The sequence below is a fragment of the Neolamprologus brichardi genome, chromosome 5 (genome assembly GCF_056152115.1).
Source record: "Neolamprologus brichardi isolate AB-2024 chromosome 5, ASM5615211v1, whole genome shotgun sequence".
Taxonomy (NCBI): Eukaryota; Metazoa; Chordata; class Actinopteri; order Cichliformes; family Cichlidae; genus Neolamprologus; species Neolamprologus brichardi.
Window position 1 is genome coordinate 19,770,507 of NC_142108.1, and position 65,072 is coordinate 19,835,578.

General features: G+C 38.7%; 2 protein-coding genes across 3 annotated transcripts; both read right to left on the reverse strand.

Annotated features, from left to right (window-relative positions):
* Positions 1 to 31,070: 31,070 nt before the first annotated feature.
* On the reverse strand, positions 31,071 to 44,622 carry rbm6 (RNA binding motif protein 6). 2 transcript variants are annotated; one of them, XM_035904500.2, is made up of 23 exons: positions 44,501 to 44,622; positions 43,839 to 43,906; positions 41,119 to 42,631; positions 40,939 to 41,028; positions 40,751 to 40,820; positions 39,775 to 39,848; positions 36,770 to 36,844; positions 36,220 to 36,511; positions 35,953 to 36,110; positions 35,756 to 35,856; positions 35,597 to 35,666; positions 35,001 to 35,073; positions 34,867 to 34,916; positions 34,659 to 34,779; positions 33,634 to 33,731; positions 32,975 to 33,319; positions 32,736 to 32,885; positions 32,551 to 32,616; positions 32,244 to 32,474; positions 32,083 to 32,157; positions 31,891 to 31,988; positions 31,702 to 31,753; positions 31,071 to 31,610 (listed from the first exon to the last, which is right to left on the reverse strand). In XM_035904500.2, exons 2-23 carry the CDS (start codon positions 43,883 to 43,885, stop codon positions 31,515 to 31,517), a joined length of 3,945 nt encoding a protein of 1,314 aa, XP_035760393.1. In that variant the 5' UTR covers positions 43,886 to 43,906; positions 44,501 to 44,622; the 3' UTR covers positions 31,071 to 31,514. The 2 variants fall into 2 exon arrangements, with proteins under 2 accessions (XP_035760393.1, XP_006783205.1); XM_006783142.3 differs by having other exon boundaries at positions 35,001 to 35,076.
* A 657-nt stretch (positions 44,623 to 45,279) lies between these two features.
* On the reverse strand, positions 45,280 to 60,653 carry LOC102793020 (caM kinase-like vesicle-associated protein). The gene is made up of 11 exons (XM_006783141.2): positions 60,383 to 60,653; positions 52,505 to 52,641; positions 51,668 to 51,799; positions 50,366 to 50,440; positions 50,097 to 50,235; positions 49,834 to 49,954; positions 49,652 to 49,727; positions 49,394 to 49,530; positions 48,101 to 48,179; positions 47,903 to 47,990; positions 45,280 to 46,892 (listed from the first exon to the last, which is right to left on the reverse strand). The coding sequence occupies exons 2-11, from the start codon at positions 52,597 to 52,599 to the stop codon at positions 46,611 to 46,613; spliced, it is 1,224 nt and encodes a 407-aa protein (XP_006783204.1). The 5' UTR covers positions 52,600 to 52,641; positions 60,383 to 60,653; the 3' UTR covers positions 45,280 to 46,610.
* Positions 60,654 to 65,072: the final 4,419 nt, after the last annotated feature.

A 65,072-nucleotide genomic window follows, 5' to 3' on the forward strand; every position in this document is an offset into this window, starting at 1 on the left:
TGTGTCATTTTTTTCTCTTGGTCAAACACATCTGTCCTTCAAGTTTTTTCACTTATTTCTACATTACCTCACGTCACTTTTAGTAGTTTTAGAAATCTTCCTCAAAGAATTTACTGTCATTTATGAGTCCTTATATTGATGCTATGATTCTTATTCCTTAGACTGAGACGATGATTGTTATTATCTCACTGATAAATACAAAAAAAATGACAGTGAAAAAGTAACTGGAAATGCATAGGAGAAACTGCTGGTACTGAATAGGCCATCTAACTACATGTAGATGCTAGATGTAGTTACATTTATAGGGAGTTATACATCAGGTTACACGGCAGGTCAGGACATAGCTACAGCAGAGCTTTCCTGCTGAAGCATAAATCACCAGTAACTGTTATTTTACTTACATAGCTTTTATTTGAGTTAAAAAGCTTCAATCTAGTTTGTATATACAGTCCAGTTCTGACACACCATTCTAAAAAGTGGAGTGAAAATAAATAGTGCTTGTTTTACAATGTGAGCAACATACACATGGTGCTTTACCATCTATCATATAAACCCACAACAAATATATCAGAGCAGTTTTGGGGTTCACTATTTTACCCAAGAACATTTATACTGTAGAGGAGTCACACATCAAATCATGGTCACAGTCACCCTGTTAGGCTTTGTCATTATAATTTAACCCAGTAAAATGATAAATATAGGACAGTGTACAGTTTGCATTTCTTGCTTATAGATGGTGTACTCATGGTATTGCACTCATTGGTACACAGAAAAACTGACCAGCATAGCTGTGTGTGTGTGTGTGTGTGTGTGTGTGTGTGTGTGTGTGTGTGTGTGTGTGTGTGTGTGTGTGTGTGTGTGTGTGTGAAGGGTGAAAAAACAGAGCCTTGGAGAGAATTTCACACCCTGGCTTCACGCCTCTGCATACCTTGCCAGTTTTCCTTAAAGTGGACCCCTTCTGAATAAGCTGTATATTAATGTGCGCAGTGAATCACAGTGTTATGATATAGGAAAACCACTCTGCCTATTCTCAGCTTAGCTCATTATCATTCTAGATCCTGACTCAACTACAGTCACGCTGGATGTTTCAGTCCCACCCTGACATATAAGGAGCGACAGGCCCGTTTCACAGATATAAACCTTAAAGGATATTTTCACGGGGGAAAGGTGACTGGTTTAACTGCTCTCCAATCCCCTGCACATGTGTGGTAAAATTTATCACTGCTGCAAGAGAACTGTCAACCTGTGTCAGAATTAATCAACCTTAGTGAAACAGTCCCAGGCACCCACAGACATAAATCTGCACATGCACGAAATTCAAACAAATACCTTTCTCGTCACTGCTGATGAAGTTTCTTGAATATGGAACCCATTTTTTTTGGTAATATAAGTAACTGGAATTGAAATGAAAGAACAGCCAAGACAGCAACGCACAGCTTGCAAGCACAGCCTTTACTGAAAACGTATTTTAAAAAGCAGCTGCACCAGAGGGACAGCAATGTTTACTGTAGCACTTTAAATACGTTGGCATGAGTATAAAGGAGAGGGATATTCTTCGGAAGCGTTTACAGCTCTACTGACTTCTTCCCCCAATGCAGCGAAGGTCTCTAATTACAGAGTCCTTCACATACTGTCCGTGCTCACCCCTCACGCTTCAAACATGATGCTCCATTCACACAGTCTCTGAGCTCATAGAATAGCAGTCACAGCTGTTGCAGTGTCATCAGACACTCGTCCAACAGCAGGAGGTCAAAGGTCAAATATAGCCGAGTTCATGTTTGCTTGGAATTGCCAGATGTCATCATTCATTGCTAAACTGTATGTGACTTTAACATCACTGAGTAATATTCTAACAATATCAAAATGTAGGCTGAACTGACAAAAGTGACGCTGCTTTTCAGAGTTTGAGATGAATGCATTTCTTCCATTGTAAGAAACCTAATCCAATAGGTTACAATGATTTTTAATAATCAATAGATAATGCTGAGGTTTTTTCCTATCCAGCATCTTTAGGACTAATTGTAACATAGACTGTGAGTCAGACCTCATCATCCAGGATCTCTATATGATCAGAATAAAGGTATTTGTGTGTTACATTTGGACAAATCTCTGATTGCACTTTCTTGTTTCCTTACAGCAACAGGATAATTCAGTAAAAGACTTTAACTCAAATATTGTGCTTCATGTTTATATTTTTGGCTCATGTCCATCTGTTTGTGTTAAAGTAACAAGTATTTAAAAGCATCTATAACATAGAGTTTTATTGATTTTTTTCAAAAGTTCTTATAAGACTAAGACCCTGTTGGTTAAGGACTATTTTTAGCGGTAGATTTGGTGCATTTGTGGCCATTCTCATTATAATGAAAGATCCTCCAGTGTTTCTGGACAAAAATGGAGGTCTGTGGCTCCAATGCTGGCTTCCTTGATAACAGTTGTTAGCTCATTTCTGCTCAGTTTAGTCTCTCTCCATGGGCTTTGTTGACAACATCACCATATTTTCCTTTCTGAGAAGAGCTTATTTTACAATACAAAGAATAATACACACTGAATACTTCTGGAGCTCTGTCACTAATCCATCTCAAGCACTCAGGTATGTGTTTGGTTGGGTGGCATAATAACCTTTCCCTGAGGGAGTCATGTCAAAAAACATGGGTGCTCTGACATATCCAAGCATCGGTGATGTTGGGTCACGTATTCCTATTTTTTTTTCTCGACTGAAAGTCTATCCAGCGTAATTCTCAAAGACCCTGGAGTATTCTCTCAAAATGAATAACATGTCTCTCTTGAACTTTGACTCTGAGCCGTGCTGAGTTATGATTGTTTTGCCCCTGTTGGAGTATGATTACATATGGTTCTTTATTTTAACAATCCTCCACTTATTGTCAGGCACCGCCGGGGAAGGGGAGATGAAGTGAGGGAATTTTATCCCTCAGGAGACAACCACTCTTGGACCTTCTTCACTTACTATTGCACTTAGCTCTAAAACAAGCGTGTTCACAGTTACACACTGCAACTGAATCTTGCTCAGAATATGTAATCTAAATTGGGCTTTTTGACTGTTTACAAAGCTGTATTAAGCGACTTTGGTGAATGCAAGTGAAGTAAAATGCCCGCTGGAACCCTGGTGCACTGTTTCCTCTTAGAAAATAAAATTATGTCAATTAGATTAGAAGAATAAAGCTGGTGGTTATCATGCTGCAGCCTTTTAACTATTCAGTTACGCTGGCCTAAAAGGTTGTGGATATCAAATTTTGCTTGGACCAGCCTGCATTAAATATCATTTAAATAGAAATTGTTGGCTGCTGTCTCACTTGAATATACATAATCAAGGTCTGATCAAGCTGAGGCAGAGGTGAGTTTAGGGTTTCCTGTTAAGAATGCAGGAAATTTCAACATAAAAAGAACTATTTTAAACTGGGAATGATTTTCTTTAAAACAAATTCTACTGAAGACATATAGAAAGTGATATAAGATCCCCCAAAAAACTATGCAAAACTAGAAAACATCATCATGAGCTTCATGTTTTGTATTCACTCGCACAAATCCAACACTAGCTCTGGCTTCAAGAACAGGCACTGAACATGTCTGTGCCTTTCAAAGACTTGACCTTTGACCACTGCAGTAAACAGACTTATTGGGTTATGTGGATTTCTCCAACAAGTAAAAGGGTCTGAGGACGCCACTAATGAGACAGCGTGAGGTCAGGAGCTGGGGAACAGGACAGTAAGCTGCACCAAGACAAGAGGGCTTGGATAAAAAAAAGACATGGACCTTTCTACAAAAGCCACCAAAACACTCAATGCTGGACGCAGCTGTCAACTAGCAGAAGCAGGAATAAACACTCCAGATAATATTTAACATTTTAAGCGAAACTATAAGTATGCAACAAGAAGCTGCCCAAGTCCATCCAGTCTATAAACATTTTCCTGTTATTGTCCAACATTTTGCATAACCGACATGCTCCTTTAGCCAACATGCTTTCCATTAAACAAGTAAGTCTTGACACAGTGAGAAGAGACATATTTGTTTGCAGAGAATATTCAGCAGTAGTTTATTGGCCTTAAAGAATCTGGACAAATTGCCTTTTGTTTGGAGTATAGAGCTGGCCTGATCTGATCGTCAAAACAGAGGAATGGATGTTGATTTTCTCTCTACTGACCCTACTATGTGAAGTGTCCTGATATGGCTTATGTTGCTAATTGGCACTAAATAAATACATTAGGCTGAATTAAATTTCACTTTAAGCTATTAAAATAACAATCAGAGTGATGGTGCGATCAAAGATGTGGTCAGACAACCTCATGTTTATTGTTTTTCAATACGAGATGTCTGTATTGAAAGATAAAACCAATCAATCTAAGACAGAAATGGGATTATAAAGGAAGCAGGCTTGTTTATTTATGGCTCAGCATTTGTCAAAAGGTCCTTCAGTGCTACAATAAAAGCACCAGTCCTCCTGAGCTTCCCAGCAGACTTCTGATTTGGCATCCCCAGGAGAGCCCTCAGCCCATGTCTACACTAATTGCTCATTGATACAGATTGTGATTATCTGTGCTTACGGGGTAATTATGTAGTGTCAGCGTTACTAAAATCAGGGCTGGAATGAGGCTATCACCGTGTTGGCTCTCTGGGGATTAGGGGGTGTTGTATGTCTGGGCCTCTGCGTTATCTCAATTCCTCTGCTGTCCTTATCTCCAAAGCATGAGCCTGGAGAGAAACAACAGCCGGGCCACAGCCAAAGCAGACAGATAACTGGAGTGCCAGGCATGCAATGCAAAGACGCAGAGTGAAAGTATTGTCCAGACAACAAGCACAAACACACACAAACACACACAAGCACACACATGCACGGCTCATGTTGTTGCTGTTTTGCGTGCCAGTAAGAGAGAGAAAAAAATGATGTTTCACACTTTTCATCTTTCAACTGAAGGATGAAAAGAAACTGACTTGGGTGAACTTTAACAATTGAACTGAAATTTGGAATTTGCGAACTGGGCTCACGCATTGTGTCATTCCTGGCCTTTTTAATGTGTTTCTCTAAGCTTTTATATGCGGCCCACAATTTATATGGGCAACAAATTCTTACTAAACCAGCGGTCTACAATTTTATGGCTCGGTGTTTTGACATCACATTATGTGGAATTATATACAGCCTGTTCGGGCTTAAAACTAGGCCAACATTGATTCAGTGCCACAACTGTCTTAGCCCCCATTTGTGAAATGGAATGGGAACTCATAGCCTAAAAAAAAACCAAGCACAATGCCTGCAAAAAAACGGAAAAAAAACCCCCCAACTAAGCTGTTGCTTTGGGAACTTTTACATACTTAAATGCATGTTTTTGGCTAAAGTGGGTATAAAATGTCTCATAAAATTAAAAATCCCCCAAATTACACTCAATAATCTGTTTTTTAAAGGAAACCGCAGCATTGAATGATTTCTTATGAAGAATGAGCAGTGCTTTCTTTACCAAATACCCTTTGTTTCTACTCCCTTGTCTCTGTATATGAATGTGTGTGTTGGCTCTGCCAGTTCACCGTCTGCAGGGGTGCCTGTCAGTCAGAACAGCAGTAAGTGAGCTGAGGCCTCCGCAAAGAAATTACAAGGGATAATTATTCAGAGGCAAAAAGCATGTCTCTGATTGAATTCTACATCCAGTGTCATTCATAAGGGATTGTACAAATCTAGACTGTGTTTTTTAGCTTCTAAAAATTTGTTACAGGCACTATCTTTGATCAGGGCAGATGTTCAGCCGCTGATTTGTCTCTTAGACTTCATAAACTGTTTCCACATTTTAAAAGCCACACTGAAACAAGAGCTGTTTTCCACAGGCATTACATTTTTTTTCATCTTAGAAGAGCTTGTTGAAGCACTTTTGCTGACCCTACATCTAATAATACATTGAAAAAATGTCTTAATGAATAATCTTGCCTTAATTTATGTTTGTTCTTTCATGTAACAGTTTATTCCAGCCCCTACAAACAATTATGACATATTTCTAACACAATATAATATAACTGCAGTGATTTCTTTAACAATTGAAGCCAGAGTGTTCATTATCAGTGTGTAAACAGCTGATAAGGATTTACATAGGTGCAATCATTCATGTTCACATATATAAACTCACTTCTCAATGATTGTTTCATGTGTATAAATATTAGTTACATTAGTGAAAACATACGTTAGTTAAAACACAGTGTTATCAGACATTATATATTTATATATGTTATTTGATGTCAGGTTATTAAAAGAATACTCTAATGTTTATGTAATACTGTAAATTCCTCGTGAGGCTATTTAGATATTTTACTCCTTAACAGACTAATTGCATTGTGGTGTAAAGTCTGTTTTTAAATGTTAGTGATGCAACTACAGTTTATGTTTGGAAAGATTAAAAGACTTTAATTTGTTTAATTGGAAATGGGCTTGTCTGATAAGAAATCTCTGTTCAGGAGATTTATCTGTAAAGCATAGATTATTTAACTTTATTTCACCGTGTTTATACAACATAAATGAGTATTAATCAGCAAATTTACATGGTGACAATTGTGAGGTAAACAGTTGAAATACTTGCTGGATAATGTCATACTGCAGTTTGGCAAAAGCTGAGCTCGAGCTTCGTTCAGCTTTTGGGCCTGATGAGCCTGTCTTTCTTTTTTTGCCAGAACTCTCTGAATTGGCACCACATGTGTGTGTTTTTCCCACACAGAGCTAAAGTTGGTCTTGCTTTTGCCTGAGTGCAAAAAAGACACTCTTCATGCACTGGCACTGAAAACTGGTGCTGGATATAAGCTGCTAGTTGTGGACTACTCTAATATGGAAAATGGGTAGATAAAACCACGATATATATATATATATATATATATATATATATATATATATATATATATATATATATATATATATAGGGGTGCAACAATACTCGTATTGGTATTGATACAGTGCTTTCAGTTCGGTACGCATATGTATCCTGTGACGTATGACCCTGAAGGTAAGCGTGTCATGGACAAAAGTAAAACAGTATGTCGGATGTGCCACGCAATGCTCAATTACATTGATGGGAACTAGTGCGTTAGCGCAGTTAGCTTGTTAACGTGTTGACGCCGTCCAGCCCCACTCACGGGGCGATCCGTGGTAACTCGTTAACGGAGGTTTGCCGCGTTATGGCGTTAATGTCATTTTAATGAGATTAACGCTGACAGCACTAGTGGGAACACAACGAATATGACTGCACATTTATGCCGACATCATCCTAGTGGAAGACAAAGACAAGTGGAAGTAGACAAAAACAACAAGCACGCATGCTACAAACTTTACCCGAGTCATTTAGACAGCCCTTAGCACATGATTCTCCTTATGGGGACCTGATATGTTTAATATGCTGCTGAGAATATAGCCCAGAAGAAGCGTATAGTATAGCTTTTATTTTGGAAAGAGCCATTTCTCTGTAATAAACTCTCTTTTCCAAAGATGAGTTATTTCTCGATCAGATTTATATTTTTATTACTTTGTTGTTTCAGCAACATTAAATTTTAAAACTGTACTTTTGAGTTAAAATATACATTTATAATTTTAATGAATGACAAATGAAAAAAGCATGAACATTATTTTGTATCAAAAAAGTATCGAACCGAACCGTGAATTTTGTGTATCGTTGCACCCCTAATATATATATGTGTGTGTGTGTGTGTGTGTATATATACATATATACACATAATGTCTATAGGAAACCTGCTAACAAAACAAATGAAAGCTATGCATTTGTGCTAAAAAGAAAATATGGATCCCATAAATCAAAGAAACATGTAGTCACATTTTTAAAAACTAAAGTCGGAACATTTTTCATCGGTAACAGGGAACATTTCATAGAATAACAATGCTCAAGTCTCAGAGCCCTTGAACATTTCTTTAGCTTCGTCTGCTCAGTGTAACATGTCATGTTTCAAGTTCTGAAGTATCTGTTCAGTGATGACAGACATTTCCCACGACCCTGCATTCATTCTTCAAATAAGCTCTTTCTTCCCTCTGAGATCTTGAGACTGACACTGACAAAGAAGACTTTTTATGTTTTATCACTGAGCCCTCTCTTGTCTTTGGCAAGAGCTTCACTTTAATGGACTCTCGAGAACATATCGTGAAAACTTACAGCGTCACAGTGCATCAACATTATATGTAAAAAGTTTTCATATACTGAGCAGACTTTTTAAATAATTTATATTGCCAGCACACATACGTCTATGAAATAAAACCTCAGTCTCACTGCCAGTCTTCGGCTACTATTAGCAAAGAATGAAGAACTTACCTGCCTATTGCGGTAACAATAATGTTAATGTCATTGTGCTGATGAATAAACAATAAAAACATTTGTTTAGTCTTTGTAAAAATGAAAAGGTAAAATTGACGGGTTTTGCACACATCAAACAAGACACAGTGTGCTGTCCTCTTTCTAGCTGCAGCTCTGTGTAGACGAGTCTGATTGCAGCTGCAAGCAGGATGCTCTTGCATGTGACACAGTGTAGCCAAAAACTGTTGTTAACATTGCTTCAGGAGGCATTTTTACTTGGACTGTGTTTTTTTAACCATTCAGCTGTGGTTTTGTGGACACATTTTCTACTCTGTAACTACTTTTATTATTCTTGTCAGGCCCAGACTAGCTATTTCCCCTGGGTCCAATCATTATGGTAAGCTAAATGGCTGCTGGCTGTAATATATGATATATTTAATTCACTGTGTTTACTTTTACCTTACACACATGAAATTGGTTTCAGTCTTTCTATCTATCTCTATGCAAGAAAGCCACTATTTCCAAATATGTTCCTTTGACTGTAGTGCCTGTATTTAAGTATCTATATCCATTAGTGGTTATGATTGTTTTTAGTAAAACCATCAGAAAGTCACATTCTGAGAGCAGAAACTTTAAAATTGTTGGTTTTAGAGGGTTTGTAGTTTAGTGTTCACCTACCTCTGAATGTCTTGAAATGTACTCATTCCATGTAAAAGTCAAGTAGACACATGACCAGCAAAGAGCTTGTTAGTTTCCCTCATCATTCTCCTCTCAGTGGGCTTCACCTGGATCATAGTGGAGCTCTGCTTGGGGTGCAGGTGCTTCTTCAAATCTGAAGTACAACTCTTCACTGGAGAAAGAACCATTATCATCAACAATATGCTGCAAATATTTTCATGTTTTAAAGGCTGTCCTTCTTGCAGTCTGGCCTTAACATAGTCACTGACAGAACCACTGGACTGGATTATTTTCCTTTTCACTGTCAACCAGGCAAGAGACAACAAAAGAGGAACAAAATCTGGTAAAGAGATTTTTTTTGTGTTATATTTGGAAAAGGCAGCTCATGGAGCTGGAGGCGTCAGACTTGAAGATGGTAATACTTTCACTGGAACTGACCAGGAGGGACAGGATTAGAAATTAGTACATCAGAGAGACAGCTCAGGTTGAGTGATACGGAGACAAAGTTAGCAGTGGTGAGAGGGTTCAGATGTGGGCAGAGGTGGGATAGTTGATATACTGGAAAAAGGATATTAAATGTAGAGTTGGCAGACAGAAGGAAAAGAGGAAGACCACCGAGAAGGTTAGGAGGATGTTAAGGATAGGGTGAGGCAGATGATCCAATGTAAGTAGCTGATCGACAAAGAAAGTTAGCTTGCAAAGCTAATGCATTAGGTATTTGTTGCAAGGGTATTAAAAAAAGTAATATGCTCCACTTTTTATAACAGGGTGCTATGTATAGTCTGAAATAGAAGACTAAATGTGATTCTTTCACTACCCAGCATATCGTAACATAACATTATTTAGACTGGCATTTAGAATTAGGGCTTACAACCTCCCAGTGCTCGCATACAACCACCAGCCAGAGGCCAATAAATGACATTTAAAACAGACATTACATATAACTGCACTAACTTCACCAGTAAGAGCAATCACAGTAGTAAACAAAGAGTAGTTATCTTTATCCCTTAATGATCTGTCCCAGCATTTCTCACTGCAATCAGATTATGATTTTAGCCCTGTTGCAATCAATGTCTGATTTCAACCTCCATGATTTATGATGAACATGTTATTCCTGTTTTCCCTCTGCTTTGCACGCTATTTACTTCACGGGTAGTGATGGACTCTCATCCTCTTTCTTTCTGGTCTGCAGTTCCTTATCTGCCACTTCAAACAAAAGTCACTCTCCCACCCAAACATTGTCTAACAGCTGCTAAAGATGCTCCTGCTGCTTTCAACTCACTTGTAGCTTCCCCCTCCCTTTCGCTGGCGGTACACAGAATACAGATTATCATCAGAGCATCCCTTTGTTGCTGCATGAAGGGGATGGGGGTATTTGAGTTAGATCTCCTGGATAACATTCGAAGCACCCAGATTTAATTTCACGCGATCCTCTTTCATGCTGACAGAGTTGCTCAAACTGTGATGTTTGTGTTATGATTTTTGAGAGGTTTTGACACGAAAACCTGTATACCAACTTGAGCATCCTGAAGCGTATGTAGTAGATAGTAAATAAAAATATATAAGCAAAAATGTATGTTTTCTCTTTCTATGCTCCCATGTGTTACTATTTGCGTGTGAATGCTCTGTACTGGATGAAACATTCGGGAAGAAGAAATAAGGCTCCTGCAGACAGACAAGACAGAGATGTTGTTGCTTTTTATGGCTTGATGGACGGGCCTTATCGATGGCTGTTCTCACAAAGCTGACAGACTAAAGGGGGGGGGATCTGATCTCCGTTTTTGTTTTGTTTTCATCAGACGTCTTATCTATGAGTGAGTTGGGTGGAATCCAGCCGCAGACGTAATGTCAAGGAAGGAGGTGACACGCAATGCTGTTGCAGGTTATCATAGATTCTCAGTTACGCATGACCCACCTTGGCAGCGACTGGTTGCCACTCCAAACTGTTTGCATGGAATTTTGGCTTGTTTATCTGCCTTAATGCTCGGGTTATTGTACAGTTTGTAGGCGTAACTGCATTTAAATGCTCTCATGATTCCTTATCAGCACATAGTGCTTAGCCAGCTATTTAAAGGAACACTTTGACATATTGAATAATGTGCTCTTTTTTTCCTTCTTGGCAACAATTAGATGAGGATATCTGTGTCATTCTTCAGGCCTATTTGATAAACATAATATTAAAATAGGGAACTTACTGGAAAAGCTGAACAACCAATTCCTTAAAAGGCCTGCACAGAGGAAAAGACCGGCATTAATGTAGTGAACAAAGACCATGTGATTCAGCAATGACAGGTGAAATAACTGTGTTAGGCATGTGAAGTAGGCTGGTACAGAGTTAAACTGATTTTAATGCAGGGCAATGCATTAAAGCTACTACCAGCAAAAGCCGAAGAAAGTGTTATTTGGCATATAACAGTGAGACATATAAAAGGTTTAGAGCCTGTCCACTAGTCTTTAATTTTAAAGGGATGTGGAGAAGTTTTAGAAGAGCTGCAGTTTTCCTTTGCATACAGTCATGGTTGCTGTAGGCCCAGCGGACAGATAAATAAAACATGTTTGTAAATCACTTTTAATTGTAGTGTACAGTGACTCTGAATGACACTGGTTACTCAAATGAGCTCTAAAAAGAACTCAAGTGAGTCAAAAAAGTAAACACGTAGACACAGCTGTGACTGTGAGACTGCAGTAGCCGCTGTACTCGATGCCACACATTACTTACTTCACAATGCATAAACTCGTAGCTCTCACCTCTATGTGTAAACCCTTTTAAAACAATATTTACATCTTAACCACCAAACTTCCTGTCAGAAATTCTGTCACACATATAAAAATAGTTTACAAGAGCAGACAAGGCTCTTCTGTAAAGCATCTGTGAATGCATTTGTCATTATATTGAGATCCTCTCGCTAAAATAGATTACAAATGCCTGGGGGCATAAAATGAAACATTTCCAAGAAACAGCATGGGACTTAAAGTTTCTATGGTTGATGAAGACTAATCCTCAGACTTAAGACAGAGCTCTTCTATCTCGTACTGTCAGGACATGCCTTGCTGAGGTGCAAAAACAAAACAGTCCACAGCAATCAAGAATGAGCTCATGTACTGGGAAGTATGGGAATAATCAGTTCTTAATGAATCAAGGCTCATTGTGTGGATCGGGCAAAATGTCTTGCCAGAATCTGAGTGTTCCCCTTTTCAGATATCAAAATAACTTCAGGAAGTTGTCACACTCAACCCACCAACACATAAAACAGATTTGTTCCCATTAGGATGATTCCCATAATCACATCATATATTTTCTAGCGGACTTCACACGAACAGCATTTATCTCATTTTACTGTAAACTCCTTTACTGCTTCTGTCTGCTTACTGTAACTTGCCCATGGAGATATGACTCGTCAGGAAACCTCTCGTGCAAGCGTCAGATGGCGCCTCTTTCTCTTCCTTGGTGCGGGTTGACAATGAGTAAGAGCATATCATTTAAGGAAAAGATGAGTAATTGACATTACAGGAGGCTGTTTTATATTATAGCTGCCTTCCATTTTCTCCCAACCACATATTCTGATCATTTTTATCATCCCCTTTTATGTAGAGGGATGAGCTAAACTTGTTCTAACCTGAATACGCTGATAGGAGGGAGTCAGATATGTGGTAGAGGGAGGAGACGCAAGTTTAGTCTGAGTAAAAAAGGGCTACTACACTGCCATGGTGTATGAGTAGATATTGTGTTACATGCAGAGATGAGTGGAGTATCAGAAGTAGCAGTGTCCTCCTCTTAGAAGTGGAAATGTCCTCCTCTCTTTCTGCAAGGCATTCCATACACACCAGATCCAGGGAGCGGCCCACATCAGATGATCCTCTTTCTACTTCATACACTGCCGACAGGGCTGTCGTCAGAGGGTTTTACCAGCGGTGTCTGTGAAACCTGAGAGCTGCTGGACAGACTTCACACTGGGGGCAGGAGGTGAGGGGAGGGATGGTTTAGCACTATCGAAGAGGTAACACACACCCTAAGTACCGGGGAAACCATGGCTTGGTGGCTAGCCACAGGGCTGCCTGCTTGAGGAAAGCCAACCCGTCGCTTCTAACGGGATCAGATTTCCTCACAACTTGTTGCTTGGTGCTATATAAACTCTGGCATGTGGTGATGATACCTGATAGGGACTAAAAGAGCCGCTGGAGAGATTCTATGTACCCACAGTGTCCCCTGCTCTTTCAAGTCAGTAGCTCTTGCCCACACCAACTTACTGGCACGATCACCCTCTATGAGACCCCCAGCGGATCTCCACCATGGAGAACTCACTCAGACTCAGTCATCACTGCACTGTTAATGAGGGTCTCAAGGGACAGTCTGCCACAAATAAAGGGACACTTTGGGACCAGGGAGCTCTCTTTAGTTTATTGTATCCTCCTGTGTTAAAGCTGTTTAGATGCCAGGTAAAATAATCAGACTGTCATCTGAATGATATCAGATTCGACGAGCTTACACAAAGTCACAAAGATGATAATTATTTATTTCCCTATACTCCACATAAACATAGGGTTTAGAGTGGCTTTAAAGGGAATATTTTAATGTCCAACAGTTGTTTGGGATCATCCATCCACCAAGTCTCAGCAGAGATTCCCAAACTGTGTTTTCCATAGCCATCACCTCCACCTCTGCCAGAAGCTGATTAAAAGACTGCTGAGATGCCCTAACAGGAGAAAAGCCATGACTCTAATCCACCTCTGATTTGGAAGTGGTAATTATTATCCCAGCTACTTTACCCTTCACTGCACTCCAACATAGTATGAGCTGGAGATTACAATGAAGTCAACACAGCACCATAGTCCACAAACACATAAAGACATGACACTAAGGCCCACCCTTGGCTGCACCTAGAAATTCTGTCTATAAGAGATGTGAAGTCATGAAAAAAGACAACCAACACTCACCAGGAAGTACTCTGACTTCTTACTGTCAAAATATGGAATTGACAGCATCCTTAAGATATTCCTTTCACAGCCTGACTACATATTAGGAGTTTCCCCATATCAGCTGATCATTTTATATACCACTCACATCATGAGTTTGATTTGGACTCACTGTAAACTTAGCACTAACACAGTTTAATAACCTTATAACTTAATTCTAGTGATGTATGGACATTACAAGAATATCTGATCAGCTTTTAAAACAGTGAATCGTGGAATCGAGTGATGTGCGATACCACTGATTTCCTTTCCGATTCGATACCAAGTAAAATTCAGGGTGGTATCGACGATACTGATCCGCTACCAATACTTTGTACAAAAGTTTATTTTATTTATTGTATCTTTTATTGTATCTCAAATTATAGCGTCATAATGATTACAGAACATCAGATTACTTGTTCTTATCACTTAATAATGCAGAATTCATCATATAGAAATAAAAAAATGGAAGTTGTGCGCTATTTGAACACCTTGCCTGTCTGCAGCACCAAAGGACTCCGTGAGAGACGTCTGTCTCACCCTAGCATCACCTATCCCACTCCTCCTCTTCAGTTCACCTCAACATATGCTTGTCATATTCTGTGATATGATTTACTCTGAGGTGTTTGACAAGGTTAGTGTTGCCACAACACCTCACTTTCTTGCCACATGTATCGCAAACCACGTCTCGGCTGTTTGTGGATGTAAAGCACGTCCAACAACTCCAATTACGCTCAGCCATTGTTGTGAGTACGCACGCCAAGGGGCTGCGACACATTTATACAGCCATATTTCGCACATGACTATGAAAGGCAGAAGAGGAAGTAGTTCCTTCCAACGTAGATGATCCAAATGATATAGTTTCTTTCCACTGTGTTTCTGTCAATGATAAACTACAAATTTACCCTAAATTACTAAAATATCGATGTTTTAATGTGAGAATCGATTCTAGAACATAAATGACTGGTATCGTTGGAATCGATATTTCAGTATCGATCCGCACATCACTAGTGGAATGCATTCACTATAATACGCAAGTAGTGCAAACCAGCAGCTGAATTAACCAAAGCAATTTAAAAAATTCCTTTATACCAACAACAAACTCAAGGTTGACAAGTCTGCGGGCCCTGAATGGAGTAATAAGTGCTTCTAGCATCAATTATTCATTTTTATTGAATACAATGTGAGTTTTCTATTCTTCTAACGTCAAAGACCTGATGAGCTGGCAGCCTCTGAGGGAAGTCCATAACCTGTCATAAATTTATCATAGTATAGAAATCTACCAATCAATATCACATTCTTTAGCAAAGATTAAGCTAATGCACGTGGTTCACTGAGAGTTGTTAGATAGTGAGAAATGACCTGGTTACTGGAGAGCAAGTATAAAGAATGAAGAATGAAAGGCAGTAAATGGCTTTATCCTGGAGTTGTACATCAAGATTGCACGCCAGTCTGATTGTTTTGACATGACAAACGGGCAGTTCAATATTGACAGAAGACAGTGTGCAAAGCTCACATTATCTATGCTTTAGGAGGTTATTGAACTGCATTTGGGAACTTGTGGAAGCAGAGCAAATCAAAGCTTTTAGAACACTTGCAAATAAACTCGTCATGCGTGACACATAAATATGCAACTTTAACTCAAACCACATCAAAATAGGTTGCATGCATCTCTGGTTCCTGGGTCAGTGTTAACTTTAACAAAGCAGCCTGTGACCTTTCAGCTGCCTTAAGCTCTTTGGAGAGTCTCTTCAGATGAGGATTAGGAGTAGAAAAAGAACTTGGCAACGTGAGACTGTTCTTTTTGTTTCAGCGAGCAGGGAAATGGAAAGAGACCACATATTTCTGTGAAAGCTGCAAAGAAGGTGAGCAAAAGGGAGAAGATGGGATTAAAACCGCAGAGAGACCCTTTTTCTCCATTTAGAATTTTGTTTATGTTGTTGACAGGCCTTTTAACCTCCCTAAGCTCATTCTGTGAGGTCTCTTTGGGGGCTCCTGTGGAGTCTCCATTCAAACAGTTGCATTATTTATGAGTGCTGCGCCTGCTATACTGATTTGCTTATTGAGACTTAATGATACCTCATCATGGAACAAAATGATAAGGGGACAATAAATTTAAGTGCCACGGGTGAACGCCATGTCAGGTTTCTATCCCTGACATCCTGATGACATCAGTGATATGTTTTTTTGTTTTAGACAGGTCCAATGGATTGCCTCAAGGCCCATTTCACACTGGATTAGTTTCCATTTCAAGCCACAGCCCAGCCCCCCATCTTCTATATTAGCCATGAACTAAGGTTAAATCCTCAAAAAGGCTTTTTCATCTCTTGTTATGGGTCTAAAAGCAATGTGACAGAAGTTTGCTTTTGGGGCATAAATTATGTTGGGTTAGACCGCAAACAGACTCTAATCCAATTGTTTGAAATAGATCTGAGAATGGGCTTGTAAATCACAAAAAACATTGTTCTTGAAATGTTGAATAAACTGGCAGGAGTTGCAATCTCTTGTTTAGCCCCGGCTAACATTCCCGCATGTAAATTGTTAATAATACTCATAAGACCACCAAAAGTACCCCATTTTCTCTCATCAGTGTACTTTCGTTGTACCCACACATTTAAGGTAAACATGGATGCCAATGCCCATGCACAGGCATTGCATTTATAAGAGAATATACACAGAACCACACTCTGTAGGCAGAGTGTATAAATCATTTGTGTTCTAGTGGACAGCTGTATTTGTATGCCACAAGGTCCTCATCTGCCTGTGTGCTTCCAGATGTGAGCACAGATAGGTCCCACTTAGAGCAGCATGGCTGTTTCTATCACAGAAAATCATAACAGGAAAGGTCCAAAGGGGAATGTTATCCAAGCTGAAAGTTACAGCACATCACAGACTGTGAACACCTCATCATCATCATTCTACAAAGGATTGGTAAATGACAGAGGATCATTACTGATATTTGTGTAATACTAAAAATGTATTAAAAATGGCAATAAAGTATGTTTAAATGCATAACGGTGTTGGGTAGAATCATGGCAGATTGATACTATTATTGCAAATCTTACATAAAGTTTATAAAACAAGATTCTGCTATTAATTAGCGCTTTATTGTGTCGCTGAATTAGTATTAACTCTTGTCCTGTAACACCTCATCACATTGAGTTTCCAGTCGCACTACATTAGCTCTGCCTCAATGAGGCCAGTTTTAGGAGTAAAACCCCCTCCTCCTGTGACCCTTTGACTCCAGTTCACAAATTTCTCACATTCTGTCACTTTTTTTTTTGTAGTGCATGCTAACAGACCCCAAACACTCAGTTCTGTGTCAAATACCACTGGTATGTGTTTTTCATCTTATGAGGTTCTTGTGACATTAAATGCATCCCTGAAAATGAGTTTAAAATGGGTTTTTTTTAAAAAGAAAAGAAAAGAAAGAAAAGTACATTTCAAAGTTCCAACATTTTTCATGAGTTCAAAATACTTCAAGTTGATTTTTGGGGAAGGTGTATTATTCCTTAAAGATTCTATTTCTTTTGGAGTACAAATATCTAAGACATTCATTAAACGTCTGTGACATATGATCATATTTCTGCTCTTAGAATTCAGAACAAAAGCAAAAACACACTTTAAATTAATTTGATTACTCTTCATCGGATAGTGGAAACGATCTTAGATGCATTTTGATCAGCTCCATCTCAGGGAAGTAATAACTAAAGGGGCCATTTCTCATTAACAATGGTTTTGCTCTGGGCTTATTCAGAGCGCTGCCTGCAGAGATTCTGGTAACAAGCATGAGGACTCTGTTAGCCCAGCTCTCCAGCAGAGTGGGGCATAGATGACTTTGCCACAAAAACCCTTGGGGTCCTGCTGCCCAGCCTGGCTTCATTAGCAGAGTTAACCTTCAAAATGTGCTGCTGCCGCCTGCTCTGCCCTCAGGTCTGTTATGGCTGTGAGGAAGTAGGAGTGAGACATGTGTCAAATATACTGTCAACATGCTAACCGGGAACAGGTTGGACAGAGTGGCAGTCCAGAGTCCTGCTGCAAAAAGTTTGGTAAATTGTACAGGAAGTTGAAAATCTTGCTTTCAAATAAATGTCCCTTCCATTTGTATGAAAGTGACAAAGTGAGAGACAGACTTTTATTTGATGAGGGTCAACTAAATCGGGACCCATATGAGCAGCAGCAGAAGCCTAATACACAACATCCAGTATATAGGATATCTTTGTATGGTGACAGACCAGCAGTCTCTAATCACAGTTTCACACTTCATGTTTAGGATTAGGTGTGTATATTCAGACAATGTGCAACATAGCATGGATGATATCACATGAAGGAAAAACATAGCTAAGTATAAAGGAGCGTACACTCAGTAACCATGATGCTCCCTGTACATCTTGCACTGGTTTACCTTCCCTGAAGACCACACTTTCAGTCCAATATATGGGTAGTATTATATGACCTGAAAGAAACTCAAAGGAGCTGTGGAATTTGTCAACATGTATATGCAGTGTAGCCAGAACACAGGGGCTGGACTGAATCAGCCTTTTGGAGTCACAGTTTATTAAACAGAAAGAAGACCAGCACTGAATGTAAGTCTTACCAGTCACTTGCATAGAGTGGGCTGTCTATTATTGCTGTACAATGTGCTTTAAATGTTTTAAACATTTATTATTTTGCAATATTATTTTCGCTTTATGATAAGTCTTCACTGTTCGGGGAAAAAACTTGCAGCATGAGCTTAGGTAAGACCAGCTCAGCCTGCTCCCAAACCTTCTTCTTCTTCATTTCCTCTCCACAACACCCTTTTGCTCTGTGTGAGGCTGTTTCACACCTCCCTTCTACTGGCCAAAGGCCTGATGAGGTCCAGATGTGGTGCAGATGAGGTCCACATTTGACGTAGTGACCTGAGAAGAGCTGTTGACTCCAGGTGCTCCATCAAACTTCCATAAGTTCTGCTCAGCTTCAATGTTTTAATTTTATTAAAATAGATTTCATAGAAAGTTCAAATCCATTATTTTACATTTATGACAAGATTTCATCAAAAAGCCTCTGATTTTTAATTGTGGTCAGGATATATGTACTCTGTATGCACATGCCAAACAACGTGCTGTATCAGATGACTGACTTTGCACTTTGTTGCCTCAGTAGCAAAATAAACTAGTGTATGATGGATGTGATTCGTTTGTTTAGAAGTTTATCTGTCAATAAGTACATCATGAAGCATTTAAACAGAACAAGTTATTCACTCATATTTATCATATGGCGCTTATTGCAGGACAGCTTTTTATAGGAGCTGCTGCTAACATGTAAGGCTACATTTCGCATTCTCGAAAAAGAAGAAAAAAATCCCCTCAGCACAGTCCTATAAACCTGTTAATGATTGTTTTACTATTTAATTAAAGTAATAGATCAAAAGGTATTGTTACAGATGTTATTTGACAGTTTCTAGGCTTCCATGTTCACAGATGCCTTGATAGGACAAGCATGTTGGTGTGTGCTCACGTGTGCATAAATCTGTGTGAGAACAGGTTACGACGTTACCGTGCATAAACTGTGACAGTGGTACGGTGCAGGCAAAGCTCATTCTCAGGGGGAAAGGCTCCCTTTTGGCAACAGCTGCATGATGTCAGCTGTCGAGCAGAGATTGGGCAGATGTAGTGATCTGAAGTATGCTGGAGCTTAAGCTTGTCATCCACAGAGAAATCAGAAATGTTAAGCGGGCATACAGCAGCCCAGCGTTTTAGATTAAACCTCTTCTCTGACTTTGAGACAGGGACATAACTTTTATTTATCTGTGATGCAATTGCTTTGCATGTTTTTGCCAATGCTTAATTTGCTCTGTTATCAGTCAGAAAAACTGACATTTTTGTCTGATTGCCTAGAGCTTAGCCTTATCATGCACAAAACAATGAATCATAAAAACAATTTGCATCTACTGCAAAAGAAAGCAAATATGGCAAACTAAGTATGCCAAGCGCTAGCTATGCTGAATATTAGAGGTAATGAAAAAATGTGGCTTTAGTTTTTGCAATAAAGTTTGTCATAGATGTGGTAAGAGCACCTAAGTAATGTAGGTATGCAAATGAAAAAAGCATGTTTATGCATTCTGAATATAAACACTGTTAGTACAAATAATGGAAATAAATTATCTCTGTTATCTAACACTCCCTAAGCTACAAAATAGCACTAGGGAAAAAAAACATGAATGGATAGAATTAGGCTTATCATGCTGTTTGTAGGTCAAGCCGTAAGATTTTATCCGCATCAAATGTGATGTTACTGCAATACTTTACGTTGTAACAAGTTGCACACAACAGTGGTTTCACAGTGATTAATTGGTAAGTATATATGATTATATTATGACTTTATGATTGGGCTGTGCTAGTTTCCTGGTTTCCCAGCTATATGCCTGATGCTTCTTTGGCCTTACAGCAAATGGCATCTCATCCAGAAAGCAGAGACACATGTGTTGCTCTTACACACAATATAAGAGAAAAAAATACATGACCTATTTCCTTTGTGACAAAAAATGAAAAACAAAAGAGCTGAAGTACAGCTTTATAGTATTATCTGCATCATTTATTTAACAGCACACCACTGACAACATTGGATATACTTACATTCATCATATAACTTATTATAAAACCCTCAAAGTGCATCAGATTACTACTTTAATCACTTTTTAGCAAAATGCACTGTAGTAGGCTTTCTCAGCACTGTCTCTAATATCAAAGTTTGTATTGTGACTGAACCCCCACAGAATACAGGTACACCAGAGGAGTAGGGAGACAAAAAAGTACTGCTAATTATTGGCTGTCACAGGACACAGAGATGATGAATAACGATTACAGATGGCATAAATTGCTGTGTAATTTTATATGCTATAGGCATTTTCATTTGGAGCAGGACTCCTCTTGTACTGTCTGACAGATGATATTCAAATAGAAGGCGAGGCCAGAGGAATAGCATGCCGTTGTTGAACCATTTGATATGCCGTGGCTATATAATGGTCCTGGCAAGATGCAGAACAGAAGATCAAACACCTTCTTAGATTTCAGGAGAACACAGTGTAACACAAAACAAGCTCAAGACATGCGTCATTGTGCTCTGGTGGGCGCGTTTGCATTGTAGAATCCGGTATTAGAAACTATGGAGGAATTTTATGGTGATGGTTGATTTTCAAGTGAAGAGAAACAAGCGTTTGTTGGCGCTGATCGGTCCAATAAGCTCACACACTATCCACAATAAGGCTTCATTGAGTTTTCTTATTTGATTTATGCATGAACAGCTGCAGGAGTGGAAGTCACGCCAACCGGGCCTGGCACAAAGGTGGAGCTCTCCTTCAGCCACTCCAGATACGTTCTGATGATCTATGAAGGTGATTAGGCTCACGTCAAAGAAAACACTCTGGGAGTAACTAGGAACTGTAGCTTGTTGGAAGTCACCCAGGCACAGACAACTAATGTTCTCTGTGTTCCTGAATCATGAGCCTCCAATTTGCTGGCAACGAGCACACTGCGAGTATGTCATAAGGTTTTTGTCAGGGTTCAGAGACACCAGTTGGCCTAACATGCAGAATTGTACAATGGCTGTGTGAATGACCACATCTGATTTTACTTTAATTTGAATTATGCTGTAACATGTCATTTTTACACATAATACAGGCAGGAAACATTATTTGCAAAGGAAAAAAAACACAAAAAAGTAAAAGAAATCTGCTGTATATTATGCCCTGTATTTCTTTTAAGTAGAAAAAGCTTGGTTGTCTTTGTTGGTTTGGTATGGTAGCACTGTCAGTGTAAGCTACAATTCTAATAGACTTGAATTGGATTAATTGTGTGATTATATGTTCACACCACTGATAAACACAGGTAAGGGCAACACCTTCTCACCCTGGGTCATAATTTAAGCACTAGCAATATTAATACTAAGTAATTATCATGTGAAGAAAACGGAAATGGTAATAGCAGAGCTAGATGAAAACTAAGTGACTAATAAATGAGAAATTCTACTAAAAATTAAGACAATTCTTTGAAATGACCATTAACAAGTTTAGTTTAGCTTTAACTAGCATTCAGGCAAATAGATGGTAAATCTTTAGGGTTTCTATTCATCATGCTACAAAGTGAAAACTTATAAAGCTTCCAATATCCTAATGGCTTAATGGGTCATGAATAATCCCACATCTTAATCTAATCATAGTGCATTCATGGTTGATAACAGATTCCTCTGATATGTTGAATAGCAACAGTGTAGCATTTGTGTATTTTGCTTACATGAAATTTGCAGTAGAAGTTGTGCCAAAGTCAGCTTTACTGTGATTCCTGCCATATGCACAGGGCACGCACAGAAATATCTTTCCCCTGTGACTAACAGTGTGAGAACAGATAAATGCAGAGTTTAATAAAAAGAAAAATATTAGTTAACCAAAGGACAAAAAGAAAGCGCAGTGGGGGGATTAAAAATGTCTGAAACGTTTATGGACTTTTGTGCTTGAATGATTCATTGGTTCGTGTTAAGTCGCTCATCAATAAGAGCAACAAATAATTTCCGGAAAATGGTCAGGTACAAGACCTGGACTGGAAATGAGTTAAAAAGCAGAGAAACACTGGAGAACTATTGCTCTAACAACTTGGAAGCAAAACACAAAGAAATTAGGGGTGGCTCAAGACTTGCACACACAGGTTCAGGAAAAGATATTACACAATTTCCTTAGGGATTAATAAAGTATTCTGATTCTGATATTACAGTCTGTATAGAGTAGTTATTATTGTGCATGCTGCATGAGATGTGACTAAGATGTACTGGAATATAAGTATTCAGCTGAAAATTTTAAATTAAGGTTGTCTTGATGACAAAGGGCATGCATGATGGTGCATCTATGTCTGCATCAGTGCACTGTATTCTGGTTATGCTGCAAAGGAGGCTCTTTTGTGCTGTTAAACTTTTTGCTTGTGTCAAAAAGTTAAGTTTAAAAAAATATATGGAAGCACAGAAGGCAAGAGTCCCTGTACCGAAGCTAATTAGGGAGCAAAAGAACTGCAGGAAGTCTTTGAAAAAGTTTGAGATTTCAAAGGTAAGAATCTGAGATCAAATGCAGGGGCGACTGAAGCGACTTGAAAGAAGCTTTCAGTGAACTTATTGATTTGCATGCAGATATACTGAGCAAAGATATATAGAGGAGTAAAAAAAAAGTTAGGACTAAATAGAAAAAGGCATTTTACTTATCTTTGGCTGTGTTTTGGAAGGGTAATATAATACGTGAGGGTTTTGATAGAATAAGTAAATAAAATTATACATTTTAAACACACTACAGATCATCTGAGTAACCAAAGAAACAAAATACCTGTGTTGTCATCAGAAACTCAGAGCCTGTTTTATTCTTCAGTAAAAGAATAAAGTAAAGACTTAAAAAAAACAAAACAAATAAGGTTCATTATCAGGTTTTCAGAGAAAGACTAACATTTTTTTTCGTGACAGAAATTCTACCAAAAAAAAAGGTAGAGCAAAATCACCTAAAAAACGCTGCAGATACATGCTACACCTGAGCTTTAACAGGCAGCCATTAAGACACACACATTACTGCACTTCTGTCTTTGCTTGCACACCTACACAGTATTCAGGGAGCGGCCGACCCAAGTGGCTGTGTTGTTGTCAGTATTGTCTCCGGGGAGGTGGAAGTGGTTCAGGTTGAGGCTTTCTCAGCTGTCAGTGAGTGTGCAAGGCACTTACATGCATAAAAGCAAGGGAATGAAAGGCTGGTAGGTAGATGAAGTCATCTTAAACATTAAGGGTTTTAGATGCAGTTTGGAGATTTACATAAGGAGGCATTTAACTGACATGATTAGGCACTTTACAGCCTTGCTGTAGTGTGTTGTTTGAGGTCTGCGCTACAGAAAGAGACAAAATGATTTATTGCCTCCATTTGTTATCCAATGGCCCTTCAGGACTCTAAGTAAAGACAAATTACATTAACAAGACACAGAAGCCCTCCTGTGCTCAGATTTGTCATAGAAATGGTGGTTTCTTTCAATCCACTGTCTTCTATAGTTCAATATAAAATTGCATATGATGGCTCCTCATTTCTAACAGAGCAGCAAATTGTACTCCTGATAGTCAACATGAACATTGAGCCCGCTCTGGTTTTCGAACCTCATCGCATCTAGTAGATTACCACAAATTGAGACCTACGTATTAGAGTGGAAATCAAGAAGAGTGAATGAGAATGCCTGAGCTCAGATTGTAGATAATAACATTTGCATGTTTCCCACCAGCTCCATCCATTCTCATTTGTGTAAGAGTATAGGCAACATTACAGACTGCTATAATCCCTCAAAGCTGACAGTCATGATGTGGCAGGTAATGTTACTGTACTGGTTTGTGCCTCCAGGACAGTGAATGATTTGTACAGTCGTTTTCCTTCCAGAAATTGGCACAAGCGCAGGTGATTGTGTTTCAACAAAGCTGTTGTATAGAAATGCCACGGATGTTGAAAAAGCCAAGAACAGTAATGGAAATATCCTGCAGCCAGCTTAGCATAGATCAAGTTGGGGGGAATGAGAAAAAGCAGCAGCACTGCGTCTCCATCTGTTGTACAACACTTTGCTGATCATGTTATCAGTTGGAGAAAGCTAATGTAAACCTACTGCTGATGAAACTAACCATGTGTCCTCTGGTTTCCTCCATAGAGGGAAGACTAAGTAGAACTGTAGTTTGGGGTAAAGAGCTGGTGCTGCGAGCACCTTTCAGCACCTTCTGATTCAGTGCACATTTACAGGGCCCCAAAACACAGGTAGGCTGAGGAGCAAAGCCATGTTTCTGTCATCGGGGGTCTGCAACCTGGAACTTTGCTTCAGCAGTTCCAGTGCATACTGTAAAAGCCTAAAAAAAATTACAGGTATAGTAGCAGCAGGGGATTGTCATTCTCACCTACAAGGTTTCAGAGATATGTTGAAAAAGCTTTATTTGGTATGTGGTACAATAGCAGACAGGACATCCAGAGGAGGGGTGAGGCTGTGAGCGCCCACTGTAATGTTTGGCAGTGGACTTCAGGCATACAAAATGAATGTAGTGGTCTTGATTGAACATGCTGCAAGTACATTTAGCCTGTCTTGAACATGGACTACTTTTTTCTCAGAGTGCAATTTACTAAAAGAGCTCACGCAACATTTATAACGTGGGAGAGTCTGACCTGTCTGGAACGTGCAGCAACAGTGTGAAATACAAACATGGTAAATCATACCTGTTAGACAAAGTGACTAGCAGGTTAATTCTCAAACTGAAAGAAAGAAAGAAAGAAAGAAAGAAAGAAAGAAAGAAAGAAAGAAAAGGAAGCTGCGTTATGATGTGTGTTTTTCCCCTTGTGGCAGCATAAGTTTATACATTAACTGTAATTTTGCTGCAAGTGTGCATCACTGCAACTGTATAGCACATTAATTCAGATGAAGAGGGAACATAATGGAGTTGTGTGTGTGAGAGAAGGAGATAATATAGAGAACGCTACTAATATGGTGTCAGAATGGACTACTAGTAGTAAAACTGTCGTGCACAGTATAGTAGTAATGGCTGATTGCACTGACAGCTATTTCCACTTACTGTGAATAGCAATAATAAACGGAGGCAGGGAACTGACCTGAAATAATCCATATGCTAAGCTCATTAAACATATTCCCAAGTGCAATCATTATTATAGCAACATCCTGACAACATTATTGCCAGTTATGGCCATAACAAATGAAAAAATCATCATATTGACATTAGTTATAATAGGGTGTAGGGCCAACTTTCCAGTCAGCTAATAAATTATATTATTTTTTCCACCCCAGGCCTCAAGTTGCCCTCAGCCCTTTGCTCACTCAAGCTGATATTATATTAAAAATTAAACAGGACATTAATAATATACAAAGATGAAAATATAAATATCTGAGTGCCTGGACTTGATGACCATGAGGAACCTTAATAGTCACACAGAATTTGAAACCAAGGAAGGGCCAGCTCACTTGAATCCTTAAAGACTTCTTACCGCTTGTCTTACCTAGCTTTGGAGTTTTATTCTTTACTCGCATTTTAGTAAATTTGAAGATTTTTTTAGGTTAGCAAGTAACTGAAATAATGGTAGCTTTAAGTTTTGATAAAAACCATGGGGGAAAGTATTTTATGGAAATCATGTGAAAGAATTTATTCATTAAAAAAGCACTTGTCTGGGAAAAAGCTCTTTTCAGTGCTATATGGACACATACTACTCCACACTGTAATTATGAATCTCATTAAAATGCTGTGTACAGGCACACTGTCAGGTACACCTTTTTAACTTCTTGTTAATACCTAACCAGCCAGTCAGCAGCTGATTACAGTGAGTCATGTAGACATGGCCAAGACGACTTGCTGATTTTCAAACTGAGCATCAGAATGGGGAAGAACTTTTACATGACTTTGAATGTGGCATTGTTTCTGGACTGGTCTGAGTATTTTAGAAGCTGCTGATGTCTTGGGTTTGATCTTCTAGATATCAGGTGTGATCTCTGATCTCTAGGGTTTAGAGAACTCCTGTCAGCTAACAACAGGAAACTGGGGCTACAATTGGCACAGGCAAAATTGGACAGCAGAAGATTAGGAAAACAGTGAATCGATGAGTCTCAATTTCTTCTGTAAAATTTGGATGGAGGGTCAGAATTTGTTGTAATCAGCATGAAAGCATTTATCCTGCCTCAACCCAAAAATACCAGCTGATCTTTGTTTGAGTCTACCTGAGTATTGACCACAAAATTCCCTTTATGACCAGCGTACTCATCTTCTGACAGCTGCTTCCAGCAGGATAACACACCATGACCACACCACAAAGCTCAGAACATCCTAAACTGGTTTCTTGAACATTACAACAAATTCATTGTACTCAAATAGTCTCCACAGTCACCAGATCTCAGTCCAACACCTTTAGGATGTGACAGAATGAAAGAATTGCATCATGGATGTGCAGCCAACAAATTTGCAGCAAGTGTGCGATGCTCATTGAATTAAAACAGTTCTGAAAGCAAAAAGGCCTCCAACCAAGGACTAGGATTTTGCACCTAATAAAGTGGCTGGTTTTAAGAGATAAAAAAAAAAAGTCTTATTAGTTTTGGTTTTATTTAAGGCTTGACTTCCCATGAGGAACAGAAGAAGGCTTTGCACTGAAACAAGACAATTTTTCCAGTAGATGAGTTGAATCTTTTTTTTTAAAATTTTGTCCTGCTTTGAGTATTTTTTCCTCTTAAGTACTCAGATGACTGGTAAAATAGATAAAGAAGTCACCTCTTAACATGTAATAGCCACACTAATGTACCTTATGAGACAAGACATGAGTTAAAGATGTTTCGACATATGGTAGCACCTGAGGACAGACGAAGAAACCCTCAGCATGTAAATCTAATCTTGTGAGGACTGAACATACAATTAGATAATTACTTTTTTATTGCTTTTGTGGTGAGGGGATTATTCTGCTGCCTGCAGCTAATATAGACACTTCCTTATTATGCACATTCAGCTTTCATATAAGAACCCTCCTGATCCCCACCCCCAATGCAATTAACATAAATTCTCATATGGTTAGTGTGTTCACAAGCACATTGTTGGTCAAGATAAAAAACAATAGTTGGGAAAGGTACTCACAAGATCATCATGTTGTCCTTTACCGTTAGGTTTGCCAATCCATTTGGCACACAATTGTATAACAGAGTTTTAATTTGAAACCATGTAAAACAAAACAAAACAAAACAACAACACAAAACAAAAAAACAGAGGATTTAAGGCTATTTGCTTATTTATCCCCCCCCCTCCCCGGTTTCTTTTAATCAAATTCATCTACACTACCTCAGGCAATGAAATTAAGTTTAACTGTCAGGAGACAATAGTGAGTCACAGAGCATTCAAAGCAACTGCCACTCTTGATGATGATTAATATAAAAATGACGCAGGGCTACTTTTGACTTTTTGAATCACATCTGAATCTGAATCTGAATCGCTCAGATGAGCTTTGTAAATCTCGTACAGTTCTCCCAAGCAGTGTCAATGCAGAGTGCGCCTAGAAAAGCAACGTGGCAATAAAGATGAGAACCGCGTATGCCAAAACCTCCTGAGTGATAATTAAATGAGACAACTGTAAATTACACAAAACTTGGAAGAGAAGTCAAAACAGGCTGTGAAAATAGAGGGAAATGTTCCAACTGGTTGTTTTCTGCATTAATTTAGTGCTATCACTTCTGTCATTTCTCTGTCAGTTGGAGTTGGAGTGCAGGACCATGACATCATTTCCAAATGTCTGTAATGTTCTCACTGACAGGGCTGCCAGTGGGTCTCGTTCTGCTCTGAGCAAGGGTCCAACATTTCTCAGCATGAGCCGCGCTCTGAAGGATGTCCCTCAACTCGCAATTACGAGGACATTTTCAAGATAATGTTGTGGATTAACAATCAATAACAGACAATTTTCCAACTTACACTTGAAAGACCAAACCAGATGGGGAAACTGCTCAGACAAGAATGATTTTCCTATGAACTTGCAGTGGTTTAGTTTCTTTGTTTGCACGGGGTGACCACAGACACATGCTACTCCTTAAGGGACTCTTTCTGCGTGGGATATGCTTTTGATCATTTGTCATAACGGACAGAGACGAGATCTGAGATGACCACACAGTCATCCTACATGTTACCATATTGTAAATCCATTCCATCCATAGCATCTTTAATAATGCTATGTGAGTTATGTTTCTGGGGCACTTTGAAGAGGGAAAAGCAAAATGGAAAAACAAAGTGATGTGCATGTGAATTACCTTTCGATGCAAGGGTGTAAATACTGGGGCAAAAAATTAGCAAAATGTAAATATATCCAATTTTTTAGCATCTTTTTGCATTTAGAATATTTCCACATCTGCAACAGTTTAGTGTCAGACCACCAATAAGAGCAACCAAATGATGTTTCTCCCTCCTCTTCTCACCCCTGTAGTCTGACAGCACATTTCAACATCTGAGAATCCTGCTGACTGTATCTTCTTGTGCCGTGTCCCCAGACTGCTGCTCCGGCTCCACCTGCCTGCTGCTAAAAGGCGTCAAGCTGGGATAATTGGCCTCCCTGTCCACTTTTTACTGCCATCCACAATGTCTGAAAGCTCTCCTTCACACGCATACGGGGGATACTAACGTGACAGTCCCCCCTGCGCTACCTCTCTATTTGGCCTCTCATCCTCACAGACTAACTGCACATTAATTTTCATTCCGTAGACCATTAGGATTGGATAATGATGGCATCTGTCACTGGAAGCTGGGGGTGTCTTTGGGTCTTGTGACAGAATTGAGAAAAGAGAAATGGAAATCAGTCCACAAAAAAATGAAAATGGCCACAGATACCTTCTCAAAACGCCTCCCTTCAGCCCTTTGGGACAGTGAGGGGAGATAAAATGCTGGATAATCCCTCACCCAGTGCATGAATCACAGTATAAACACCTACTGATATTGTTGACACTGTTATACAATAATATTATACAGGATCTGGACTGAATGGTAAAAGCAGCATTTTCAAATTTCCTAAATTTCTACTCTGACTGTACAATCGCACATTTTATTTAACTTATAGTTTACAGGTCTAAAAATTATGTCACTGAAGAACATGAAACCCAAATCAATAGGATTCTTGGAAATAAAACTGCTATTTACATTGAAATACAACGATCATAGCTCCAACTCTGCTAAATCTGTTGCCATCAAAATGTATTCATTTGATTGATGCCTGAAGATACAGTGACCTACGATTAAATCAGAATACAAGTTAATTTAAACATACCAGCAGGCTAGCAGGGTAGAAAATTCCCTGAAAATATGGAAGTAATTTTAGGACCTCTCAGTGTATGAATATATGATCAAATGCTTGATTTTATCTGACACATAAGCTGTCCCTTTCCCAAGGACGGAGACTTACAGTGACCACAAAAATGCTTTAAAAACAAAGGGCTGCACAGTACATGCTTTTGTTATGGTAGTGTACGTTCTTCATCTTTACATTGTATTTTGCTAAAATGTAATTTAATTTTAGGTTATTTTGTATATGGTGAAGCATAAAGATTGTTTTGCTGCATAAAATGTGACATTTGAGCAAACGTATTACATAATATGAAGTAAACATTTCATACAATTTCCCCTTTCTTAGTAACTTGGTATGTGGGAAATGTGGAAAATCCTGATAGCTGTCACATTATATTACTGTTTGTCTACATTTGGTAGATTAAGCAAAACAGAAAAGTTGTCAAGCTGCACACATTAAAGAAAGTAGACAGGAGTACAAATAAAGACCTACCGCTTTGCTTTCGGAACACAAAAGAGCAACGGAGGCTTTAATTTGACTCCACATTTGTACAGATGTTTCTGCAGAGTGGCAATGAAAATTGTATTTTTTTTAAAAAAAAGTGTTTCTCTGGAGTATTATTATTATTTTAATTGCTGAGCAAAAATGAGGTAAAATCAGGTTTACACTTAACTATGTGGATTTGTAAGTTTAACTGTATCTACTTTACCTGCTGGTTGTTAAGATATGGGTGCAAAAACAAACTGGATTAATTCTTCCAGTTAGTTTTGGGCCATAACTTGCCTAAGCATAAAGTAAAAGGCATGACTGCTCTTGCACACGTGATAAGATGTTGGCTCCCTCCTGCTGTATCTGCTGTTTGTCACACTGATTGCAGCTCCTCACGCTCCCTGTTCTCAGAGTAGCTGGTATGCCAGCACATCGTGCAATCCTCTACAGGCACTGAACCACCACTGTAGGTAGTTAAACTCAATAAAAGGAGAGATGGTGATGTTCTGGGTTCTGCAAATTGCAAACATTCAAACTACAATCAAGACTTACTGTAATGAATAAAACAATTTGCCAGAGCTGGTCTTCAATAGCATCCATAATTAGAAATATGCACATCCACTTGAGACCTTCGGCTGTCTTCAAGTTGGTGAAGACATCAAACGCATTCTTACTTGATTCAATTATCTCAACTGAATACACCAGTGGTCACACCAACATATAACACGGCATCACACTGCCACCTAGTGGTCAGGAGATGTGTGTGCAGCGGACATGAACCTCGACAGACAGAAACACTCAATTTCTTTCTTTTGTTTTTTTACTTAAAATATGCACATATATAATAATTTTAACCATTCAAATTAGAGTGTAAAAAAATCGTTCATTTTAAAGACAAAACCGTGGCCATAGTGACATTTCTTTAAAAGGGCGGGGAGAGAAAAAGACAATCTAGACACATTCACAAATATACATACAGGCCACAAAAAAAAAAAAAAAAAAAAAAAAAAAGTGGGGGGAAAAGGGCAAAAAGTATTCAAATGAACTGTATTAACACTTCATATACAAAATCCATAGAGTTTTTTGTGTGAGGTTTTAAGCTCCATTGCAGCATTGCAATGCATTTTTTAAGATCTCATTATCTGTCAGTGTTCAGTGTACAAAAATGTGTAATAATACACATTTACTACACAGTAATACTATCCAAAGGCATCTGTACGGATCTCTCACGCCATGGCATGTTTTTAACATTTCACATATCAAACAGAAGATGTGTTCAGATGAGATCACTCAAGTTCCTTGAACCGTGCAAACATGGCCTTGCGTACTGCTTGTTTGTAGGTGGCATGGTCCCAAACGACAGGCTCCTTCTTCTTCCTTGGCTAAAAAAGAAAAAAAAAAACTCAATAAGATGTCCAGATAACAAAAACTTCTCATAATGCTAAAATCAATCAAATGAAACCCCGCACTTACCGCGACAGGTTCCGCCCCTAAACCAGGCCTCTCGCTGACTTTATTCATTTCCCTAAACACACAGGAAAACTGTTAGGCAAATATGACCAGAAGCATGCTTTAAATGTATTTATTTAAAAAAACAATCCCGTAATATTTACTTTGTTTCCCATTTTAGTCACAATAAACACATTTTGTTAATGCCTCTACCTGGAGCTCCCAGCCCAGGTGTTTTGATGCTGTGGTTGTGAGTGATGGTGTTTTCTTCTTTTCTGTTCTGGTGATTTGGGTGCTTCTTTGGCACTCAGCTGTAGAGGACACAATCGCTTTTACTTAGTCTACTGAATTATCCACACAATACCCTCCTCTGCAAATGTCCCCACTCCACGCATGTCCACTTACTTGTCTTTCCTGGTTCTCCAGCGCCTCCAATTCCTTCTTTGACCTCTTAATTTTAAGGTGGATCTCCATATTTTGCTGTGGAGACAACAATACAAGTTTTAGAGGCTAAATTTGTAGTATCAGTGCCAATAACTGATGATAGACAAGTCAGAGGGTAGTACTTTGTGCAGATCAGAAAGCTGTTGGTGACGGATAAGAGCATCCTTGTTGGGGAACTGCCTTCTACACAACAGACACGCCATCTTCTTCCAGTCAGTCAGTTTGTCGTCCTTTTCTTTTGACTGGCCGCTCTGAGCGGTTTTAACCGTCTCGTCCTCCTTTTCTTCCTCCACCTCTTCATCGCTTCCGGCTCCATAGTCTGATGCCAGCATCCCCAGGGATCCCATTGGACGCTGAAAACGGAAGCAGATGAAGGTTAAACTGAGAATAACCAAAACACCAAAAATATGACCCAGAAGGAAATCTTACTTTTGACTTCTCATCTTTCTTAGCAGGAGCAAGGGGCTTCTTAAAAAGATCATCTCCACCTGCAATCTGCAGATGACAGAATAGAAGGAAAAATTTGTCCTGATTACAAAACAGAAGAAAGCAATAGCTGTTACTCCTGGTGTGAAATCGAGTTGACTCAATTATGATGTTTGGGAGTCCCTAACCTTCCTTTCAAATACAGCGAAACCAGCATCGGCTGATTTAGACTGCCTCTTATCGTCGTCTGTTCCGGTCTTCAGCAGAGGAGATGGAGCACGCACAGTTTCCTTTTGACGATTCTGGATCTTCGCCCAGCGCTCCATATCTTTCATTATCTGCAAATAGGAACAAAACACTTCTCATCTATTTGCCCCCTGCACACATTTATTTAACATGCACAGCAGATTTGTTACATAACTGATACCTTGACAGCAGCTAGGCTTCTTGGCTTCTCCTCCTTATCCTTCTCTTTGTCCTTTTTAGCAGAGTCGTCACCTTCTTTGTCCGGAGCAGCACCAGAAGCTGAGCCGGGCTCCTGAGCTGAGCTGGCAGCTGAAACTGGAACTGGAACCGTTGAAGCCTGAAGTGACACTGACGGCTTCTTCATTTCTAGAGGAGCATCTGCTGCTGGGTTTGAAAGAATGGCCTGGTCTTCAGCCGTCATGGTAACAGGTTGGTTATCTGCAGAGTTACTTCCTGGGACTGGGACATAGGTCTTTGACACAGCATCCCAGTACAAGTACTCCTGGGCTTGAGCATTATAGAAATACTACACACACACACACACACACACACACACACACACAGAATAAAAATTAAAACCTCTATTCAAATTTCCTTTGGGGTTGCTTAAAAATCTGCTAAATTAAATAAAAGTATCTTCTTATTACTTAATGATTGGGTCATAATTTTTAATCATCTAAACAATCAATCTTCTCAAAAAGAAGTTGGAGGTACTGGGTAGATGTTTTAATTATGCAGTAAAATCTACGACATACAAACTCGTATTCACATTCTTCACAGCAATCATTATTCTCACTGACTCACTAAACTTTGCACTTTTTAGGCAGTGTGGAGGCTCACCCTGGAGTTCGGATCGTAGTATAGCGTCGTCTCCGGATCGTAATAGAAGCCTGACGTGGCATCATACAAGTAGCTAGACGTGTCTGGAATCTCAGCTCCTGGAATAAGCATAGCAAATGAATAAACATAAATACATTGGATGTAGGGGTGGGCGGCATAAACTGTATACGGTAGAAACGATATAAATTTGGACAACGGTAGAGCTTCCCCCACTTCCGAACCATTGATTCATTAATGGTGAATTCTCTCTCAGCTGCTCTATTCCCATGTTGTTGCAGTATATTAATGACTACTCGTATTGTGGATGGATTATCTCAGTTGTTCTCCTGACTGAAGTTTGGTCTGTTTATAGCATCCGTCCATGCAATTGCATTTGTCCCTAACCACCAGAGACCCTCACGTTAACCTTTATCCAGTGGAAAAAAGTTGGCGTTCATCCTTCAGCTTCACTATGCTAATGTTATGCTAACGTAGCTGTTTTGCTAGCAATCACGTAGCACAACATTATATACCCTCTAGTCCAACTTCAGTAACCCTGCAAACGTCACTGCTGTTTAGTTTTCTCTCTTTGTTTATGTTGGAAGTGATAGCAGAGTTGTACGTTTTAATTTTTTCAGAAATCTCTCAGTCAGAACATGGCATATCATGTTTAGGTGGAAACTAGCGAGCTAACTTCCTGCTAACTTCGAACTCCGATGAATTTAATAAATTCTGTTTTCATGGATGCCTGGATGATTATTTGACAGATTTCTGCGTGCCGTGTACTACATAAAATCGGTTCGAGGTCAGTAAGCACAACCAGAATTCATACATAAGGCACACTGTCGATTTTTGAGAAAATTAAAGGATTTTAAGTGTGCCTTATAGTGTGTAAAATACGTTATACAGAAGAAAAGAATATATCGCGATATATATAGTTACCACACATGCTACAAATTATACCTTGATATGGATTTTAGGCCATATCGCCCAGCCCTAATTGGATGGTAGATGATCCTAAAAAAGACCCATTTAAACCGTCTAACCATAAATGTAGGCCTGTGATCCGTCTGTGGTATCTGCCATCCCAGAAGACTCTGTGGTCAAATGAGCTCCAGCCAACTGGTATGATGGATCCACAGTTGGAGGTGCAAGATAGCCGATTCCCTTTGAGGGGTTGAAAAATAAAAACAGTTATATGGTCACATTTCAGACAGCATATTTGCAACTTTGCTCTTTTGGTATGCAACCTACCAGGGTACCGCTGGGGTCTAATGGTGGCGCAGCATTAGACATTGCAACACCTGAGAAGAAACAATAGTTTTTAAATTAAAAAAAAAATTATAACCAACAGGAGAGACATACTAGACTGTATCTGAGAAAGTCACCTTGCATTCCAGTAAGAGCACCAGTAGGTGGCTGCAGAGGCTGCAAGAACTGTGGAGGTTGTGGATACTGCTGCTGCTAAAACACAGAAAGAAAATAGATCATCTGAGTTTGTATCATTCACTTCAGCTTCAGTAATTAGAGAGCATTGCACATTTAATAATTCAGCCTCCTGTTAGTCCTCTATTTTTCCCACCTTGCTTCTTTGCTTTTTAACAGTAACTACCCTTTACAGCACAGCATGGTAGCTCAGTGACGAGTACTGCAGTCTAACAGACAAACTACATCACCTCAACCTGGGCGACCAGGTGTTTGTTTGGAGTTCTGTGTTCTCCTTAGTCATTAACATCATTAGAAATCAAAGCTCTGGAGTTTAGTAGTATTTGTACAGAACTAATATTAGAAACCCTTTTAAGCTGTTATGATCTTAATGAAATTATGCACTTAAATTCACTTTGCCTACTGAACTGAGGAAGGGGTCACTGCTTGGAGCTCCAAATAAAAACAAAAAGAAACAAAAACCCCAAAAAACCCTTCATGAGATTAACATTCAAAAATGCAAGTTTCTATAATTTTTTTTATAATTACCACAACTTACCCCGATTATGCTGCCGTCAGGTGGAAAACCAAGGATAGAAGTGTTTGATTTCTCAACATCTTTTTTGACACTGAAGGGAATCCAAAAAGAAAAAAACAAAAGGTAAAGATTTTTTTAGTGAACATGTCTGATTTGAAAATCTTTGCAATCTTTACTTACTTTTGGTTCTTCAGGGGTTTTGCAACCTCAGCATATACTCTGACTCCATCGATATAAAGGGGCCTGGGTTTAGTGAGGAGTTCAACCAGACGTGTCACTTGCTACAAAAGAAGAAACAAAGGTATGTTCCGGATACTGAACAAATAACCCCATTACAAACTCAACAAGAATGGAAAAGTAGCGATATCTGGCAGTACCTCATGGGAGTCCATGTCAACAAAGCAGAAGCACTTTGATCCAGGTGGTTTGCCTTTCACTAGACGAACATTTCTCTCATCCAAATAAGCAAAGGGATCCAAGGCTTTCAGGATAGTCTCAACTGTTGTTGTGGACTTCACATTTTTTATTATCATGGCTGTAACAGTGACAACAATTTTTTACTTGATCTGTATTAGCACATAACTGAACTGAAACATATTCATCCACATCAAGATACAAAGGACAACAAACGGAAGTTCGCATACTCTTGCTGTCTTTAAATACAGAGTCAGACTGTTGTGAGGGGTGATGAGGAAGGTTGCGGTTGTTCCAAGACTCTGCCTGTTGCTCCGTATCATGCTGTTGAAGCCGCTGGTCCACCTGCTGCTGCCAGGCCTCTGGAGTGAGGTCAGAGCTACGCTGCCACTGACTATGAGAAAAGGTCTCAATCGGATCCTTTGGTCTGGACCCATTCAGGTTCATCTTCAGCTCTTCCAAAGGTTCATCTGATATGGGCAATTGGGGCTCCTGGATTTGAGGTACTTTGTGATCTGATTCCTGTAGCAAGAGAAAATGCGAGCCATAAATTTTTAAAAAGCATTTTTTCACATCATCTTTTACTTAGATATTTGCTTTATTTTATTTACAAAGTCTTCTTGCTCCTATAAGCTAGTATAAGTTACTATTGTTGCTGTTTTCTATTAATGCAAGCCCAATACTTAGATCTACTCTGTTCAATCCAAGATCAATGTGTTCTGATTATTCAGAAGAAACTGCTTTTTGAACTGAAGAACTAAAGATTCTTTATTCACTCACATGAACACGTCTTTCACACTCTTCTGGCTGGATATACTTAATTGAAGTAGTTCTAGTGCCAACCTTTATAGACCCCTGAAAGAAGAACAGAAAATACCAGTCAACACTAAACTTCCCAGTTACTCATATCTAAAATACCAGTGACACCCAACATGCACTGTGGCAGGTTTAGCCCTCCTCTCTTCTATGAGGACAAAACGGGCCATCACTAATGAAAAAGTGCAAAGCCCATGTCCATGACCCATGCTACACATGGGTCATTAGTCCCCAAAAAAACAGCTAGTTGAAAGGGGACCACAAATAAGCGCTGTCTATGGATTATATTCATTACTACTCTATCAATAGATAAAATTATCATGTGGGCCATTATAATCTCCCATTTCTTGAGCCAAAGTAACATGCTGAAATGTATTTTTTGCCCAACCAAAATCCAAAGCTATGCAACTCACTATTAAACAAGAAAAGGACAGCGAACGCTGAACTGAAGAGCTAAAATAGGCAATGTTTTTCTTTTTTTTTTGTCAAAAATAACCGAGATCATACCAATTTTTCCCCTCTCAATCCACCAGCCTTATTAAACAGCCGGCACATGAAGTCTGAGAAGTGTCATTAACATCAGATCAGATTGTCTACAGTTGTCCCTTTCTCACATGGAGCACGCAGTAGATATGTCCACATTTGATGCATTGTCACTACTAAAAACACTCCAGAGAGTTGCATAGTCAGAGCGGGTAGGAGGCTGGACACATGGCGCCCACTGCTCCTTGTTAAGTCACCAGACCTGCACTAGTCTCACATTTGCAGAATCAGACATAACGCAGACTTAGATATAGGGAGCTGGTCCAGATATTAGAAATTTCACTCTTGGTCTACAAGTCAGCCATCCACGGAAGAATAAAGATCACTCTAAAGTGCTAGATGAGAACCAAATTCTGAGCAGATGAGTTGTACAAACGAAACATTGCCACTGTAAATAACCCCTTTCCAACACCAGGCTGTATCTGCATGAGATGTATCCAAGCAAAACCTACAGTACGTATAAATGTTTTTACAAATTTGAACCATTTATCATCCATAACCCTGTGGAAGTCAAAAATGCATCCGAATGTGGCCAGTGTGTCTTCATTCCAGAGCCATTATTTTACCCCCCAAAAACTAGAGCCATCCTTTTCCTCTTCTAGGAGTTTCAAGGTGGATATTCAAATATTTGTCATTAAAACCTGACAACTGATTCCATTGGGGTTTTTTTTTTTTTTGAACAAGCCGATCACAAGCTGCTGAACATGTACAAAAATAAATAAGTTATTGGTGTAATAAAGGTGAAAAGCAAAACAGTCAACTTGAGCCAAAACAGCTACACATTTCAGCAAAAATCCAACTGGCCAAGATAAGTCAAGATCAAAGTTGCTCCAAGCAATCCAAAGGCCGATATCAAAAACCACAAAAACAAATAAATAACTGATGAGTTCAAGAGGCCAGCAAGAATTTGCAAGACTTGCATTCTGAGAAAAAGCTGAAGGTAAATGAAATTGAACCAAAAACATAAGACATACTGCAGAAACCTGAAGACAAGACTGTTTGCAACTGTGTCTTGAAGCTTTGTGAATCTGTACTCCCCACTTTCAGGCATTCCATGAAAATTTGTGTAGTCAGAGAATCCATCCAATAAATGTTGTGGCATAGCACCAAAAACAGAAATGTCAACATAATAAATGACCCTAAAGGAACAGTCAGCAGCTCGATCACAAATCAAACAGCTTCATTACAAGGAAACACCAAAATAACTTTCTTGGCGATTCAACAACAGCTGAGATAATATAGTCAAGATATCGTCCAGTTATTTCAGTTTGCACCAAAGTCGTGAAGCAACAAACTACAGCGCCAAGCTGCAAGCACAGCTAAAAGCTCTCAAATGCAAAGTAGTTACAGACATTATAGATAAGTGGGTATTCACTATAATGCTTTACCTGTCCTAAAATTACAACTGGAAAATATTTCAATCAAGACCCCAAAAGAATAATTTGAATGAAGACAGTCATCAACACAGCTGAAAGCCACCACACACAACTCCTACATAACAAATACGGTCAACTGGTGAAAAGTGACATCTTTCAGCTACTTCAATCAATCAGTTACATTTCAGCTACAATACTATTTTTCAACCCCAAGCCTCAAGATGAACCGACTGTCCTTCTGATATGCCTTCAAACTCTCTTCCTCAAACTTGGAATCTTTCAAAGGGTGCCGGTACAGAATACGAGCACCAATCAGCCTCCTTTTATTTTCCCATTTTATGGGAAATCCTGTGAAAATTGCTGTGTAAAATGTTAAAACTTGCAGCTGCCTACTTGAAAACAAAATGCCACCACAAGATGAGAACGACGAGTACTCAAAATTTTGTAGGACATAAAGGTACCCATGTGTCGCAAGCAGCAAAAAATTTCCTTTGGTCTTCATAACCAAATAGAGTAAACGTTCGAGTTTAAAAAGAATAAATGTTAAAAATCATTGATTCATTGTAGATAATGAGACTAGCTTTTCATCAAACGTTAAACCATGCAAGAACTATATTTATAGTTTCTGGTTAAATACGTTGTAGTGTTACTCGTTTGGCACATCATGGCTGAAATCTGAAAAGTTAGGACTAGTAATCAATAAAAGGAAAAGCAGTTACTGTCTGTACATACAGTTTTAAAGTCATATTTTTTCTAGATCGACTTAATAGGTTATCTGTGGCATTATTATGGCTGTGTGGATAAGCACTGATATGTTAATAAAAGAGATTAGGACCACCTATTAAAATATATATGTATATATATAAAAAGAAAAAAAAGATCTCTTAAACTGTCGACATCTGACATCATCTCCTCAGCCAAGATGACTTCACTAAGAATTAAAGCAATCCCTTCCATGGTTCTCTTCCTCCCCATTTACTAAATGCCCCCTCAACCCCTAGTAATCCTGATGGAAGAGATGGCCTTCGTAGAGTGACGAGGATGGGCCACCTTGTTGGACTCCATGAAGTGGACTGCATCCTCGAGGTTTAAAAACTCCACATAGGCCGTATCGTAGCTGTAACCTGGGGACAGCATTTGAAATACAGATGGGTTTTTGTTAGTCAATGCCAGTAATGATAGTCACCCAGTGAAACATTACAAGAATGCATTTGTGAATACATCGAGACAAAGCGAGCGAATTTTCACACCTTTACCGACACCCATACCTTTTCAGGAAAACTTTTAGTTTATGCCTTTTTTTTCTTAATCAGTCTTCAGATGACTGACGACATTTCAGACTCGTCATGAAAGGCTTTGATAAGCCAAGCCTTAACAAACCACTGGCAAGTGAGTGTTTGAGTAGAGAGCACCATGGAGACAGAAAAATTTACAATTTGTGTTCATATCTAATAAAAAACGGAAAAAAAGGCACCCATTTCTGTGAGGTGTTTTAATACATTTGACATGATCTTCACAAAAAAGCTCAGCATCATGAAGGCACTGCGTGTACAGCGACCCACTGAGGAAAACTTTCACACTAAAGCAGATGTTTAAATCAGCAAGATGAACAAAGCGCCAGCAGAGGGCTTTCCATTTCAGATTGGCAGACATCTTTTCCCCCTGATCAGAGTACTTGGATAGCGTCCCCAAAGGACACATTCAGCAAGTCACATGCCACACGTCTTTTTTCTGATGGGTCACCAAATATCACTCTCCAAAAGCTGCTAATATTTAATCTTGCTAAGTCTTTTTAAGCGCTGGCAAAGACCCCAGGTCCTCAAACATGAAAAAGGATTGCAGAAACACCCCACCCCCCTGCTTCTTTTCATTGAGCAAGTTACCAGAGACAACCAACAAGAAAAGCAACCAAGAATGTAAAGAAATAAAGAATGCGGAGGTTCGAATGTCGTAAAAGCGAATCGTCAGGAGGACAGACTAGCGAGAAACTGTCCCAAACAGTTCCACAAAGAAATTTCATTCTTACCTGGCACAACCTTCTTGATTTTCATCCCCTGCATTGGCACACCATCACGAGCTGCAAAAGCACCAAGAATCTGCAAAACATTTCAAAATGAGTAAGCTATGTCATGTCTGTCTATGCCAATTAAAAACACAGTATGGTTTAAAAAATAGATAATGTAAAAGACAAATTTGCATTTCTATTTCAATTACCTGCTCCATTGTGGCAGTCTTAGGAATACCAGTTACAGATATAGTATTGGAAACGTTGTCTTCCATTGATGCACTCCTGTAATCTTGATCCTTTCAGGCAGCAGCCATTAAAATATTCAAATATTATTAATACAATATATTGTTAAACAAATACGAGTGAGGAAAACAAATTACACATACCTTGGAACCAGAATCGCTAAACTTTGAAGGTGAGATTGGTTTAGACTCTTTAAGGAGTTTCTCTGGAGCTTGAAGTTCTTCATGTTTGTAGTCAAAAACCCCTCCAGAGCCTGTTCTGTAATCAATGTCCCTATAGTCCTGATCTCTTGCCTGTATAGTGCTGCTGCTTGGGAAGTCCTGTTCGGGCCCTAGCTTACCCCTTCCAGGTCCTTGATTTGGTGGGATATCCTTCATCTCTTTAAAGCGATCAGTTGGCTCCTGAATTTCGTGTAAAGGATGATTCTTCTCCAAAGGCGGCCTTTCATCACAATGTGATTTATTGTGAATATGCTTTGGGTCTCTTTCTCCAAGCCAATGTTTACCCTCATTTTCTCTTCCTTGAGGGCCAGTAAGGGGACTTATTTCTGGAAGTGGATGATCTTGTGGGCCTTTGCTTCCAATTGGTGGTAGACCCATGGGAGGAAAGCGATCACCACGAGGAAAGCCAAGATCCTTCCGTGGAAAGTCAACAGATGGTCTATCCCGCTCATTAAAGCCTGGTGGATCCCTAATATTCACATCTCGGCCAAAACCTACAGGTAAGCTGGGTTCAGGTACACCACCCATACCTTTGTTGAAGAAAGAGTTGCTATCCTTTCGACGGTTCTTCCATTCTTCTGCAAGTGTCATCTCTTCACCACTCCGATAATCCATAAGGGGACTGTTACTCTGCTCAGAATATTCTCTCTTTCTGATAGTGTCTACTGCACCCATAAAGTCTGACCTAGGAGGACCGACATCTGGAGGTATGTCTGGTCTTCCTCTGTTTTGTGGAGGGACATCATTATTTCCGAATCTTAAAGGAGATCGATCTCTACCTCTAAATTCAGCTGAAGGTCCGGGACGATTTCTGAAATCCATATCAGAATCAAAGCCACCCCTTGCATTGAAAGGCGGCCCTCCTCTCCTGTCAGTGTCCATCATTCTCCTGTCACGTGTAGCCATGTCCATATCATAGCGACCTGCCTCTCCCATTGGTGGTCTGTCATGCATGTCGATAAATCCATCCTTTCGCTCCATTTGATCCATGGGGAACCCTCTTCTTCCATCAACATTGGGATTGCTAAACCGTGGCATATCGTAATGGAATGGTTCTCTCTCCCTCATATCCATAAACCTGTTCGTTTCTCGAGGCGGCATACCCCTGCCTCCCATATCTACGGCGTTCCTGCCGGGCCCAGGGAGACCTGAAGAATTCATAAGTTTGTCTCTAATGGAATTTTCATAGTGCCGCCGAAGACTGAAATCAGGCTCTTCTCCAGGTCTGAAGAACTCTCTGTTTGGCTCCCTTCCTCGCATATCATGTTGGTCCATATCACGCCCCCTCATGGGTGGCCCATCCATCCTCCTCATTTCCATAGGCGGCAGATCAAGGGGTCTTGGGCCCATATGACCTATATTCATCCCATCTCTACCTCTATAGTCAGGCATGGGACGATCTCTGCCCCCAAACATTTCTCCACGGTGATCACCACTGGAATATATTAATATTTATTAAAATATTATTTAAAACAAAAAACAGGTGCAAGCATGGTAGAACTAAGTGACATCCAATGATTCAGTTTAATTGAATTCACTGAGGCTTTATTAGCATGGGTTTCATGAAACAATAGTGCAAAAGCATCAGAATTTATCAAGCTATTTGGATAGTACATCATGACAATAATCTGTACATTAATACAGTTTTATGCTTTATGTTGACAACATGAAAATACAATGTATCACATGCATGTCTGTGTGCATAGGTAATTTAAAGTCCTTAGGTTGCGGCATGTTAAGAATAGGTATTCTTTGAAAGAATATTCATTATGTAGATTTTGTAAATTTAAATATACAAAATCTGAGGATTTACTTTGTTAAAGCAACTTTTACATTTCAGAAAATGAAAGTCTGTGTTAACCTCACTTCCTTAACAGTTATCACTGACCACATATAACCTTCATATCATCTTAAGATGTTTATTCTTTTCCATTTTCAAAATAGGATTGATTATATTTTATACCACCAGCTGTAGTTTTACACCAACTGGTGTTGGGCTAGGAGTGGGAACTGCATCGTTTCTGAGAAGGACCAGTTAGTCCCAGCACCAAATGACACAGCAGCTGTTGTGTGTGGGGAGCTTTAGCATGGAGGTTTTTATAGGTTTGGAAAAAGATTTGAGTGAGAATATTTAGTGGAGGTCTGTGTGCTTATCTACATGTATTTGTTTGTGGTTCTTTGTCTACATGAGAAATGCCTCTACAGACTTTTGCTAATAAAGGTTCTGACATGTCCCCCATTGTGTAGTGCTGAGTGGACCTCATACTTCACTACTCTATAGGAATACGGAAAATCTTAAGCCAGATTTGACAGTGAGCGGATATGTTTATCCAGATCAATACAAACATTTGATGGTTCAACGTAGGTAGCAAAATGTAATGCATAACTTTTTCAAATTAATGATAGTGCCAAATCACATCAGCAGTCGCTTAAAGGTGCTTTAAATTGTAAGGCAAAGACCCTACAAAAATATACAGAGGAAATACTACATCAAGATTGCAATCTTACAAAATATGCAAATACATTTCCTACTGCTTGCAAATAGCATTACAGATAAAAACATGTGAAATTGGGCAAAAATAAATACACAATAGCACATCTTAAAGTCAGTATGCGCTTATGACTAAATGATGCTCGTTTACCGAAAGGGTGGTCCTCCCCGTGGTCCTTGCCCTGGTCCATCCCACATTCTTATAAGTCAGTATCCTATCTGCAGAGAAAAAAAAAATTTGTATTATTATCCACACCATCTAAGCTACCCATGGTACATCGGTCATTTAATAATAAAGATTATAACTACTGGGCTTTGACAGGAAAAAAACCCAACAGGACGATCAGAAAACTCTGAATGCACAGTCACATGAAAGTGTCCATTTATATGTCAGGAAGAGCGCTATTAGCCCGAAACAAAGATGATTTTCAAAAGATGGCTGCACGGGATAAACATGCAGTGTGGCGTGAGTGCTAATGGTGGCCCACAAAAGAACGGCTCGCTAATTATAGCCATAGGTAGGCCTCACAAAACTACGCCACAACATAGACAAATAACAATGATGTCCTAATTGAACTGCGAAGGAATTTAACGACACGATCGAATCATTTCATCAGCGACAGTGTTTTAACTTGTAAGACCGTTGTAACAAAAGTCAGTCTACCGTAAGTGATGAGTGACGCTATCGAAGCTAACGTAACTTGGCTAACGATTAAAGGACGTTTTCGTTTTCCAAGCTTCCAACTGCGCAGAACCTTCACCGGGGCTTATTTTTCAGTATTTTTACGTGTATATTCAGTGTATGGAACCCACCTCGGTTGCTCCTCGAGCTGAGAGTCGATACTGCGAGAATTTGTCGCTCAGACCGTCGATGGCTTGAACGAACTACCGAAAAATGGAGGCGTGTGCTCTTCTTCTACAGCTGCTGCAGCGCAGACTCGTCTTCTTCGTTTTTGTTATACTATACCTATGCAGGGCGAATTGCTGCCACCCAGCGGTTATTAAATACAATAATAACAAAAAGAAGAAGAAGATGATGACGATCTCCTCCCACTGCACCCCAAAACTTTCTCTGTGGTCTTTCTCTTTTACCTCCTGTCTGGAAGTTCCATGTTCCACTACCTTTGTCCAGTAGATCCACTATCCTTCCTCTGCACATGTCCAAACCATTTCAGCCATCCCTCTCTAATTTTACCTCTATGACGCGCTTTCTAATTTCTAATCCTGTCCCTCAAATGAAAATTTAAGCATCTTCCACTCTGCCACCTACAGTTCCTCCTCCTCTCCTTTTTGCTAGTGCCTCATAATAATAATAATAATAACAATAATAACAACAACAACAACAACAACAACAACAACGATAATAATAATAATAATAATAATAATAATAATAATAATAATAATAATAATAAGTTTCATATTGGGTGTCCTATTGAGTTAAGTTTTCAAAAATTACTGAAAATCCAATTTACCACAGACAATTATAGAAGCCCCATGCTAAAGTCTAAAGCAGGCACAATGAACAATATAAATTTTGGCTGGGGTATTTTATGAACGTGCATGTGTTTGCATTTGTTGCATCTATTGTTTATTTTCTGTGTTAGCAATTATCACAGTTTTTAATTAAATACACTTTCTTGGTATAATATTACTGGAATTGATGATCTGGTCTGACATTGGGCAAATGGCATGGATTCTTATACTAATTGAAAAACAAAGCAAAACATAACAACACAATCAAATATCAAATACTGTATCATATAAGTGAAGGGCAACTTCAGAAGAATGTCAGCTTGTTTCAGCAACAGGAGTATTGCTCATTTTATTCATTCACAAACATTGTAGCAACTTGTTAGCTCAGCTAAAGGTCGCCAAATACACACAATTAAAAAAAATACACATGTATGCACATACAATTCAAATATACATAGTCGTACAGAATATGGACTCTGCCATAAACTCTGAGTTTTACTAGCTACGAGTTACAACACAATAACAACTAAAACATCACTCCACACAGAATGCTCTACATCTAGTTTTCAGTGTTTTAAATGAAGTGTCAAAGAGGACGGAACACAATTATCAATACAGCGGCTAAAGACTCTAAACGGAGGCGCAAATAAAACAGCTAAAACATTTCAATGAACTTAGTAAGCATATGTAATCAAGTTGTTCCTCTTGAAACATATTCGTACATGACTGCAACAAATATTAAGGCACTTTAACTTAAAACATATGCTTTCTTGCTGCCTTAAAATTCTAAGTTGTCAAAAGTTGCGCGGCAGTAGTCATGGTGTCAAATTGAATCCACTGTATTTTTACACAGTCTCATAAAATATTTGAATACCACTCATATTGTACAAGTTTGAAATCTTTAAGACGGCTGAAAAATATTTATTTGGACTTTTAGTTTTATATTCAATTTCCTGTGAGATGGTGTGTTGCTGTCTATTTTGGAGAGACTTTTAAATACAACTCTATATATTTATTTTGAAATAAACCTTAGTATTGTTAAATTACCAACTCATAATTTTAGGCCACAAGATATAAACTCAGGATTCTGAGGATTCTGAAGTTCTGAAGCTAAAGTAGCAATTTGCCAAAACAAAGACAAATATATCTATATACAGTGGCATGATGAATAAAGTTGAGTTAATTTCACTAAACTACGCTGTGAGTTTTTTATAGTTCTCAAGGAAAACAAACACAACAGAAGACCTACTTTGCAACAAAACAAGGGAGAGTGGCGAACACTATTGAAAAGACTAATCATTACATAATGCAAAACGATGAAAGTGAGTTGTGGATTAATTCTGCAAACTGGGGGTAAACTTAGACGGCAAAGACACAATATCATGATGCCAGATTTATTGGCTGTACTGCACATGTGATTGTTGCTCCTCCTTACGTGTTTGACTGAGGCCTAGTCTCCTTTTCTCTGTGGCAACATTTGAGGAACATCACCATTGCACCTTGCCTGCTCTTCCTGTCTGGCTGCACTGAGCAGGGAGAGTGCAGTCTGTGTTTCCGGAGCCTTTTCACTGCAACCACCTTTCATGTTGGCGGCAACGCCGTCGCTGCCACCTGCTGGAGGAGCAGGAGCACCGCTTGGTGCGTTGGGGTCAGCTGGAGCCCCCGTGGCCCCAGAATCGCCCTGCTCAGATGCTCGAAGTCTCTTCATGAGAGTAGTCACTCTAACAGCTTTCTGTGAGTAACGAAAACAAAATTTAGTTCATATAAGTTAAATAAATATAAATTGGCAACTTCACTAGCCACTTCCTTAGGCACAACTGTTCAACTACTCATTAATGCAAAAATCAATCACATGACAGTATCTTCATGTATTTAGACATGTAGGCAATATCCTTTTGTGCATTGTGCTCTACCTACATACAAGATGTATTCTAATACCTGTAGGTACTTTATATATATTTATATTGTGTGTATTTATAATACAATATAAGATATAATATATAATCATGTAATATAACTCATATAAAACATATAATCCATATTGTATTCTATTTGTCGAACCCTTTTTTTTGTACCATGACACCAAAAAATATCTCTAATTTGTGTAAAAACTTTGGAATAAATGTCATTCTGATTCTGATCCACTGAGCAACACTGGGAACCAGTAACTCAAGTCTTGAATGCACATCAAAACTTGAACGACATGGGCTACAGAGCAGTTGAAGACCACACCATGTGCCACGCCACTCAGCTAAAAACAGGAAACCGAGGCTACATTTTTCACAAGGCTTATCAACATTGGACAATAGAAGATTAGGAAAAAGTTGCCTGTTTGACTGTAGGTTCATAATTTTGTGTAAACAACATTAAAGCATTCTTCCTTGTGTCAACAATTCAGGTTGCCGTTGGTAGTTTAACAGTCTGCGGTAATTTTCTTGGCACTTTGGGCCCCTTGGTACCAAGTGAGCATTATTTAAATGCTACAACCAACAGTTTGAAAGCAAGCAGGTACCATCGAAGTGTGTCTATTCTAAGAAACAGAGTCAAATAAGCGTCATTTTATGGATAAAGAAATATGTTTTAGACAATTTATACAACTAGATATAGCCTGCTAGTTGGATCCTGGGCTACAATTGAATATAACGTATGCATTTAATGTATGTAATAAACTAAACATTACATTAATTATGTAATTACATTACAGCATTAATTTAATGATGTATACTTCATATGAAGGACTACCTTCCACTTGGCTTTGGCAAAGTTCTTTTCAATTTGTGCACAAACACCATCCTTGATGTTCTTATCTGAGGCAGCATTGCCAGAAATCCTGAAAATAAGTAACAAAAGAGAGATTTTCCTTCAGTGCCAATGTATTCAACAACTTCATAATTTAACTTGTATTTATAGTACTGTTTACATTTGATTTCGGTTCTTTACCATTCATGGGCTATGGCTTCTTGTGCCGTCAATCGCTGATCTTGATCCACTTCCATTAAAGATGCCACTAAGCTTTTGGCTGTAAAAAATACAAGTAAAATAAACAAACAAACAAGAAATAATAAAAAAAAAATATTTATACCTCGGACACATCATTTGCAATCTGCCTATTGCAGACACACATACATGCAACCTTGTTTCCAAAAAAGATCAGGAGCTGTGTGAATTCATATGGGTTGCATATCACTTGAGTGCAGATGACCTGAACATCTCAACTCAGGATGTGTTTTAGAGAGACCAACCAGATGTAGCAGTTTGAGACAGCTGTAGTAAACTAGTCTGACTCGAGTCATGTGAATGCTACTGACTCTTTTAGTACAAAGTCACACTGCTGGATTCTGTCCATTGTCTAACATCTTTATGGCATTATGTTCAAAAATATTTAGACAGTGCTGAGCTATGGTTTGCATATACTGCTGCTCATACCAAATCACTACCTGACTCATATACTATGATGCTGGTTTTTGAACAGTGAACTAATGCACTAATATACTATAATATACTAATATACTATAATATACTAATATACTATACTAATGCTTCATCCTGATTCGGGGAAATTACCACTTGCTCTAAAAGCACAAAAGGCTGCCGCTAATAGAAGTTTCCTTCAAATACAGTCAATTTGTTAGATATATGTTGCCAGTACTGGACTGGACCCCCATTTGAATTCAGATCTGCCTTAATTGGCATAGACTTCATGGCATAGACTCAACAAGGTGCTGGAAACAATCATCGGAGATTTTGGTTCATACTAACATGATAGCATCATGCAGTTGCAGCAGTTTTGTCAAACACATTCTTTATGTGACTCTCAGACCAGCGTATCTGGCACAAACAACTATTGCCACATTCAAAGTTGTTTTGGGTGGGGGTGGGGGGGGGGGGGCAAATTCTCATGCTCATTTTGAATTTCAGCAAGTCATCTTGACCATGTCTACATGTCTAACATTGACTTGCTGCCATATAAATGATTAGACTTTTGCATTTTTGAATGTGCTGTAGAGTCAGTAAACCTAATGAAGTCTGTAGTGAGTATATATGCCTGCTGCTGTCTGAGGCTGAGGTAAACAATGGTCCTGATCCCCTAGTGAGAACATACAGGATTTTTTGTTTGGTTTTTGGTTTGCATTCTGTTTTTTTTCCTACATTTTACACAGCATCTCAACTTTTTTTTTTTTAATTTTAAAAACAAGGTTGCACAAATTGTCAAATACATTGAGTGTCTCTTACCAGAGTCTGAAATATCATCCCAGTATGGGGAATCAAATTCATAATCCCCTGACAAAATCTTTAGGAATAGATTCTTATCACGATTATCAGAGTCATCTTCTTCAGCATCATCATAAAAAGGAGGGTTCCCAGACAAACTAATGACATGGAAAAAAATGAGGATAAAAGAATAAGACTTTCTTCCACAAAACTCTAACTTAAGAAAACAAAACAAAACTTGTAATACAAGATACTCTAAGCACATTATGAGTCACTTACAGTATATACATGATCACACCTATGGCCCAGCAGTCCACGGGTCTTCCATATCTCTGTCTCGCCACCACTTCAGGGGCTAGCAGCAAAAACAGGTTTTAAGTATTTTGGCAGGTTTGCACTTTATAGTTAAAAACTAAAGCAGTACAAGATGAATTTTATTGATCTGAACTGATTTTACTCACCAAGATATTCAGGAGTCCCACATGGATCTTTAATGAGTCCATTTTCCAGTTTTGCCAACTGGAAGTCGCTGATAACAATTTTGGAGTGCTTCAAGCGATTAAAGTAGACCAAGTTCTCCAGCTGGTTAAGAAAATGAAAGTTTGTTTGTTTCATAGAAAGCATATGAATGCAACATTATTACAAGGTGGTCCCTGCATACAGTAATTTATTTGGCCAGTGATGACATGCTGTTGTTTTTCACTAGGTGTCAGCAGTGCAGTACCTTAAGGTTTCTGTGGACGATTTTCAGAGAGTGCAGGTAAGCTACAGCTTCCAACACCTGCCTCATAACATTGCTGGTGTCCCTCTCTGAGTAGTAGCCTTGATCTAAGATCCAGTCAAAGACCTCTCTGCCTGTAGCGCTGGCAAAACAGGACACCTAGATTTAGTACGTCACTTTTTGATAATACTCCAAAACATTTCACAGATTCAATAAATCGTTTCTTTTGTGAGAGAGGTACAGTGAGCAACAAATGCCCCAAAACTACTCACAGCTCCAGGAAAATAAAGTACTCTTTCTTTGTTTCGAAGGCGTCAACCAGCTGAAGGATGTTATGATGTTTTACCCTTTGAAGGGAACAGGAGAAAGATGCAGTGACGTAGGTGAGGTTACATGGGAAATAACTGAGTCAGAAAGGATAACAAAATCTCAGTGGTACTCTGTAAAACACGAGCATAAAACAAGGTAAAGCTGTGTAACTGCAACAGGCAGTTTTTTCCATTACGTCAAAAACTGCCAGCATGGCATCACCACGGTCTAGCTCATCAGAGGGTGAATTTTTAGAACACCAACTAAAACAGTGCAGGCCTTAGTCAAGCAATGACAAATCACCACAATAATATGTCAGTTCCAGATTCATAAATAATCAACATCTAATGAATTCCTTATTAAACTGATTTGGGACCAAGTATGCTGATTGTTATTATAATTTCTTGTCAGTTGCTGGTGGTGTTGACCTTTATTATGTATTATTTTTCATGCAAATGTGACAATTGAGTCCTTCGACATCACAATAGGCCCACCGAATGTTACGTGTCATAGAATCTCAGGCTTTTAAAAATAACGTTTTACAGGATAAGAATGGTGGGAGACCCAATGGAAAAATCCTAACCAAAAATGTTTTTAGTTCTAATTTTGTCAGGTCCGATACCCATTTGTCACTAATGAAGACCTCATCTTAAAGCACAGCTAACACACTACTTTTATTTTATTTTTTTAAAGTGATGAGCAGTAGTTTTGTTTTTTTTACTCATCAGTAAACACTAGATTTAAGCTGCACATCGTGTGCTCTAATAAACATTTACAAAAGCAGTCCATGTGGGATAAACCCATGTTTATGGTAATGCCATGCCATCTACTGCAATAGTTATGCTCACTGATCTCTCTTTTTCTTCTTCTTCTTCTTTTTTTTTTTTTAGCAGATTTTCAATATGTTAAAAAGGCATAAGTCATAATTTGGCTGCAAAATAAATATATATTAAAAGGATAAATTAAGGAGTTTACTTCTCAGCTTGGTAGATGGTAAGTAAATTTTGAACATCACCGGACTTATCCTTTAAGCAAAAACAAATATGTATGAAACTTGCAATCTGACTTTACTTGACTTTACTCTGTTTGTCACTTTTGCAATATACCAAACTTGAATATTTTGGCTTTTTCACCACAATGCGCCCTTTTTGGTATTTTTGGCTGAACTCAGAGATAAATGGTCATTTCACATCAGCTTTGCTTCACTGCCAGGTGGCTTCCACACCCCTAAAGCTCTGAAATGAGCAGCGCCATACTTTACTTACATCTTCAAGATCTTAATCTCATTCTTGGCAGCTTTCCTGACTTTCCTTCCATCCTTTTTGTGGAACTTTTTGCATGTGTACATCTTTAAGGTGTTCCGGTCCTTCGCCCGGAATATCTCACAAAACTCCTCTCTGTGTCAATATGGAAAAAAAGCAAACATATATCATATTATGAGTCAAAGTCTGTACTAGAGATGGCATGATACCACTTTTTTATGTCCGATACCGATATCATAAATTTGGATATCTGCCGATACCGATATGAATCCGATATAGTGTATTTTTTTAATGAATAAAACTGTTTGCGGGCCAAAAACAAACAAGAGAGACAGAAAAGCCGATCAGCTGATCACTGATTAGTTTCATGATTGAAGTAGCAACAGGAGAGGGAGGGAGAGAGAAGAGGCAGTTGCTCCATATATCGGTTGTTAAGCTTAACGTGGGAATGCTTTACAAACATTCAGAGATGAACTTACACACTTGCTTTACTTCTCTCTGGGATAACTTTCTTGGAGATGAAATGCCGGTTTGGCAGCATGTAGCGAGGCTCTAAATGCTCAATCAGACCACCGACAGGTCTCGCACGCCACAGCCGCTCTGTCACGTGAGGCATACTGCTCCGACGTGCTAAGGTTATGAGCTGAGTTATGCCATGTCGCAAGTTTTGTGAGGTGCTTTTGTGATATTTAATGGATCAGATTGCATTTTTATTTCTCTCCGATATCCGATCCAGTAATTTACGTCAGTATCGGAGCGATACCGATACGTGATATCGGATCGGTCCATCCCTACTCTGTACACACTTGTCAGCATTCAGATAGGGAAAAATTTACTCACGATTTAACAATTTGTCCGAGGTCATACTTGTCGGTCACCTCTGAGGGACTGTTGTAATCCTTCTTCTCCCCGAGTGTCAAACAGCCAAATGGCATGGCAGCTCGTGCCCTAGCCGGGGAATATCTTGCCAACACAACCTGCCAACGATGGGTAATAAGTGAAGAGATAACATATGAGTATAGCTTTGTTTTGAAAGATATCAGCATAGTACATAGTATTTGCTAAATACTGTAAACAACATTATTGCACACGAGTTTTAAAAGCTGTGCTAAAAATTACTTGAGAAAGAAATAAACTGTTTCATTAATGACACTAAAAGAAATGGGGGGAATGGTTTCTCAGTGATGCGTTTAGCATTAAATGAGTAAATGCAGTAAATCAGTGCACACATTTGCAGGAAGCAAAACTCTCTTTCTCTGGAATCTTTTTGGTTGTACATCTGAGACTAGGCAGGCATAATTGAGCTTGTGGGAGCAAATTATTTCAAATTACCACAAGAGCAACACAACATAAAAATTAAAAATTTCAGTAATCTTCTTCGGGGAACTCAGTGAGACCGGCAAGCGTGCTTCTTTCCATCCTGCAGTGAGTCAGCCCTGTACTGCAGGAGCAGCGGCTTTCATTTGTTTGTTTTCTGCAGTAAAGAATATTCAGGTGGATCTGACCTTGTGCAACAGCTGACATTTTTTCTGCTTTTGTATATGCTAAAATGCTTAAAATTTGGAAAAGCTGTTGCCCTGTTGGCTTTGAAATAACAAGAGAAAACACCACAATATTAACATATAAACCCGTACATGTTCACTGTCAACCAGTAGGAAGAATTCAATTATAAGAATTAAGAAAATATATGAGAAAATCTATTAGAGAATAATATTATTGTCCAAGTACTGTACTACAACAAAGTAAGTGGTAGTTTATGATCACAAAACTAATGAATAACATGCAGTGTAAGCCACATGGTTTCCCAAAAAGAAGTTTAGTGCCTTCGTTCGAATACGTAACTGTGTGTCAGACAAATATTATAATGCTGGAAAATGTGAAATCACATAGGATAATTTATTAAATGCTTATCTGTTTTTGGTCAATCTTCCCAAGGACACCAACAGAGTAATGTAAAGCAATTTAGACTCTAATAATATAGTCTGTGATTTATACAGTAATTTTATGGTATGAGTCAAAACACTGACAGGTTCCAACAATGTGTATTAGTTCTCCATGTTCCGTGAACAACAGCTTCCACACACATCATGTATGTGATCCATCCATCCATGCATTGGTGGCGATTGACTGGCTGGAGCCCATCAGAGATGTTACAGGACAAAAGAGTGAAAAGCTGAAATCCTGGGTACAGCCTGGACAGGTTACCAGTGTATTTTCATGCAGGTTTTATTTAACTCAGTTCTGCAGAAATCCCAGGTTCTGAACCACCAATTAATTTTCTATAACACAAATCTTGATATGTTGTAAGATAAACAACATAAATGTGAGAATTTTTATTATATGGGAAAAAAAACTTTTACTAAATATGTCAATCATACATCATAAATAACCTACAGCTTTCATAAATACAAAACACTTTGAGTGCACTGGTCTCTCTGATGACCAAAATAACAGAGCTTACAAATACATAACAACATAAATCCTTAACTGTAGGATAAATGACTGCATGCAGGATGACATTTCCAACTGTATGCCACAAAAAGCCCAATAAATTAAATTCACCCACATGAATTCCTCTAACAGGTTTCTATGCCAATTTCACAGCCTGGCTACATAACCCCGCTGCTTTTTTTTCATCATGAAAATTGGAGCACTTTTATGGACACAGAGTGATCTAACACTGGATCATTTGCTATAACGTGTTCTCAGAGCAATGGCATTTTGTGTTTCGCCTTTGCTTTGAATTAGTTATCTACTTTGCTTAGAGACTTTCTGTCTTGTGAGATCAGTGCAAGCAGCTGGTGGTCAAAGTGTTTACCAGCTGGGCTTCTGGTGTCAATTCTAGGTTAGAACTCAAACTTTGCTTTGAAATTACACATAACTTTACATTCTGATAACGTGATCTGATGCAGCTGAACAAGTCCACAACTCCCAGCTAAAATTACTGATGACATAGGATCTGTGTGTGGATAACAGACTATTTTTTTTGGCAGGCCTTACAATGGAAGTAGCAGCCAGTGCAGAAGAGTGGGAGTACAAAAATTCTGACTGAGGTGTTGAGTGATAGCCTCAGTCAAGACCAGAGATAACGATTTCTCCCAGCTGCTGCATCCAGTAATATCTGTAGTACAGCAAGGTGTAACATATTTTAAGAAGATGTTCTTTCAGTGCACTTTTTAACAATGTATTGCTTAAGAGTAATTGTGAATCAAGATAGCACCCTCGAGTCAAAGACACTGGGATGGTATAGATGACCAAATGTTCTCAAGGTGACTCTCCAAAGACATCTATGTGAGATAGTGATGCTGCAGTATCTGAACTCCTTATCTTTCCTAGCGATATTCCAAATTTTAGCTTCTTTTTAAGCAATCTAAGAAATGACATAAGTCAGGTTAATATGTCACCATAAGGCTATTTAGTGGTTTAGTGGAAAGACACATTTTCCAACTTCTTTATCGCTTGGATTTTGTGTTTGCAAAGTGCTCTTTCAGTAAACAAATTGATAACAATTCTAAAATGCAGCATCCTTTATTAGACTTCAGCAGATGACCTTTATTGCATTTTTTACACATCTTCTATCTCTACCTGTATGTACTGTAAAATTTTTGACGCATGAGGTTCATATCATTAGTACATTAGTAAGCAATGCAGTAGGTAGTTACAGTACAACTATTATTAGTTTAAGAACTATGTAATTGTGTGTAAATAGGAATGCGGACACATTATGCAAGTTACCAGCATTTCTAAGTCACTGTTACTTATGTGGTAAAAAGTAATCCACCCACTCTTTGACTACAAACAGGCCACTTTTATTTTGAGCACGCTAAAGTGAAGGTGGGGGTCAACTTGGAGTAGCCAAAGGGATCAAGTCTCTTCTTTTCAGCCATTACTTTTTTGTTATTTAAGTCCATCCCAGACTTTACTCAAGGTTGTGTTTTTTCTTCAGTGTGCACAAGCAGAAGATGTTTCCTGGGGGGTGAGTGAAAGACCGAGAGTGCTGCAAACTAAAAGCACACGATCCATCTCCTCCTGCAGAGCTCTAGCCTAAACAATTCCATACTTCAGTTTACCATTTGCCTGGTGAAAATGCAGAACACAACAGCGTGGCTCTCCTCTGTCCTAAAGGGGCGAGCTTTCACTTCTAGAGTATGGGAAGCGTTTGAAAGATATGCCCAAGCTAAATCACATCCTCTGCATGAATCTGACAAGAATAATACCCAGACTCACCATTAGCATTTTCTCTCACTCAGATTGATACAACTCTGTTGTCTCGGTATCAGAATAATTTCTTTTCATTATACATACAGCAGTCCTGTAAGGCTCATTTAGACCAATGGAAGAACACATACTACATACATGAGGACACAAACACACACATTTTGCTTTTATTGTTTGTGTTTATTCAACCAGAATTCATGATCCTATTTACCCTCACTTATAAAAGGGCTTGAACAAAAACTAGGCCACAAGCATATTTAGTAAGGTCTGACCAGAGTTTTAAGAAACAAGCATTTCATCTCATGGCCTCTGTTTCTCACCACGCAGCCAATAGCTACCGCAGAAAGACAGACGATATCATGAATGCCAAGCAGAATTAGAAGGTAAGGCGGATGTCAGACCAGTTAATACAATTATCAGACCTCACAATGAATCACAGATCCCTACACCTGTTCTCATAAGCTTGAGTCACAGGACGGCTCAGCAAACAATAAACAGAAATATGGCAAGTTGGGCAGAATTTTGTGTGCACATGTTTTTCCCCTTTCGAAGCAATCTTTGAGATAAGAAGCAGTTCTTCAGCAGAAGACAGAAAAAAAAAAGACAGAAGACACTTGACTATTGCTGAGTCAGGGGTCTTTTATCTATGCTTTTTGAAAGAGCTGAATGAAGTGCTCTTCAGTAATGGGGATGTAAATTATGTCTCAAATTAAGTCGCTGAGCTCAACTTAAAAAAAGAAAAATGTAACTAGCGACACCCTTGGTGAATAATGACAAAGGCAGAGCGGTGTGATTAGAAAACGAATTAATAAAAAAAAATGATGTCACTGTCCAGCTGCTGATTGGTAGCATAAAGTGATAGTTCAGGTTATTTTGTTTTCAGTAATAACAACTTTAATATACAGCCTACAAAGCTGACAGTCGTGATGCGTGGGTTTTGAATAGACACCTTTTTTTACAGAGGTTTTGCAACATTAAAAACCAAACACAAAAAACCTCCCATTTCTATGCTGAAATGGGATTTAAACAAAAGTGAACAAAAAGGTCAAAAATGTATAAAGAAAAAGAAAAAATGATCCCCCTGAACTTGAATGTGATGTATAATATCTGACAAGAAACCAAGAAGCAATTTGTGTTTAGGTCTCTGTCCTTTTCATTGACTTTGTTGTTGTTATTCACTAGCTGGAGTTGCAGTTGTTTTATTGATAGTGACAGTGGGATGAAATGTATGTATGTTACAAAAATGAAACTGTGAGTACACTGAGTCATAGAGCTGCAGTCGCATAATGCTCCCACTGACCCTTTATTAAGGAAAATAAATTACATACATCTGGAACACATTACCAACTGGACATGGCCCTGCCACAAAGGGTACTAAAATATAAGCCTTTGTCTGTAAATATCATCCTAGGGCACATCTCAGCTGCCTACCACCGGTCTAATTTTTGAAGAATAAGATTAATGAGGATGGATGGCACTTTTTCACAATGCGTTCCAGCAGTTGCACAACACTGCCTAACCTTAGGGGACTATTATAATTCAAAATAAAATCTTTGAGGGATGAGGCATTTCTGCGTTTTGTTCTGTTCATGCTGATGTGAGTTTGAGAAAAAAAAAAAGCCTGGAAATTTGCATTATGCATTATATTCTAGCAGTTAAAAATGACAGCAATGTATCAGAATTTTAAAATAATCAGTGTTTTTAAGCAGTCTCACCTAGGCTGCAGTGCCTGAATTGCATGAACGTGTTAAGTTTAAATATGGCTAAAAATAATAACCATCATCTGCATTCAGTAAAAAAAAAAGTATGACTGTGGAGCTGGGTGGAAAAGATTTGTATATTTTATTTTATGTGTTAAAATGCCGAGTTCAACACAGTGCCAGAAGTTTATAATTTTAATTTTAAAAACATCTGAAATAAAAATTAGATTTCATGAATTTACTGATTTCAGTTTGCAATAGTCTTTTTTTTGTAATTTAATGAATTGGCATCATGAATATGTACATGAAGTAATTTCATGTGTTTTTATGTGTTATGCTTCACTCATTTTGCTTTATTAAATAAACTATTATCTAATAAACCCTAAAATACTAAGACATTACATGTTCAATGTTCCTGCAGTGACATTGTATTTATAATCCATCTTATAACTGTATGTTGTTTCACTGTAATAAAGCTTTGTCTCTTTTGGTCTTCTAAGCAGCATAATTGATATGCTGAGTCATGTTGAACAACTGTGATGGAAATTGGATGATGTGTACCGATTTTCCCCAAAGCAGACGCTCATTTTACGGATACTATTTACTGTTGTTGCCTTGTTTACTTGTTTTATGTTCTAGTAGACCACTAGTACGCATACTTCACAATGTAATGGGTGTGTTTGTGTAGGAGGTAACAACTGACAACCTCTGAAGGCAGTTTGGAAGAACATAAACCTTTTTTTTTTTGGGTGGGGGGGGTCTGGAGAACATTTTTTTTTCTTTTACTGTGCTTTTGTTGTTAGGTTTGCCCGTGACATTTTACAGACATGACTATAAGCGTCCTTATTTATTCCTTATTTATTTATATATTTATTTTTAAATAAATGTTTCTTGCTGCTATTTTGGAATTGGATTGTTTGTCAAAGCCATGTGAGACAGTGGCAGCAGGCCAGAGCTGTGGATTTGGCCACAGCTGAGGCTCTTCAAAGGAAACTGCTTGGTGACAGGGGGCAGATGGCAGTGATAGTATCTGAGCCAAATATTTTAGCTTGTAATGCTTCATTTATGATTAAAATGTCCCTCTTGCTAGCTGTGAATGCAAAGCACACATTTACATTTTTCATTTTCTGACACATTAAGGCAGAAATGAACACAGGCAAAAGAAAAGTGTTTGTTTTGTCCCAACCCACCCCACCCCACCCCTCCTCGAACGGCAGGTCCAGTGAGGTGGAGAAAATTGTTGAGTGTGAATCAGTCCTTTTTTTGTGCTTGCTTGTGCAATGCATTGACTCGTACCATTCAACTCTTTTCTGAAGCATCACTGGCTCATCTTACCACTTTCTTCTGATGTTGTTTTGTTGCCATGGTTTCCAAGAGCTACAGTATGCATTGTGGCACTGTCTGTACAGAACAGCTCTCTGTGCTCTCACTGGCATTACTCCCCAAAACCACTGCCACTTCATGTGACCGAAACTCTATTAAAAGAGTTTACAGAACAAAACTTCAAAAATATTAACCGAGGTAATTAATCGAGAAAGATACTGAAGCTTGTTCACCACAATACTCTGACACTATACCAGAGCGGTGTATGACCCAGTTATCAGACAGCTACTTTAACCTACTGGAATGCACCACTGCATAGAAATATTAAATTCAGTGTATAGCTTGCTACATGAACTGAAAACCACAGCTCTCTTCAGGTAAGCCCTTTCCACACTCTTCTCAGTGATGAATCTTTTACTGTTTCTTGGAAAAAAGAACCACCAAAGCAGAGTGTGGTGTGTCTACACCTCTGTTTGTAAATATATGTAAATACCGGATATTCATACATGCACATTCTAATATGCATTTCCAAATTCTGCATTTAAACACAGCATCTCTTATCACTGTATCATTGTATCAAGTATCTTGTTTTCTGCACCAGGTTTCCCAAACTTCTGTGCGCTAATTACAAATTCCCACTCTTGTAATGCTGTATAATTGATCCAAATCCGTAATGACTAAAATGACACGTCACTGCAATCCTTTCAAGAGCCACTACAGGTATACAAGGGCACCCTTATGGCTTTCTTTTTTTAAAATGGTTTATTCTAGGAGACCGTCACTTGGACTGTTGTGCTTCTTCTGGGAAAGTGTTCAAAACGTCAAAGCACTCTCCCTCCTTCTGGGGTGTAAGAAGTGGTGGCCAAAGTAAGTGGGGATTGTAAGCTCGCTGGCTGTGAAAAGATGACAAATAATGACAAGGAGGCATGGACACCGCGAGACTGTTAAAATGTGAACTGAAGAAGTACTGCAGTCTGAGTGCAGGGAGAAGACGCCTTATGTAAATCTGGAGCGCAGTTTGAGCAAGTCTGTGAACTACCGCTTCAAAAATTTTAGATTTTGAATTAAGTTATGATAATGAGGAGTATAGGCAAACTTGCCATCGGCAGCAAAACCGATTTCACTGTTATTAGTCTTCCTATAGGAATACACTGACAGCCCAATAGCTCATGCAGGTTTAACAGTTTATGCATAGCTCAAAAAATGCGCTTAGCACAGGTTCGTCCGATGTCACCGATCCTGCTGTTTTCTGAAATCACGTGAGAATGTCTGCTATTCCTACCAAAATGTTTAATTCCTCCAAAAGTTTTCAAAACATCTTCGCTGTGTTGTGTTTTGGTATCAAAGACGGTCATTAGCGTTACTGAATAAATAAACCTCGGGGAACATCCCTCAACAATTTCACTTATCGTTTTTTTTTTCAGTGTTTTGCAGTCTTATGACACTAATCCAAATTACGCAAACTGTACTCACTTACCTTCAACGAAGTCAACTGGTACTCGGTAATCCAAGTCTTTGCGTAATATTCGAGTATTTGACTGCGGCTTCACTTTTCTTTGGATGCATCCACTGATGTCCCAGCGTGCTATCACAGAGATATAAGATACTCGAGCGTTTCCAACAAGTCAGCGTATTCACGGGAGTATTACGTGAACGTTTGATGGTAACCGCGGACTATGATGCAGAAAGGAGGGGAAGCGTGTGTGCGCGCGAGTGCGACTCACTGTGTAGCAGTGTTTGGAGCACTATATACGTGCACCACTGCATCAATTATGTTTTGAAAGCAAAATATATTTAGGGAGATGTCTCAAAATGGGGAAGGAGGAACAGGAAAAAAAAGCTTCTTCTTTTTTTATAGAACGAAAATCTCGTTGCTACTTTCACGAGGAAGACTGGAAGTAATTCCATTTTAAATGGCCATTTCCTTTCATTAGATTTCTTTCATCCCTGAAGAAAGGACGGTGCAGCCTACCTTTAGGGTGAACTTTCAGTACACCTTGTGGTTAACCAAATAACAGCATATTTAGTCATGAAATTAGAGTTGCAGGAAGATACATAGATAAAGTACCATCATCAAAGATCAAGTAATCCTGCAAGATGTTTGACTGGAAAACATCTCAAACACAAGCAGCTCTTGCTAGCAAACAGCAATTCCATCATGTATCAATGAGACTAGGGCAGTACCTTCAACTTCATAAAAACTGCAAGCTGTCTATGATATATTTTCCAATATATTTTCCAGAGTATAGCCTATACTCATGTTAAAAACCACCTGCTATGTTATGCAACTGACTAGGAGGCAACATGCTTTCTCCTTTATTTCTCCACAGAGCACATTCATATCCATTTTTACCAACTTATTAAAGAGTATTGATTTCTGATGCCTTTTAATTTGCTGTGATGAACTGGATTGCAGCTTGATTGTCAGATCAAACCGAAAGCCAGGGAGTACAAGAATGCCAGTCCAAAGTATCTTTGGGAAATAACTGGCAGTAAAGTGAGTAACACAAGATTAGTTTAGTACATTAACTGTATCCCTTATCCAGAGCTGCTACACAACATAAAAAATTAACCTGTGCAAGAAAAAAAAAGGATCACCAAGCACAGTTCTGTTTTTCATCTCTTGAGCTGATACTGGTACAGGGCTCACTCAAGCCTCTGAAGAGGTGATTACATGAGGTAGAAATAACATTAACAATACACTTCTGGAGCAGGTGCTATCCTCAACCTCTTCACAGACCGTGTGGGTGCTGTGTGTCATGGTGAAATTGCTGAAAATGCGCAGGTTTGAAAATAAACATCTATTACGTGGTTCTTTCCGCTCATATTTTTAATGCATATAAAGTTTAGTTAGTTTAGACAACAGAAATCTGTCATTTTTAGAGCTCGCTGAGTGCAGTGAAAACAGATATCACCATAAGTAACTTTGCAATTATGTACAGGTATGCAGAGGATCTGCAGGGATTTTAGATTGTAGGCAGACTCTGTAGCACTGCCTTATATAACAGGAGTGTCTCTCCTTTCCGAAAATGAGTAATGCCGCTAAAAGGCCATTGGGATAACTGGAAAGAGTGTGGTGGAGCATCTTTAACCTGCTCCCCACCTACCCACAAAACCACCTACTCTCTCTTTTCTGACTCCCTGTAATATATGGCTCTCCAAAATTCTGGTTGTCTTAGGAGTAGAAGTTGTGCTGTATCACAAATCTGAATCCTGAAATTCTATATACTGTTGTCAACATTTATAAACTGCTATAGGTTTAAAATCCTCTCTCCAGCCATCCATAAATTTTAAAGTGGAAAATCAAACATTTAAAGCTAAAAGAGCTCAGAAATGCAAATCCCACTAAAAGTGCCGCAAAAGAAGCACCTTTTCTAATGAAAATTAACAAGACTGCATGGAGTTTTCATCAAAAGTGGGGCCTCTGTATTTCCTGAAAACCAATATTATTAGATAAAAGATATTTGGAGAGTGTCCAGGGTGCTTGAGACACTGTCTAGAACAGACATAAAGAATCTAGTGTGACAGCCTTGAGACGTGACACTTCCCTGTGCTTTGAGTGGTCAGCAAGTCCAAAAAAGTATTATATAAATCTAGTTCATTGTCAAAGGAGCTGAAGGACAGCAGGTCATTTTAGATATGTATAATGAAGGATTGCAACATGTGTAGAATATGTATTTACTCCACACCCGTGTTTACATTTGAATATTTGTATGTCCACATGCTCGATACAACTGCAAGATTGGCTCTGACATCAATGTTGTCCGTGTGCTGTCACCATAGTAACAGCCTCTTAGGGACAAGGATTTTGCAGTGTGGTGCCATTTGATAGAAGAAACTGTAGTGCAAGTCATTTTGCACTAACAAATCTCACAACAGGTATCTTTAAAACAACCATGAGCATCATTTCCAGATCTAAGAGACTCTGGGGTTGGTTGTAATTTAATTCTTGCTGCTGAATTTAAATTAAAATCCAATGATTTTAGCGCCTCGAAAGTTTAGACAAACATTTTTCACATTTATTGAGTCTCGTCAGCCTGAAGACCCTCGTATCTCTGAGCTTTGGTTCACTGTGCACACTTTACTCTTATTTTTTTGCGCCGTCTAATGTTGGATATTTATTATTACATGTCTAATTCATTGTGTCACGATGAGAAACTTGCACAGACAGCCATTTCAAAGTGAATCACATTAATGTGGATTTCGACCTTCAGCAGTCATTGCAGTCGCATAAACGCAAATTCAGTTAACGGCAACAGGCTGTATCGTTTTTATGAATGCGGAATTCAGAATTAATAACTACCCATTGTTAAAGCTATTTTGCCTTGTGCATTTGAAAGGATGTTAAATATGTTTTATCTAATAAAGAGAAACACTCTCTACTTAGTTCTTTCCTGAACAAAACATGCACTATATTCCCCTAATGTGATTTATATCATTCGTAATTAACCACAGGCTTTTTAGTCGGTCATACAGTAAAAGCATACGCAAAAGTGGAATCTGCGTCATTAAGCTCGCAGGCACTACCTCACTGTGCTTCTCAGAAACTACTCAATGCTCTGCTCATCCTTATGTTACCATGGCTGCATGTAGTTAATCCAGCATTTGTAAGTCTGTGAATGGACTCAAATGGCTCCCTGCTTAACAGGTCCAAGATGTTTGTCTTTTTGTCTGTGTCTGAAATCAGTTCCTTCAGTGAAGGATTTCAAATACAGAGTGGATTTTGTTAATACCACACCAGACATGACAAGAATTTATCCCAGTACATTATGTTACATCTTCTAGATCTTGAGAAAAGACAGAAAAAAGTTATTCCAGCATATCAAACAATGTTGTTAAATCAGCACAATTTCTTCACTGTTTTATTGAAAAGAAAAAAAATGTATTTATTTATTTTTTCACTTCTTTGCTGAAAAGGCTTTGCTCTTAAATCCTTTTCTGACCAAAATATTTTTTTTCTTCACAATGCTGTACTCATGTTTGTAAAAAGATGAGTCAACTTATATTTTAACTTAGTTGCCATAGAAACCAAAACCAATAGTCATGGGGTCTGTGATGAAAACCTTTGAAGGACTGAAGGCATGCTTCTCAAGCATTAGTGGAGACCTTGACAGCTATTACAGCAGTCTCTTAAGACATAAAGAAAGACGTCATGTGAACACATTCCCATTTATTCAATGTAACATATAAACACTGCGGCAAAATGCAAATAGTAGTCCAGCGGGAAGGTTAATGCAGAAGACCAATGTTAAAATTAAAATAATAATGTGGAGTAAGGCAGAAAGGGTTCTAAATGAGAAGGCCTTTAAATATTTTAAAAAGGACATCTTTAACGTGATTACATTACAATAATATGTTTAGTCTTGGTGCATTACACAGAATTACTCTTGTAATGATTAGAGCATACAACATGATAGTGTATGTATTCACTGTCATTTATCCATTCATACAAAATGCAGTGTTTTACATTTAAAAGTAAAACCACAAGTAAATGTTAGTTTTTAATGTTGTTTTAGGTGCTTAACACTGCCACCTCACAGAAAGAAGGCCCTGAGTTCGTATCCAAGTCAGGGTCTTTCTCTGTAAAGTTTGCATGTTCTTCCTGTGCTTGTGTGGGTTTCCTCAGACAGTCCAAAGACATGAATGTTAACCACAGGTGTGAATGGTTATCTACCTCTATGTTGATCCAGGGTGTGCATCGCCTATTGCCCTACAACAGCTGGGGTAGGCTCCAGCCCCAACTATGAATTGTATAAGCTGAAGACAATGGATGGACGTAAAATAATATTCAAGCTAGTGAACAAATCCAAGTTACAATAATGTTTCAATTAATACTCTAGTATCATGCATTTAGTCTCCATTTATTATATTGGAGCTTTGACCTGTTCAAGTAAAAATCAGCAGCAATGTATCCCTTCCTGTGTTGTGTCCTTAGCGTTCTGATAAAACTGAATCTCAGTGAGCAAATTCAACCGGACCTCTCCATGATGTTTTAGTAATTGCGATCATTTGTGAGTTTGTTGTTTGTTTTTGTTGTCTTGACATTTAGGTAAATTGACCCTCAAGAGTAATCAGCCATAAACAGTTGGAGAAGTCATTTGAAATTTGATTGGTTTTTGCCTCCTTACAGGAAAGCAGGCTCAGTGTCACAGATGATACCCTCACAC

Coding starts and splice junctions, on each gene's coding strand:
- LOC102793020 (XM_006783141.2), bottom strand. CDS start 52,599: ATGCCATTTGGCTGTTTGACACTCGGGGAGAAGAAGGATTACAACAGT. Junction 51,800..52,504: donor CTCGGACAAATTGTTAAATC/GTGAGTAAATTT, acceptor ATATTGACACAG/AGAGGAGTTTTGTGAGATAT. Junction 49,955..50,096: donor TCGTCCACAGAAACCTTAAG/GTACTGCACTGC, acceptor TTTCTTAACCAG/CTGGAGAACTTGGTCTACTT.
- rbm6 (XM_006783142.3), bottom strand. CDS start 43,885: ATGTGGGATGGACCAGGGCAAGGACCACGGGGAGGACCACCCTTTCG. Junction 42,632..43,838: donor CGGGGAGGACCACCCTTTCG/GTAAACGAGCAT, acceptor AATATATTCCAG/TGGTGATCACCGTGGAGAAA. Junction 36,845..39,774: donor ACTTCATGGAGTCCAACAAG/GTGGCCCATCCT, acceptor TTCTTCTTTCAG/GGGTCTATAAAGGTTGGCAC.